At 33.9% G+C, this 72089-nt stretch overlaps 2 protein-coding genes across 7 annotated transcripts; one reads left to right on the top strand and one right to left on the bottom strand.

Moving 5' to 3' along the window:
• Positions 1–14672: 14672 nt before the first annotated feature.
• On the bottom strand, positions 14673–41234 carry LOC138324989 (uncharacterized). 4 transcript variants are annotated; one of them, XM_069270298.1, is made up of 16 exons: positions 41091–41234; positions 33094–33323; positions 32278–32413; positions 31043–31263; positions 30185–30311; positions 29530–29677; positions 28337–28491; positions 27244–27379; positions 25339–25581; positions 24466–24601; positions 23557–23602; positions 22567–22721; positions 21492–21951; positions 20575–20681; positions 18769–19074; positions 14673–17887 (listed from the first exon to the last, which is right to left on the bottom strand). In XM_069270298.1, exons 1-16 carry the CDS (start codon positions 41095–41097, stop codon positions 17066–17068), a joined length of 3435 nt encoding a protein of 1144 aa, XP_069126399.1. In that variant the 5' UTR covers positions 41098–41234; the 3' UTR covers positions 14673–17065. The 4 variants fall into 4 exon arrangements, with proteins under 4 accessions (XP_069126399.1, XP_069126397.1, XP_069126401.1 ...); XM_069270296.1 differs by lacking the exon at positions 41091–41234 and adding an exon at positions 35620–35721; XM_069270300.1 differs by lacking the exon at positions 41091–41234 and adding an exon at positions 35371–35398.
• LOC138324990 (afadin- and alpha-actinin-binding protein B-like) lies at positions 35958–70500 on the top strand. Of its 3 annotated transcripts, none has more exons than XM_069270301.1 (14): positions 35958–36043; positions 47106–47319; positions 48928–49061; positions 52570–52738; positions 62249–62387; positions 62955–63027; positions 63482–63647; positions 64599–64677; positions 65110–65217; positions 65941–66080; positions 66565–66756; positions 67462–67561; positions 68074–68197; positions 69281–70500. In XM_069270301.1, exons 2-14 carry the CDS (start codon positions 47107–47109, stop codon positions 69498–69500), a joined length of 1857 nt encoding a protein of 618 aa, XP_069126402.1. In that variant the 5' UTR covers positions 35958–36043; position 47106; the 3' UTR covers positions 69501–70500. The 3 variants fall into 3 exon arrangements, with proteins under 3 accessions (XP_069126402.1, XP_069126404.1, XP_069126403.1); XM_069270303.1 differs by lacking the exon at positions 35958–36043 and adding an exon at positions 41348–41422; XM_069270302.1 differs by lacking the exon at positions 35958–36043 and adding an exon at positions 42080–42356.
• The last annotated feature ends 1589 nt before the right edge of the window (positions 70501–72089 follow it).

The following is a 72089-nucleotide window of genomic DNA, read 5'->3' as shown; positions in this document are numbered from 1 at the left end:
ACTTGGATTCACGAATAAAAAGTCAATAAAGTTTAAAATAATTAAAAACTATGTGTCGGTGTGTATTGCACGTCATGACGATATCAAGTTGTCCTCATGTATCAACGAAAAGCTATACTCATTGGCTTACTATGGGGGATCAAAGAAGAATGGGGTACAAAAGCAACGAAATAATGACTGCAAAGCTGTATAAGGTCAAAAACGGACACCTTCAATAAATGTGTTCGCTCACAAAATGTATGTTTTTTCATTCAGTTTTAAGATGCATTTTTATTTTTCCATCCCACAGTACATGAGCATTTCAGAGTAACTGCATTGGTGGACGCAGCACTCACATACGATACCTGGTCGCCGGATTGTGGATAGGTAAGAAAAGGCTTTCCGTCTCTCCATTGATAGCTTGCCAAGCTTATCTAGATTTTGTCGTTTGATTTTGTCTAAAATTTTGGCGGTTTTGTCCCAGTCAACCGTCGGCTGTTTTGTATCTCTCTTCATGACGATGTTGGAGTATTGTGACCATGGTTTCTCTGAATAGGGACCAAATTTACGATTAGAAATCATATATATACGTGTGTTAGCAACGAAGTTTCAGACTAAATGGCCTGACTATATGGTCTGATACTTAGACCACAGGGGGCCAACTCAATGAAAATGGATGTTGTCATTCATTTTTGTATTTGGTGGATGGACTGATGAGTATATATGACAGTCATGTGATTTTTTTTCAAAAAATACGAGATTTGAAAAATTATTTAAAAATCGGGATATTTACTATAAAACAGAGAAAGGGACGACAGTCGCCATATTGGATTTTTTACCCCCACCTCGATTAAAGTTAATTTTTTCACAATAGTATACCTTTTTCCTAGAGTCATAGTCACGCATCAGTCCTCCGATAATCCATAATCACACACATACCATGCAAAAGCATATAAACGATGTCTATATAGTCAAAAGCAATATTTTAATCCAAAAACATCCATTTCCATTGAGTTGGCCCCCCTGTGACTTAGACAATGTGATTGTAGGGAAGTTTCTGACTATATAGTCTGATACTTAGACAATGTGATTGTAGGGAAGTTTCTGACTATATGGTCTGATACTTAGACAATGTCGTTGTAGAGAAATTTCTGACTATATGGTCTGATACAATATGTACTTAGCCAATAGCATTGTAGGAAAGTTTCTGACTATATGGTCTGATACTTAGACAATGTCGTTGTAGGGAAGTTTCTGACTATATAGTCTGATACTTAGACAATGTGATTGTAGGGAAGTTTCTGACTATATGGTCTGATACTTAGACAATGTCGTTGTAGAGAAATTTCTGACTATATGGTCTGATACAATATGTACTTAGCCAATAGCATTGTAGGAAAGTTTCTGACTATATGGTCTGATACTTAGACAATGTCGTTGTAGGGAAGTTTCTGACGATATGGTCTGATACTTAGACAATGTCGTTGAAGGGAAATTTCTGACTATATATTCTGATACTTAGACAATGTCGTTGTAGGAAGGTTTCTGACTATATGGTCTGATACTTAGGCAATGTCGTTGTAGGAAGGTTTCTGACTATGGTCTGATACTTAAACAATGGCATTGAGTGATATCAAAGTTTTTAATTATTTTTATAATCCATTTGATAAAATAAAGTATGTTTAATTGTATAATTCTTGTGGTTTAATACGCAACGTCAGTGTCTCTATTGTGACGTCACGATAACGTTGGGCCATTCATAGTGGAATGCAAAAAAGTATTAGCCAATCAGAAAGCCGGATTTAGTATGAAAACAAAACATTTTTTTTTTCAAAAATATAAGTTAACAATAATTTATTTACAACTAAAGTGATACAAATTTTGGATTGTATTACAAGGCAAACAGAATATCTAAAGTTGGTAAGTTGAATTAAAATTAAAGCAGAAAAGTACGTATTTTTGGCGTAGCAGAAATACCTGTCTCAACTATCCAGGGGTAGATACAACGACAGTGAAAGTAATTCCTGGAAAGTCGATGGTCTAAGCAAGCCAGTGATAGTTATCCCTGGGATATCAATGATGTTGAGACGATCAGGTCTATCTCTTTGTGTGGATTTATATTTGCCTGAACCAATACAAATCCAATGCTAAAGATGAAAAGTCCTATGTTTACCTTGTTTCTGTGTGCTTGCACGTTTGTTGTAGTTTCTATTACAGACCAAGCCGAGGTCGTCTGCCAGATGAGACCCACACACACCACTGCGGCGCGTCTCGTCGGGTGAACACCAGTGGTCAGCAGTCGTATAGGATATACACACCACGACCACTATCGCCAGCTCTACTGCAAAATGCATCACTGTAAATATAGTCAAATAAATTGGTAAATTGGCACATGTTTACATACTCGAACATCGCAACCATTTTCATGAAAAATAATTGGGTAGAATGGTGTGATTCACTTGAAATCCAAAGACTGCAAATTATTTCACAGTATCGCTCAGCTGGTTTGTAATGCCAAGATATGAACTCTGAACATTGGATCATTGTTTCTTTTCTGAAGGATTTTAAAGAACTAACTCTATTTCCGCCCCTCCTGCCCCCAGGAGATAAGGGCAAAGATTCATACATATTCTGTTCCCCTTTCCCCCAAGGATGTTTCTTGCCTAATTTCGGGCAAGGTGAGCTTAAAATAAATGGATTGATACCTTGGGTAATTTAATGTCGTAAAATTAACTGATACAAAATCTAAATACATATGCATTTAATATCCGACATCGTAAAATATTTCACTCAAAAAGGATTCACAGCTTTGGTTCTTGCAAAATTCTAAACTGAAAAAATAAGTAAATAGACTGATTATATTGGAAACTCAAATATTGCAAAACTTTCCATTGAAGAAAAAAATTGGATTGAAACATGGATTGATACATTTGAATCTCAAAGACCGAACAATGATTCACTGAAAATAGACATAAGGGTTGAATGCATTGAACACTCAATTATCACAAAATATTCAACTGAAAAAAATTATTACTTGGGTACTCTACTACTGTTATATTTGTATTGCAAGATACTCCCTCTAAAAGAATATGCTTTCCGATGTGTTGATTACCGCTTCTACGTACACGATGAAATTGTTCAGATGCCAAATTGAGGTATGGTCAATTTCCGCCTGCCACGGCCAAAGCAGCACTCAGCTCTTGCTCGAGCTAGAAATACGCTATAGGTAAAAAGCCACGTGACGTATTGTGACTCTCCCGTGTCCAAAATAAATTGCCACTAGTAGTCTATTTCATTGTTCGCATAATAAACGGCAAATGCATTCCTTTATAACGTAACGATTAAAGTGTATTAATCATAATTACTAATTCAAACTGTGTCTTTCTCTACCAGGGTCGACGTGTCACAATGTACATGTACATATACAATTTATACGATGGCTAAATGGATTGATAAATAAAGTAATGGAACAATGCTTCACTGAAAAACTCAAATTACGCATATTAGGAAAATTATTGTTTATGTAGTGGAAGCTCAAAGAATGTAAAATGGTCCACTAAAAGATAAATATATGCAGACTGATTGTATTATCAATTAACACCAAGATTTTCATAAGTAAGCTATTAAGTTCAAAGATCGAAAAATATTCCACTGAATGCATACACAAAGGCCGCCAAATGCTTCACAGAAAAAGAAACTGACAGCTCGCATATTTTAAACCGACTAATTACATATACTGGATACTCCAGAAAGGAAAATAATTTGATTTCTTCATTCTGCTATATTAATTTTGTGAAATAGACAATAAAAGATCTTACAGAAAAAAAGCTATGTAAATAAGTCTGTTCAGGGATTGTGTCAAAGATAAAGTTGTTATTAAACTCAATAGCAGAAAGTTTAAAAAAAAACAACAACAACAAAACAACAACACAACAACAAAATAATAATAAATATAAAAAAAAATTCTCCGTATAAGAAGTATTTTTTTAAAACAAAAGTACAAAATTATTTAAAATTTTGTAGAAGTAAATATACTAGATAATGACTCACCTGAGTGAACAATGTCATAACCATAAAAATAAAATCAGGACAACTAAACAGAAGAAATATCAAAATATTATATATGAAATATATAGGGAAACAATGCAAGTGGCTTCGTTAACTAATGTCCCTTGACTGAACCTCTGTGGAAGATGGAATCATTATATCCTACGACCAAACAATGATCATATATTTCCAAGGAAAAATATTCGTACTTTAAAGTCAAAGCAAACATTGACTTCTTGTTAGCAGACGTAGTACAAATACAAGCAGGGGATGTCATCCCTTATAACTTAAACTGTCACAAGGATTTATAAGTGAGATAAATCCTTGAGCTGTCAAGCCCAGTCCACCAAGTAACAACGGTAAAGTTAGTTTAAACTTTCTTTACCTGAATTTTTCATGCAACTATATAATATACAAAGAATGGAGGGAAATAGAAACAAGTGTCTAAGACACTTGTGTTAATCTATCACCTTAATATACTGGTATACTAATTCATTTTTGATAGACAGCACATAGAAAGTTAACTTATGCAATGTTTGGAAAATATTTAAATTTAATAAAATAAAAAGTACGGAGTTTTCTAGGGAAGCATAGGTAGGAAGAGTAAAATAAATAGGGATTAATGATAGAAAATGTAGAAATGGGAATTTTTAGTTAGAGGGGAAGGAAAGCTGTGAAGTTTTTGGTTAAAATATCATATATAGGTAAAGTTAAATTAAACAATAATTGAAATTCTACCGGATGGTAAAGCTGGACCCAATAGTCAATGCAATCGTTAAGTAACTTCCAACACTGCTGTTCTGTTCTGAGCAAGTGTTTACGGCAATGTGGTAAACGAAAATTTTGTATTTCGAGCACAACAATTTCTTTCTCATTTCTTATTATATTTTATGTCTCGCTATCCATTGTTATGTGCTATTCATATGTCAGCTACAGCTACAAGGCTCTCTCGTCTGTCCGGTACAGACTTGGATGGTAGAATGTGTGATCATCGGTTGTCAAAGCTTCCATTATTTTCCCTATTATGCTGTTTTGTTGTGTAGCGATATTGAAAATTCTTTGGGGAAAATTACAAAAGTGATATGTATTTATACTTTGAACACATACCCAGATACGTCCAAATCTTCCAAAATGGACAGGTAAATTGAACATAAGCATTAGTATGTGAAACAGTTCAACGATTGAAAATAAATTCGATGTAAACACCGCATAATGAAAAAAAAAAGTTCCTCAACTTAAAATTCAATATATAATAAATAACATGACAGCTGTCTGTCAGTGAAGAAATTTCAATGCCACTGTAATCTCATAGAAAATGTGATTACTAGATAATACATATTATTACATTTCTTCAGAGTGAAATATTATACAAATATTCCGTGGGTTACTGTGCACTAGTTGATGATATTTAACCCAAGGAGGTGGTAATCAACACGTGTTGATCGAATGTAATACAATACTTGTGTTGATATTACCACCAGGAACATATATACATTTATACCGGCGCGTAATGTCGACAAGGGCTAGCTTGTTGGACCAAGCAAGTGAATGAAAACCAACAACATGATATGAATTGAAAATGGCCGTTTATTATGATAAACGACGAGATATGACATAAACATAAAATGATTCTTTCAATCATTTTTATAAAGCATATAAGCAAAATAAAGATATGGTCCAAGGTGGGGATAAAAAGCGCCCCATCCATAGTTAACGAAAATTCTTACATAAAGTACATGTTATACCTATTAAGTTAAACATGAAAAGAATCTAGACATGTGTCATGGTCAAAAGCAAGATACAACTTGCAAGGATGCAACTCGCTACAAAGAAAACATATGTTCAAACTATAATATTATAATGTCATGGAGGTTTTTTTTCTTGATAAAATACATTTAATAATAGATGTTTCTGTCACCGACGTACACAACCTCGAACCGAGCAAAATAACGTTTCCATGGAAGCGTGCAATATAACTTCGAACTATGCAATAAAACAAGGTTTTATTGAACGGTTGGCATTATAGTTGAAGATATTATATTTCTCCATACATAGATTGGTGTAGGCAAGTTATGTAATAAAAGTTTTATGGTAAAAATGTACCATACTTTCGCACCAGTGAAAATATTAAAGTTTCCTTCCCACTCGATATATAACTGGTATTCATCAAGAAACAAGGGATACCGTCTATGTATACATAAACTGTTAAAGAAGTAAATGACTCATGAATACTATTTATTAAAACAAAGATATATGTACATCATAAAAATATATAAAAAAACCCAAACATTTGGCCTAATTCAAATGTATATTCACAGGAGTTTGACGTTCTGTCAATAATATATAGTAAATATATATATAAAAAAAATACCCCTATATACTATATATTTTTATATAGTATTTTTACTATATATTATTGACAGAACGTCAAACTCCTGTGGTATATTTATGTTGAAATTTGGTTGAAAAAAATCCTCTCGGGATTTAAAACATTCTCATTATCAACTGCACCATAGCATTTGACTGAAATATGGAGGAACCATCGACAATTTCCGGTAATTTACGCCCAATTTTTGTTTACAGTAAATTTCAACGACTGCTATGAAAAGTATATTACTTATTTAATAATTTGATCTACTATACATTTTCGACCGTTAATGGAATGGTCCCTATTGGCTCTAGTGGAACAATGAACATGTTAAGGTTTTAAATCATTTTACATTTATATACATAAATATATCAAAACTCAAACTACACATAACAATCGTACTTAATATATACATTACCGCTCACAAGACGTCAATTTTACAATCCGTAACATTGCCGTGAAATTTTCATTAAAATATCGCCATACTTGTATGAAAAAATAAATGATATCTAGCTGTAACTTGAATATTTCCTATGTCACCAAGTTAGTTACGGATATACATATGACCCGAAAAAATGTACTTTTATGTGTATGTAACATTTTGCATAATGTTTATTTTGCTTCACTGGCAGGAACATACACTTATTATAGCTCCGAATACATCAATGTCTATTTTCTATCGATCTGGAAGTCTAGAACCACAATATTGCAACTATAAGCAGTATTGCGTTATTTCTTTTCAATTAACATTTTTCTGTGCTCAGATATTTTCTCATTCTAACTTTATCCCTAATTCAGTTTTTTAAACAAAATGCATTCATGTTAAATGTCAAATGTTGAGCCAACCTCATCACGCAACCAACGCATATATATAATACTCATTCACATCCTTTCTCATTCCAAACGTTTATTTAAAAAAAATAAACAAAAAAAAGTTCTTAAATACTATCATATAACAGCATATGCATTGTGAATAACATTCATACTCATAAAAATAAAATTTCTAATTTCTGTCTGCTTTCCCTACCTTTCTGAAGAAGTTCACGTGTGTCCAAGGAACGTCTGTTTAATGTCCAAACGTTGTCCGATATAGTCTGAGATTAAGAACCTTACGAACCTTTAAGTCACCGCTCCTTTTATATCGTCCAAGAGTATTTATCAACGTGTGAGGAGGACGATTGAGAATCCCGGTAACTGTTCCAATCTCCGGTAGACATCCGAGCAGAGAACAAAAGGGGTAGAGCAGCTACCATTTGTCATCCCAATGTACCGGCAAATTTGCTTGTTAGGAATCCCCGCGCGCTGACAACCTGGCTATAGCATCAAGTCCCAAAGAATTATAAATCTTTAAATCAGTAAACAGTTGTCTTCAAAAATGCTGCTTTTGGGAATCTTGGCAGTCAATATCGGTAAACATGTGTCTTTTCAACAATATTACTTGTGAATCTACGCATATCCGGTTGATATTCGATGTGGATGTGTTTGCATTTGTCTTTTCAACAGTGTAACTTTTTAGGATTCTTGATATATCGCTGACAAGTGATATCGGTAAACCATTTTTTCAACAATGTTAGTTTTGCTAATAGATTTCTAAATAGATTTCATCGGGTTGCAAAAATAGCTTGATCTGAAATTCACCTGATAATGATCTGATGTTGAGATCAATTTCATATTAATAAGAACACTTGAGATAAAATTTCAGATTTCAGGTGAAAATGACAAAAAAAAAAAAAAAAAAAAAAAAACTTCATGGTCAAATTCTTTACTATATTTTGACGTTTTTGTTTTATTTTTCATGTAAATTTGATCTGGACATTTTTTTTTTACTTCAAACCAATTTATCTCATCTACAGTATATATTTGCTTGAAACAAAATCGAATTTACCATTTTGTCTGTGTAGAAGATTGCAGTGGGAATCAAAGCGATCTATAAAATAAATGGGAAAAGGAATTTTGATATTAAGAAATTAGTTTGATTGGTTTTGCGTTCTATTAACAGACAGGACCATTTACGGATGTATCAGGACAACAAGAGGTTTAAGAGGTAGATGACAGCAGGTATACCCGGAGAAAAGGCACCAACCAGGGTAAGTACCTGCCAGCTATTGTCACACATGGGATTTAAACTCGCGACTCAGATGTGGAAGGCTTGTGGTAACATTTTACGAACATCTTAACCATTCGGCCACCAAGGACCCCCAAACAAGGACACCTAAACAGGAAATTTGAAATAGATTTGGAAATGGAGGTAATAAACATTCGTAAATAAAGATTATTTCCTGTGCTGGTCACCTAATATATTGACCTTTCAATCAGCAAAAAGACGGTCATCTACTGTATTCGCTGTAAATCATGGCCCTCCCCTCTAATGGAAAACGAGTCAAGTTATATAAACGCCCACAGGGACCTGGCACGAAAATTTTAAACAACAGTATACATAAATATATTATAGTATATATATGTATACTGTTGGTTAAAATTTTCCGTGCCAGGTCCCTGTGTAAACGCCCACATCCCATGGATTACATTATGTTTTTCAAAGTCTGTGATGTCTTAAACATAGACATTGTAAAATTCTATATTACATGAAATATTGAGTCTTTTCACACGTGTGTTAAAAAGTAATTATGCGTTTCAAAGGAAAGAAAGCATATGCATGTTGACTGTGACATATAAAAGTTCTATGAGTACGGAAAGAGGTAAAAGATGGCTGTTTTGTTTTTCTTCAATTTTGTTTTGTCCGCAACTTACATTTTTGGTTTTCAAAGAAGTAGCCCTCCATCTTCTTACAATTTTAAGTATCCTTGGTACTTTTTATCGCGAACACGATTTGGGAAAGATTGCTTTATAGTTCCCCGAGAAATAGAGACAACAATCCAATCATCAAAAGTCAAGGTAGAAATATGTCTATGGCTTTTTTTTTCTGAAATAAGTCTTAGTCATAAATTTTTGCCATAAGGACACCAAGAAAATGTTTCTATTACTCAGCTGGTCATTGTGCACAGCTGGTTCAACTGTACATTTCATTTGTGTTATCTAAGTAAGAAAATTTGATCACAGAAATCTGTAACGATTTGTAGTTTCAAGAATGCATGTTAAAACACTGAGAGGAGACTTTGCCAGTTTCATTTCCGTCTTTATTTCTTTGGTTCGATTAATAAATAACATTAACAGAAAATACTTGTAATCATCACACATCCAGATCTGATGGTCTGTACAGCAGATATGTGATACACAATAAATCTAGAAGAAAAAATATTCAAATACTGTAAACAAGGTTATATTCGTGAATACAACATTTTGCGTCATCGTTATTGTCAGCATATCATGAACACATAAATTTGTGTTCAAGGACTCTTATTGACATTCATATACATGTATATACGTTTTTACTATTATCCATGACAAACACTTACATTCGCGTTTTGAGCTCTTTTTCTTATTTGTTTTGTTTTGTAAAAAAGTGGTTTATACAGTAATAAATTACAAGAGATCCCAGAGGGATCTTGGCGCCCACCAAAGAATGATCTATGTCTGACAATGGAAAGAGGGATCTTTTCTCTGCTATTCAAACTTTCAAAAAACTATATATAAAATTTGAGACAGATCGCTATAGTGCTTTCTAAGAAATGGCGATAACAAACTTTAAGTATCAAAATCAAAGATGGCCGCCTGTCGGCCATCTTGTTGACCGATCGGTCCCAAAATGCAAGATGCACAACTAGGGTCCTAGGGGAACCTGTATATGAAAATTGAGAAAGATCCCTTCAGCACTTTTTGAGAAATAGCGGTAACAAACTTTAACTATCAAAATCCAAGATGGCCGCCTGTCGGCCATCTTGTTCACCGATCGGTCCAAAAATGCAATATGCAAAACTAGGACCCTAGGGGAACCTATATATGAAATTTGAGAAATATCCCTTCAGTACTTTTTGAGAAATAGTGGTAACAAACTTTAAGTATCAAAATCCAAAATGGCCGCCTGTCGGCCATCTTGTTGACCGATCGGTCCCAAAATGCAATATGCATAACTAGGGTCGTAGGGGAACCTGTATATGAAATTTGAGAAAGATCCCTTCTGCACTTTTTGAGAAATAGCGGTAACAAACTTCAACTATCAAAATCCAAGATGGCCGTCTGTCGGCCATCTTGTAGACCGATCGGTCCCAAAATGCAATATGCATAACTAGAGCCGTAGGGGAACCTATATATGAAATTTGAGAAAGATCCCTTCAGCACTTTTTTGAGAAATAGCGGTAACAAACTTTAACTATCAAAATCCAAAATGGCCGACTGTCGGCCATCTTGTTGACCGATCGGTCCCAAAATGCAATATGCACAACTAGGGTCCTAGGGGAACCTACCTATGAAATTTGAGAAAGATCCCTTCAGCACTTTCTGAGAAATAGCGGTAACAAGAATTGTTAACGGACGGACGGACGGACGGACGGACCACGGACGACAGGCGATTTGAATAGCCCATCATCAGCATCTGATGATGGTGGGCTAAAAATACAGTAGATTACACTCACTTTTCATCAGCTCCCTTCCCTATGTAAACTAACAACGGTTAACATAATAAATAACATGTATAGTTACATTTACATTTATCATGTACATGCACACCATTTATGTTAACATATTTACTTAATCAAATATCAACGGTAAACAAAAAAGCATCACTTCCTTATTTGTGCTAAAAATCGTTTTCTCTAATATACTTAAACTGATACTAGGTCATATGTTAAAAAGCCTGCAACAAACTTTATTTATAACAAGTAAAATGTGTTTTATGGAATATTATGATACCAGGCCCCCACTTCATTAATTTCTTTTAAATTTAACCAATTTCTTACCTTAAAATTCTCTACAGGAAAGATAAAAGAATACATAGTACAACATCTGTAGCTCAGAATACCACCCTCCATAACCCAAAACAATTACCATATGGTCCATAAAAGGGTACAATATCTGTAACTCAGACTTACCACCCTCCATAACCCAAAAACAATATGGTTCATAAAATATCTTTAGCTCAGAATTGTCACCCTCCATAACCCAAAAACAGTTACCATATGGTCCATAAAAGAGTACAACATCTGTAACTCAGAATACCACCCTCCATAACCCAAAACAATTACAATATGGTCCGTAAAAGGGTACATTATCTGTAACTCAGAATATCACCCTCCATAACCCAAAAACAATTACCATATGGTCCATAAAAGGGTACAATATCTGTAACTCAGAATTAAACCCTCCATATCCCAAAACAATTACCATATGGTCCATAAAAGGGTACATTATCTGTAACTCAGAATTCCACCCTCCATATCCCAAAACAATTACCATATGGTCCATAAAAGAGTACAACATCTGTAACTCAGAATACCATCCTCCAAATCCCAAAAACAATTACCATATGGTCCATAAAAGGGTACAATATCTGTAGCACAGACTTACCACACTCCATAACCCAAAACAATTACAATATGGTCCATAAAAGGGTACAATATCTGTAGCACAGAATTCCACCCTTCATATCCCAAAACAATTACCGTATGGTCCATAAAAGGGTACAATATCTGTAGCACAGAATATCACCCTCCATAACCCAAAACAATTACAATATGGGCCCATAAAAGGGTACAATATCTGTAGCACAGAATATCACCCTCCATATCCCAAAACAATTACCGTATGGTCCATAAAAGGGTACAATATCTGTAGCACAGAATATCACCCTCCATATCCCAAAACAATTACCGTATGGTCCATAAAAGGGTACAATATCTGTAGCACAGAATATCACCCTCCATAACCCAAAAACAATTACCATATGGTTCATAAAAGGGTACAATATCTGTAGCACAGAATACCACCCTCCATATCCCAAAACAATTACCATATGGTTCATAAAAGGATACAATATCTGTAACTCAGAATACCACCCTCCATATCCCAAAACAATTACCATATGGTCCATAAAAGGATACAATATCTGTAACTCAGAATACCACCCTCCATATCCCAAAACAATTACCATATGGTTCATAAAAGGGTACAATATCTGTAGCACAGAATACCACCCTCCATATCCCAAAACAATTACCATATGATCCATAAAAGGGTACAATATCTGTAGCACAGAATATCACCCTCCATAACCCAAAAACAATTACCATATGGTTCATAAAAGGGTACAATATCTGTAGCACAGAATACCACCCTCCATATCCCAAAACAATTACCATTTGGTTCATAAAAGGATACAATATCTGTATCACTGAAAACCACCCTCCATATCCCAAAACAATTACCATATGGTCCATAAAAGGGTACAATATCTGTAGCACAGAATATCACCCTCCATAACCCAAAAACAATTACCATATGGTTCATAAAAGGGTACAATATCTGTAGCACAGAATACCACCCTCCATATCCCAAAACAATTACCATATGGTTCATAAAAGGATACAATATCTGTAGCACAGAATCCCACCCTCCATATCCCAAAACAATTACCATATGGTCCATAAAAGGGTACATTATCTGTAACTCAGAATACCACCCTCCATATCCCAAAACAATTACCATATGGTCCATAAAAGGGTACAATATCTGTAACTCAGAATTCCACCCTCCATATCCCAAAACAATTACCATATGGTCCATAAAAGAGTACAATATCTGTAACTCAGAATACCACCCTCCATATCCCAAAACAATTACCATATGGTCCATAAAAGGGTACATTATCTGTAACTCAGAATACCACCCTCCATATCCCAAAACAATTACCATATGGTCCATAAAAGGGTACAATATCTGTAACTCAGACTTACCACCCTCCATAACCCCAAAACAATTACCATATGGTCCATAAAAGGGTACATTATCTGTAACTCAGAATACCACCCTCCATAACCCAAAACAATTACCATATGGTCCATAAAAGGGTACAATATCTGTAGCACAGAATTCCACCCTCCATATCCCAAAACAATTACCATATGGTCCATAAAAGGGTACAATATCTGTAACTCAGAATACCACCCTCCATATCCCAAAACAATTACCATATGGTCCATAAAAGGGTACATTATCTGTAACTCAGAATACCACCCTCCATATCCCAAAACAATTACCATATGGTCCATAAAAGACTACAATATCTGTAACTCAGAATACCACCCTCCATATCCCAAAACAATTACCATATGGTCCATAAAAGGGTACATTATCTGTGTAGCACAGAATACCACCACCTCCATATCCCAAAAACAATTACCATATGGTCCATAAAAGGGTACAATATCTGTAACACAGAATACCACCCTCCATATCCCAAAACAATTACCATATGGTCCATAAAAGGATACAATATCTGTAACTCAGAATACCACCCTCCATATCCCAAAACAATTACCATATGGTCCATAAAAGGATACAATATCTGTAACTCAGAATACCACCCTCCATATCCCAAAACAATTACCATATGGTCCATAAAAGGGTACAATATCTGTAACTCAGAATACCACCCTCCATATCCCAAAACAATTACCATATGGTCCATAAAAGGGTACAATATCTGTAACTCAGAATACCACCCTCCATATCCCAAAACAATTACCATATGGTCCATAAAAGGGTACAATATCTGTAACTCAGAATACCACCCTCCATATCCCAAAACAATTACCATATGGTCCATAAAAGAGTACAACATCTGTAACTCAGAATACCACCCTCCATATCCCAAAACAATTACCATATGGTCCATAAAAGGGTACAATATCTGTAACTCAGACTTACCATCCTTAACAACACAGTGTGAAGAATATATCATTTTCTGATATTAACATTGATTAAGTGCTTGTATTGTTTTTGGGTTACTGAGGTCCAGATATATCTGTTGCCAGTACGTTAACAACTTAAACAATATCTGTACATGAGATGTAACAGTGAATCCTCATATCAGTTTTATAAAAACTCACAATGATAGATTATTAATATGTTTTTTTAAGAGTTTTGAATTAGAAAAATACCTCTTGCTTTGTTAGTTTGTCTATGGTGATTATATATTAAAATTCCATAAAAATTGACAAGTGAAAAACAATAACATGCATATATACTGTGTACATTAAATACACTCTGGGATATCATGTCGTTAAGGAAGAATGATTTATCCTATCGTAAAAATATCATGGAACATTCTATCAACAAATGACTTTCCTAAGTCTGTACATGGTAAGATACGACAAAATATGTATTGTTAATATTTATTAATTATTTATTACAATAATTGTAATTAGCACTATAAAAATTGAATCACATCATCAATTTCAAATCTATAGACATGTACGTTGTATAATAACGTGGTTTGATTGTCAACTCATTATCCCCAGGACTCAAATAACTAAATGCTGTATTTGACCCAATATGGGTTTAGCGCCCATGGGGGTGGGGGTGGTAAAAAATTGAGAAAATTGCAAGGTGGTTAATGGGGTCAAATTTAGACCTTTGAAAAAATTATTGCACAAAGCAAGCCACAATTTGCAAATGGTATCATATTTCCATTCTGTATTTATAAAATTTAGATTTAAGTTGAGTAGACTTGAGGCATCTTAAAGAGGGGAGGGGTGCAAAATCGTTTATTTTCGTTAAGCTTAATTTTTGTGATAAAAGTTTCGTTGGCACTTTAAAAACTGCGGAGAAGGTCTTTCAGTCGGAAAAAAAAACAAGAAAAATATGAAATAAAATTTTGGTCCAGAAAAACAGAATTTGTACATAAAATGGTTGTAAAATTTGTATTCTGATTTTAATAAACTGTATGTTTAGTGGAGATGTGAGTTATTTGAGTTTGTTCATGAAATGAAAGCCATGAAAATTAAACCCCCAAGAACTATATGATTTCACAGTATGTTTAATACCATATGCCAAACAAGAGAGTTCTGTAACAGAGTTAAGTAACAAAAAAATAAATAGTACCCTTATATCATTCTAATTTAATATTGAATTCATATAAAAGTTTGCATACTTACATGTACTTTGTAGGTATACAATATACAAAACTATTTAAGAGTGTTTTTTGATAGCATGATTAATACATATATACATTTTTTTTCTAAATTCCAAAAAAAAAAATCCAATCAACTGAAAATCCTCATAAATATCTCTAGGAGTAAATATATTATTGATTTATAGTGCTAGGCACTTTTGAACAAAGAAAAATGTCAACAATTGAATTCCAATGAATTCCAATTCTTCTTTCTCTTTTAAGAAAGTGGTTCTTTTTTAAGAAAGTGGTTGTAGTGAATAGTTGGTCAAAGGAAGACTAAAGTCTGTTAAAATGGCGATAATAAATATTCAGTATATTTACTTGTGTAACAGAAAATAAAATTTCCCATCAAATTCGCTCTGTATTCAAAGAAATTAATTTGTATTATAGGAATCCTAAAACGTCCTCCCGGCTGGTTATATCCGTGTTGACATTTCCCCGCAGCCTCGCTTTCAAAGAGTAAGACGAATTCATTTTTAGAACTGTTCTAAATCTACACAGGGCTTTTCCATAATTTCATTGGTCAAAACTGGACAACAGAAGCAGAACTTGACCGTGGTTTTGATATGCAAGGACTTTTGTAAGGCCAATAGACGCATTTAGACTGGTTTTCTTTGACTGACTATTCACTTTCAAATTACTAGAATAAAAATACACTTTAATAAATCAATTAAACTCAATATAATAAATAGTTTTGAAATAGACTAATAAATATTTTACTTCTGTTTCACAGAGCAAATAAAATACCATAATACTTATTTCAAGAATCTAAAAAGAGCAAGTATCACACTGTTACATTTAACAAAAAGAAATTTCATATTTACATATAATATATATGTAAATGATATAAATATTTTTTTTTCAATTTTGAGACTAGAACTTCAGCAGTATATCAGCCAGTGGTGCTTAGATACTAATTCCTATGAATTTTCAAATAGACCAGAGAGGAAAACAAGAAAAAAAGATGGACTAACAAACAGATATATAGCATAGACACACAGATAGATGAGGTTAATTCTAGAATACAAAGCCCTCAGTTGAGGGTGACATGCCCACTGCCCTTGGGTAAAGCTTGTACAGCTGTATATATCAAATATCCAATATACAAAGTACCTTTTCTAAACTGAATGTCAAAGGGACCAGCATATTTGGTCGTTATTGCCAGGTTCTGAATCATAAGGTTTTTAATTACTGTAATAATATGAACCATTCACCCCTGAAATGGCATAATGGATTGTTCCAGTACTTAATTAAGGAGAGTCTAAATGTGTCTCCAGGGGTGAATGTTTTATTAAAGAAGGGAAATGTCATACAATTACACTGGAAACATAGCGATTCAGATTAGACAAGAGCCAGTTTTGACAAGTTATATAGTTTATCTATAAAGGTCAGGGTCACATTTCATCAAAATTTCTTAGGAAACTCCTTAACTTGAAATTCTCCATAGGAGCATCACACATGGTTCCTTAACTTTTTCTTAAAACTTTGTAATACTTCAGTAAAATTTGAAGTTGAGGAAATTTCTTTTAGTAAAGGAATGATAATAACACAAGGGCCGAAGTACCAGGAAAATTTTACCTCTAGAAAGTTCTCATCACTCTGTACTAAAAGTCCTTACGCAGCTCTGGAAATTTAGAATCCATCAGCTGTAGAAATTTCTTCTTGCCTCGATGAAGCCTTCGGACATGTTCAGTCACATTTCTTTTAAACAAAGCACCTCCATTGTCAACATATTGCATGCAATTATTTCTGGCCTCTTTCATTTCTTGGAGCACATACTCATAGGAGCATCTACCACAAGTCCGCAAGCGTGACTGAAATCGTCTCTGGTAGCTACCAATGAGATGCTCTCCCAGAACATGTCTTGCATGGTCAAATAGTGGCTCTGATTTCTTCATTTCACTGAAGAAAGAAACCAGTAACTGAGAGTCATTTCTGATGGTAGTTGCGATGTCGTCCATAATGGTGGGGAATTGTGAACCTTTAACAATGTCGTCGCCATACCCACATTCCGCTATCTTTCCAAAGAACCAGAGGAGGTGAACCCGTAGGTCAACTGAGAATGCTGTATCTGTGTCAGCAATAGCATCATTACCATTGTTCGGCTCTCTCAGCCTCCTGAAAGCCTGTTGTATCAACAGAAACACATTTTCAGAGAACAGATCTCCAAATGGTAAAGTGGAAGAGTCCATTTCATCATGGGTGATTTTAGCCAATAGTAGCAGTGCAGTAGGGGTGTAGTTCATGTTGTTGTAGATGACTTTTTGTAGTGCATCCTGTCTTAGTGCACCAAAAGGAAGGAATCTGAGGAATTCACTACACTCCTCGTCATGTTTGAACCCAGCCTCGAAGTAACGCAGCAACATGTCAGTTGTCTCCCTTGGCAAAGCTTCGACGCCCTTCTTATACATGTAGCCCTCCATGACCTTTCAATAAAAGGAGTTAACACACAATCACAAAATTGTGTTTTATTTATATATATAATTGAATTCACAATTGTAGTACTGTATACCAATTTTTTTACTACAGAGGATTCTGCATACTTTGCAGAAGAAAATATGCAATTAACCAGAGTATGAAAATGTGCACCTTCCTTGGACCCCTACATATCCATGTGAATAGGCAAATAGACACCGTTTATTAATTTGATAAATACGTAGATAATTTACACTTGAATGAAAAACAAGCAGTAATTTTCAAAGTGTGATTGTTTATTTAATTACGGTATATTATCGACTTATTGGCCCAAATAGCTCTTCTGCTTTCTGGTAATCTTAGTGCTTAAGACATAAAAGAGTCAATTATAATTATATGACAGGTATAATATCAGTATAAGCCTCTTGATTCTTGACAGTAAGATGTTTAAAGACTTTAATCTTTTTAACTCCTGTGACCTTGAATGAAGGTCAAGGTCATTCATGTGAACAAACTGAGTAGCCCTTCATCCCAGTATGTCACAGGCCTAATATTGGATCTTTAGGCCTTTTTGGTTAATGACAAGAAATTATTTAAATAATTTAACCTATTTGACCATTGTGACCTTGAATGAAGAAGCATATTCTGTATAAACAGTATCAGATATATATGTATGATCCTGTATTCCTAGATTCTATTTTTGCGTATTACAGGGTTATCTCCCTTGCAAGGAGGTATCTATTGATGAAATGTCATTGTATTGTATGCGAAACTCACATAATTTTCTCTGAAAAGTAAGATGTCATGCTCGCAAATACATGACATCACAATCAATACCTACCTGCAAGGGTAGATTACTCGGTAACATGCAAATACAGAATACTCTTATTACCTTTATGATCTTCTTAAGGTCTTCAGTGGAGAAAAGAGTACACATTTCTTGCCAGTCGGGAAGGATCAGGCCAAGAAACTCTGTTTGGATTTGTACCCCTACATCTATAAACGAGGTACATAGCATTGATCTTAAACCAAGGACATCAAATGTGTAGCTGTTGCAGAGCTTGACTAGTTGAAGAAGAAACTTGAAGAAGGCGATTTGCTGCTCTAGAAGGGTAAATTCCTTCTGGTATTTTGATAGTACTTGATAGACTAAAAATGCAAACTCTATGTCGTCAATACTCTCTGTGTAGGTCAGGAACTGAAAAAGAGTCATAATTGGATGATTGTGATAAAATATCAGAGCTCATTATATAATCTGATCAAGGTAAAAGAGATTGAAACACATTTGAGTTTGTTTGAATTTCAAAGACACATAAGTAATAATAATATATCCAAAAAACTATGTCATATCAAATATATCAAAAATTATGACTGGTATAATAATAATCATTTCATTTGTTATCATTTGAGTTCCCTATATACATTATGTAAAGAAATTTTCACAATTTAATCAGACAATATATAAATGTTGACCAATAAGAAGCCTCCGTTATATGTTTCTATGGGAACCATTATGATTCATATAAATGTTGACCAATAAGAAGCCTCCGTTATATGTTTCTATGGGAACCATTATGATTTATAAACCATGTGACATGTGAAATAATAGTCATCTCTATGTTATCAAATTTGATCAAAATTGACCGAATGAGTTATTGACCATATTACAAAAAATGGATACCATGGTAACCAAATAGTTTGTAAAATAAACGTTTTTTTGCACAGAAACACAGTCAATAATTATTTATATACCTGATCACAACATCTGATTGATAATATAGAAAATGACATACATTGACAGTGTGTTGGAATTTGAGAGACACCTTAAAGTTGTATTTCTGGTAATTTTCATTGTAACGATATGTCGCTTTAATATTTGATATTTGAACATGGACATGTAACTTAATGATTAAGCTCCCCAAAACCATATGTCAGCCTGTAAAAGAGCCGAAATCTAGGGATCATATATTCCTGGTTTTGAATAAAACGCCTTTAATCACCGCCATGTTCAGTACCTTCGGGTTTTGTCGGAATTCCGAATTGTATCACGTGACTGACGTCCACACGTCCTGCACGTGGTGATCAAGGTAACTAGCGTAAGCGCACATGTGTTTGTTTACGTTTTCCTTCTGGCTAAAATGAGCAAATCGTGCTGGTATATGTATATGTATGTCCACAGAGCGAGTATTTGAAACATCCAATACACGCATTGACGTAATTCAATATTGTGTGTATCAAATATTGTAATGAGCGGGAATTAATTTCTTTGTAAATCCAGTTTGCTGAGGTCGACCACATATTTTGTTTATGAAAAATTGTTGACATTTTCTCTTGGTTTTACAACTCTCGGGTTACTTCGAGATTGTCGCGACGACGTTCGGAAGAGTTCAGAATGATTCGGCATCTTTCGAGCCTATTTTCCACGTGTACACGTTAAAAAGATTTTTTACATTTATAATTAAAAATACTTCCAGTGCTGTAACTTTATAAAAAGTGGTAAAATTAGAAAGTTTTAAACTCGGACATACGGCGAAAAATATGTATAACACTTAAACAGTTTTCATTACGACAAAAAGAGCGAAAGTGATCGACCATACAACTTTAAACACATTGTTGACCTTTGACTATTGACTATAAACAGAGCCCCTCCTCCTCAATTTTTTTTTTGTATTTTCTTTGAAATGACAGAGTTATCTACCTTTGAAATGAGTGCATTGTTGTTTGTTTTATTGTCCAGGAAGCCAGAGAAAATTTTTTCAATGACAAATTTCCATCTGCTCTTCAAATCTTCAGCATTACTTTTATCTGAAATAAACAATCTTTAGCATTACTTTTATCTGATATAAACAGTGTCTAGGAAACTCATGGATGCAGTTAATGAAGGACTCAAACAAAAGATTTAGGAAGTTAAAGCGGATTTTTAAAAATACATAAATACATCACATGTTTTAAAGATATTTAAAAATTTGGCCCCTACAATATGAAGGCGATATTGTGGAGACTATTTTAACAGCCATACTTACTGAAGGGTATTTAACAGCATACTTACTAGGTAGTTCAGTATGTTGTTTAACAGTCATACTTACTGAAGGGTAGTTCAGGTATGTTGTTTAACAGCCATACTTACTGAAGGGTAGTTCCGGTATGTTGTTTAACAGCCATACTTACTGAAGGGTAGTTCAGGTATGTTGTTTAACAGCCATACTTACTGAAGGGTAGTTCAGGTATGTTGTTTAACAGCCATACTTACTGAAGGGTAGTTCAGGTATGTTGTTTAACAGCCATACTTACTGAAGGGTAGTTCAGGTATGTTGTTTAACAGCCATACTTACTGAAGGGTAGTTCAGGTATGTTGTTTAACAGCCATACTTATGAAGGGTAGTTCAGGTATGTTGTTTAACAGTCATACTTACTGAAGGGTAGTTCAGGTATGTTGTTTAACCATACTTACTGAAGGGTAGTTCAGGTATGTTGTTTAACAGCCATACTTACTGAAGGGTAGTTCAGGTATGTTGTTTAACAGCCATACTTACTGAAGGGTAGTTCAGGTATGTTGTTTAACAGTCATACTTACTGAAGGGTAGTTCAGGTATGTTGTTTAACAGTCATACTTACTGAAGGGTAGTTCCGGTATGTTGAGGAGTCTCAGTGGACGAGTACTCAGACAGGCCCCTTCCAAGGCTAAAGTCTGTCCAACTTTCTCACTGATCAGGGATTCGTGCAGCAACAGGCTAAGCAACCCGACGGCATAATTATCACCATAGAAACTGGCTTGGTGTTCTTGGAGTGCTGAGGCATACTTCTGTACAGTTTGTTCCTGTAGAGTATGTATCGTACTATTGTTGTCAGCAAGTTTGGAGTACGACTCCTGTATTTGCTTGTCTAGGTATACCAGCCAACAGTAATCTTTGGCTACAATGGCATCTTCTGAGGCGATCGCTCGGAACCTGCCTAGCTCCATGGCTCGGAAGGTGGCATCCAAAATTACTGGAAATCCCTCAAGTCCAAGACTGACCAGGTTTTCTACCTTGTAAAGTGTGTAGCAGACGAAGAGAAGGCTGTAGGAAATCTGGGCCTGTAAAATGACAGAGAATAAAAACAAGAATAACACATGATTCTCTGTCTAATCTATATTGTTTTTTGTCAATATACTATTTTTACAATTCCGTCTTTGCATATTTAAAAGTTACCAGCCCTGAATTGTGACACCATGTGTTTGTGAGTGTAACATCATATTTTTCAGAGAAAACAACTTTTGCTTACAAAATGATGATGTCACAACTCGAAAGGTAAATCACTCTGGACGAGATGGGTTACTCTTTGGAAAATAAATGGATGTGTGATAATTCTGTTTACATTTGGGTGGTTTCATATTTAACAGGTTTGCCTGTGCTTTTAATTCTACTTAAGACTAAAAAATAGGACTATAACATAAGTCAGATTGGTTAGCCCTCTGAAAATCTGAATGCTTATAATATAACTCAAGGTTTGCCCTCTGAAAATCTCATTGGCTGGATCTTACTCGAGACATGCCCTCTGAAAATTTCATTGGCTGGAAGATTTCTCGAGACATGCCCTCTGAAAATCTCATTGGCTGGAATCTTTCTCGAGACATGCCCATTGAAAATCTGAATGGTAATAATCTAACTCAAGACTTGCCTTCTGAAAATCTGATTTATTAGAATCTTACCCGAGACATGCCTTCCATATCAACCTCAGTGGTGTCTAGACGAGGAACTGAGCAAGGTTTCTTCTTTGGTCGGTTTTTCTGCTTTCGTGTTCTTTTCATTGAGGTTAAACTGGAAACAGATTCGTTATCTGAATCGTCATTTTCTGAAGATGAGGCTGAAGCAAAAAATCAAAATTTCAGCATCATGTTTTTGTATACCCAAAATTGATAAAAACTTTTTGAGAAAAAAAATATTACCAATAACATTACTAGTTTTTAAGAGTAAAACTGTCAAATGTCAAGGACAAATATTAAAAAAATGTATGTGTTAAATATTGTTCAAAAGAAACGCATGCTTGTATTGAACACATACTTGAACATGATTCCATGAATTATCTCCCTTGCTATGGTACAATTACATGTATTTCTAATAAATAATCATTATACTATACAATTTTTTATAATTGATCCAATAAAATATTACCCCCTTGCGATTATTAACAGTCACTACTGAAAGAGCAGATAACTCTCCCAAGAGGGGCAGCTGCCAGGTACAGACTGTAAGTCAGTGATTTTTCCCCTGGGTTTCCTGACTTTTCTCCATCTTCTAAAGTAACCTGGCAATTCCCTTAATGAACATATGTCCTGACTGGTAAATGTCTCTGAGAGGGAATCTCAAGTTTATGTAGCACACTAGTTACCCAATCTAATTAAATACATATCCTTACTTTCAATCAGTTTAATAAGGATCTTACAACATCCCATGAGGGTTACATTCATGTGACCTTTATACCACCTGTACTTCAGATCAAATTTTCTACACCTAGCTACATCAATTGAAAAAGACATTTTATCCAAGTATACATATACATTTAGCTTTCCTGTGCTATTTATTCCCCAGAAATTCACTTCCCAGATTCTGGAAGAAGCAATTTGTTTGCCCGACTGGAAAGGTCACCAGAATGTGACCCCTAATGAGATGTTGTCAGATTCTTTATCCTGTACAGTTACCTTCACTGTCACTGTCCAGAACCTTGTTACAGCCAATGACCGAGTACTGAAACAACAAATGACTGTGAAATAGATTTGAAAAAAAACCCCAGAAAAATACTGTAACTATACTTATTTTGCAGTAATTAACTAACACAATTTTTACTCATCACAAATTTAAGTAATATGTTTGAAACAAATAGCAAATTGCTCATTATTTTCTGTACAATAAACAGTTTATGTTCCTAGCTGCAGTGTGATATTAAGGTTTATTTACCCTCAGATGTAATATTTCTATCAGGTACCCTCGGTAAATATTACACCTTCGGGTAAACAAGAGGCCCAAGGGCCTTAACGGTCATCTGACTTCCTGGGCAAAAGTCATATAGGAAATTAATTAGATATGGTGTAATGGTAGCCATCTTCTGATTTGGAATCAAGCAGAGATGAAAAAACATTTTGTCGGGACCATATCAGGATCATTTCATGCAAATTTCAGCCAAATCGCACCTGTAGAACATGACAAGAAGTTCCAAATGTGATTCAAGATTGCGGCTATGGCGATTTAGATTTAGGGTTGACCCCAAAAATAAAAACACTTGGTCAGGACCATGCATGTCAGGAACATTTTATGCTTATCTAGTTTCAGCTAAATTGCACTGGTAGAACCACCGAAGAAGTTCAAAATGTGTTTTCAAGATGGCCACCACAGTCGCCATCTTGGATTTTGGATTGAAAATACTGAAAATATAAAACCTGTATTGATTTCTTTATCAATTTCTTTTGCAAATTTATTTATGGCTTACTTAGTGCATCAGTTTTATAAAATGTTCTATAAATGCTGTTATTTAATCATTTTAAACACCCTGGAAGGTAGGTGAAATAACAAAAGTGCCACAAGAAACATGGCATAAAGTACTTATGATATACCTTTCTCGATAGGTTCAAGAGCTTTCTCAATATGACCACCCCTAAATAGTAAAGTTTTTGGTCAACTTTCTTCGTTCCGAAGTGCATCAATGTTTCAAACCTCAGCAACATTATTGGAAGTGGTTCTTCATAAGATCTGAAATATACAACAGACACCTTATACAATATCATCAAAAGTGGCTCTTTGTAAAATGTAAATTCTGAAACATAAAACAGAGGAACCTTATAAGAAATTGAAATAAATTGCAATCAAACTGAAATTCAGCATCTTTCCTTAAACAGTCTCATTATAGTGAATGTACTAATAATTACTAAACACCCCCAAGCAGTCACTATCCTCGATACTCCTTGGGTTACTGTTACTGTCGTTATATCCACCCCTGGACTCTCCTAGTCAAAATGAAGACAGTTCAAGAGAAAAAAATCTGACCAATCATAGGCCTGCAAAGATTTCCTTTGAAGACTACTGAGAGAGTGACGCCCAACTTCAAAGCCACACGGTCAAACACAGTGTACCGTTATATGGCTCTTTTAATGTGCATCTGTTTTGATGCCCCCAGTCACAGGACAATGTGCAAACATTATACTCACAAAAAGTGAACCAGTTGTCTCCCTTGAGAAGATTCTGTAAACCAACTTTCTTTCGTGTACGATTTACTTTCGCAAATTTTCCGATTCAAGTAATTTCGTGAAAGTAATTTCTTGAAAGTTTATCTCCACGAATTATCATCAAACTCATATTTATTTATAGGAATTTCCATTAGATTTTTTAACCAATGAATCATAATCTTCGCAAATTTGTTTTGAAATAAAAATTGTGAAATTCAATACTGCGAAAGAAAGTCTGTTTACTGTATGACTATAGATACGTACGTGGTTAGAGGTCTTTGGTTCCCGTTCAGCAGATCTTCTAAGGAATCCGGAGGATCAGAAATAAGACTAGAACATACTGCCTGATAGAAAGGTGCGGTCCTTGAGGCTCCCAGAATGCCCTGAGAATTTCCATCTTCACAACTCATAGAAGATTCAGTTATGTAGTTTTCCAGTGGGATGGAGTCTAGATCCGACCACTCGGAGGCGTTTATGAACCTGTCAGAATCCATGTTCTTTGTAATGCTGCAAAATAATAGAAGATGATCATATTACAGTGGGTACTGCGATTTACTTTCTTTGGGCTCAATTTTCATGGAATTCAAACTTATACAATTTCGTTGGGATTTGTAGTCATAAGGAGACATGTATGCAATATTTATATGTTCAAGTGTATAATAACTGCAATTTAACCTTTTATGTATGGCCTTGGATAAAACAGCAATTATACCAAGCATGGCTTCAATTAAAATAGATGATTATGACTGTTTCAAACAGATATTTTTTATGAGGGATAAGTCAGCATTGCATAGCATTGTAAAGTTTCAGTTTCTGAATACTACACCCACTCACCCAGAGTCAAACTACAAGACAAGGGTGTGCTAAGGTGTCCTCTAGCTAGATAAGTATTCTAACTACATAACATATATCGGCAAATTTCACTGAAAATACATTGCTAAATTGAATAATATTCAATTTTATTTTTAGAATTTCCCAGATATTTATGCAAATAACCAAAGATCATGTAAAAGTTGATGTTGAAAAACAAAGATAAAGAAGGAAGAAATGGGGACAGCAGAATTTTATATAATTAAATAACCGATATATTCGAATAACCGTTATTTGATAAAGTGGAGTCCTCTGTAGTCTGAGATTAAAACTATGGTTAAGATCCAACTGCCACCAGAAGTGATACAAAAACTTCATACTGATTTGAAATTTTACTCTTAAACTATAAACCAATATGAAATCAAAACAACCCCAAACTGGCCCAAAGACTCTTCTACTACAAATGGAAAATTGATGACGAATATTCACCTTAACAGGTGTTTATAAACTTTTTTTTGTTCAAATGGACGTGTACTATTGGATAAGGATATATAAACAGTGCGGGTATGATATACATGTCACAATATTTATATCCTACAATTATCAAATAAAAGAAATGTTTGAGATATAGACCCAATAATATCAATGAGTTTGGATGAGGTGAACCTTGATCTGTCTACGATACCCATTATATTATACTTAGCAGGGATTAATACTGGAATATTAAGGAAAATTTTAGATACAGACCAGTTGATGATGACAATAGCAGTTTTTATGAGCTCAGCCTTGATCTTTCTGCCATACCCAAAATATTAAACTTACCAGGGGTAAATAACCGGGGTAAATACCATAATTTCTTTCATACCTACACATGTAATACTGGCTGGTCCAGAGAAATACACTCATGTTGCCTGAGGCTGTATTGCATGGCTGCCCAGGCAATAAAGCCTCATGACGTCACGGCGTCAACAAAATATCTATTTCCTCGGTAAAATTTTAACATTTTTTTCCCCACAAATATGACTGGTTTTACTATAAAAGATGCAAACAACGGAATTTGTGTTGAAAATATCATGTAATTTTTCATGTAAGGAAAATTGACTTCCAGTCGTGGATTTCTTCGAATTTATTTCAAAATGGCGGGATATTATAGTTGTAAAATTGCAATAAAACGTCGAGGTATGAAAGAAAAATACTCTTTCATAAGTGGATATGAAGGATAGCTATAGGGATATTCTACCCTCGGGATCAAACCTCGGGTTTTACTACATTTTGTGATCCTCGGGTAGAATATCCCTATCCTTCATATCCACATATGAAAGAGTCTTATGATATTAAGGAAATGTTTTAGATACAAACCTGTTGATATCAATAGCAGTTTGGATGAGGTCAGCCCTGATTTGGCCCTGAAAGCTGGAGATGAAACAGGAAAAAAGTCTCTCTATGTCATGGAACAATCTGTTCACACTCACTGATTGTCTCTGGGTTGTGATTTCTGTAAAAATATAATTAAAGTTTTAGATACTTAGTACTCACGGAATCTAGATCACCATTTCAGAAAAATACTGTAAGAAGAGTGTGATAAGTAGGAATGTGGTTAATGAATTTTTCACACACAAATGTAAGTCAACTAGAAATGTCTGTAAAACGTAAATACCCTCACCTCCACAGATCACATCGGGACAAGATGTGTGAATGGAACAAAAAATAACAAGTAATATATATGGGACAAGAATATATATGGGTAACACTATAGCTATATATCCCCCATAGTATGAGGCATAACAATTGAAAATAAGTCTGTCATTTTGTTTTAACTCCAGTTTAAAAAAAAAAAAAATCATTTCATTAGGTCATAAATTAACTACCGGTAAACTTAGTTGAGTCTATTCAAACTTACCTCAGTTAAAATGTAATTTTGAACATTTTTTTATCCAGACAACACCTATTATGAGTGTCAGATATTTGGATAATGATACAATACAATCAGGGGTTTAATGTGAATGAACCTAGAGTAAAGCTGAGACTTTTGTTTTTTTTTGAAAATATTGGAGCCAAAACTCAGAGATCTGAGTCCAAAAAAATATTACATGTTGTTTGATTAGTTTAAGGTCCTATTAACAGTCAGGTTCATTTAAGGACGTGCCAGGTTTACATGGTGGAGGAAAGCTGGAGTACCCAGAGAACAACCACCAACCGGCGGTTAGTACCTAGCAACTGGCCCACATGGGATTCAAACTCGCGACACAAAGGTGTAGGGCTTGTGATAATATGTCGGGACACCTTAACCACTCAGCCACTGTGGCCCCCCTGAAATTGCATATTTAAATGATGTTTAATCCTATGATTTTATATAGACTTGAGTAAAACATGTGTCTGAGAATGTTTTATGGTGCCAGGCCCAGATTTTATTGATGATTAAGTGTATGATAGTGATACATTGATACTATACCATTAAGTGTTGTGTTGGCCATTTTGATCAGCACCTTTCCTGCCGAATCAACCTCTTCATTTGCAATCAACTCTGCCACCTTCTGGATGTAAAATCGGTAGATCTGTGATTTAGCCTTCTCGTCAAAGTTACAGGTGTCAGGGTAACGGTAGCTACTGTGTACAGAAAGAGCAAAGTTACAGGTGTCATGGTAACGGTAGCTACTGTGTACAGAAAGAACAAAGTTACAGGTGTCAGGGTAACGGTAGCTACTGTGTACAGAAAGAACAAAGTTACAGGTGTCATGGTAACAGTAGCTACTGTGTACAGAAAGTACAAATTTACAGGTGTCAGGGTAACGGTAGCTACTGTGTACAGAAAGTACAAAGTTACAGGTGTCATGGTAACAGTAGCTACTGTGTACAGAAAGAACAAAGTTACAGGTGTCAGGGTAACGGTAGCTACTGTGTACAGAAAGAACAAAGTTACAGGTGTCATGGTAACAGTAGCTACTGTGTACAGAAAGTACAAATTTACAGGTGTCAGGGTAACGGTAGCTACTGTGTACAGAAAGTACAAAGTTACAGGTGTCATGGTAACAGTAGCTACTGTGTACAGAAAGAACAAAGTTACAGGTGTCAGGGTAACGGTAGCTACTGTGTACAGAAAGTACAAAGTTACAGGTGTCATGGTAACAGTAGCTACTGTGTACAGAAAGAACAAAGTTACAGGTGTCAGGGTAACGGTAGCTACTGTGTACAGAAAGAACAAAGTTACAGGTGTCAGGGTAACGCTAGCTATTGTGTATAGAATGAACAAGTCTATAGGTAAACTGTGGTAAAATATTCATTAAAATTGGCTAGAAATATAGCATTAAATGTTCTTATTACAGTCAACTCTTAAGCTTGCTGACTTGAAGTATGAGGTAAGACTCCAAGTGATCTGAATAGTTAAGTAATTTATTTATAAGTAGTGACAAAGTTAGTTGGGATAAACAAAATACATTTATACTTCAAATTAAACAGGCTTTTTTGTGTTTAATTTAATGAGATTAGACAGTATGACAGGAACATAGAAAGATTAAGGTTTGGGACAAATCTGGGCCAATAATGACCTGATCATGACCTTTAGTAAGAAAATCTAAAAGGACCGAAGACAGATGGGTACGCCAAATGAGTTCACTTTTTTTATCAATACTATAAATCAATACATACCTGACTCTCTTTACATCATCCCTGAAGTCATGGTTCAGCTGTTCCAGGGACAGATCTATACAGGATTCCTGACCTTCACAGATCCCAAAGGTTGGATCAGGAGCTCCCTGAGTTTGGTTGAGTTCTGATCGAGTGTCCCTGATCTTATCTACACACAAAAAAATAAGTCTGGACACATAGACATTTCATTACTAATTACACAGAGGATTATGAATCAAAACACTTTGGGAGTTCATGACAGTAACTTAATTAACTGAATATATTCTGGTGACCTATATGACTATTCGGGTGACCTCCGGTGACCTACATGGCTATTCTGGTGACCTCTGGTGACCTACATGACTATTCTGATAACCTGCATGGCTATTCTGGTGACCTCAATGGCTATTTTGGTGACCTTCATGACTATTCTGGTGACCTATATGGCTATTCTGGTGACCTAATTTTTGGCTATTCTTGTCAAGTTGTGACCTACCTGACTATTTTTGTGACCTACATGGCTATTCTGGTGACCTACATGACTATTCTGGTGACCTGTATGGCTATTCTAGTGACCTACATGGCTATTCTTGTCATAAGTTGTGACCTACATGACTATTTTTGTGACCTACATGGCTATTCTGGTGACCTATATGGCTATATTCAAGTGACCTACCCATGTGTTTAAAGATGTGACATGTTACCCCTCCTGGGTCCTCACGGATTGCGTACTGTAGCAACTTCTGCATCTGGTTGCGACTGAGGGTGCCCAGTACCTCTGTGACAGGGGCATGAACAGTGATCTGAAAATAGTAACACTGTATTAAACTGTAGCATCATAAGGCACTTACTGATAAATCTCTTATAGGGGCATGTACAGAGATCGAAAAAAAAAAACCCCAAAAAACCCAATCCAAATACCAAAAAAACAAACAAACAAATAGAGGGAGTTGATTGCTACACAGTCAAACCTATCTATATAAACTAGCCAAGGGGAAAAAACAAAAAGTTATTGCCGTATTCGACCCAATAAGCGCCCATGTCCCTACAAGCGCCCCACCTCCTTTATGAGGCCTAAATTTCAATTGCCCAGGTATAAATAAAAACTACACAAAACTGTATAGGTTTGCAATAATTTCTTCTTGTTAAGCACCTTTTCATTTTTTCAATTTTTCAAATGCCCTGGGCAGTTATTGGGTCAAATAAGGTACCATGTATTAACTAATATATCAACAAGCCAAATTATATTAACATTGATTATTTGGGACCATCATAAAAGTCAGTCTCAACTCATTTACCCAGGAAGACCTATTTGAACTTTTCTGATTTCAAAAGCTTATTTAATTTTGATAAAAACTGCCAACATTTTCGGATGCCAAAAATATTCTAATTCATGGTATAAAACTAGATAGTTTCTCTTGCATAGATAATTAAAACAATACAGAAAAGAATACTTAACAGTATCTAGATGAATAATATCTTATTATTAATATCTGTATCAATATTTAAATTTACGATCAACCTTTCTCAATACCTTATTAGCGTTTCGTATCCTGTAGATAATCACAGCGACAACGTGTCGACACCAGACGACTTGAGGACATAGACTACAACTGGTCGAGGTTACTTTGTGTTTCTCAAATGACAGCATCACCTTTGCATCCTCTATCTTTGATTTAGTGGTTATGGTGGTTGAGTCGCTGGATTCCGCCGTCAAAAACACAGTTTTGGATAAGATTGCCGATACCATAAATCCTTAAGGAAAGAAGGACAACTTTATATATATATATGAATATACAGTGAAATTTTATTCAATGATCACATATTAACTAGAAAACACGAAGTATAATACATTAAAGCTGCAGTATTTACATAAACTGCTTTCCATTATAATTAATAAGCATATTTTATTCACAGTTTTCAGAATACTTAAATATTTCCAAACCAATCTGTATGCATTTTGCTCAACTGACAATGTTTTTGACAACTTACAGTTTCTTTCATTTGATTATAATAGGATAATTAATGTAAACATGACAACTATGAAGTTATTTGGAGTATAAATTAATCAACACTAGAATCAAAATTACATTTCTCTTAAACAAACTCCAGTGGAACCTGAGTATTAGAAGTAGGGAATTGGAACACTATTTAGACCTATAGTAACTGATAGACTCGTCAACTTGTGTGATTTACTGAGTTACACATAGACTCACCAACTTGTGTGATTTACTCAGTTAAGCGTAGACTCGCCAACTTGTGTGATTTACTCAGTAACTTGTGGACACACCAACTTGTGTGATTTACTCAGTTAAGCATAGACTCGCCAACTTGTGTGATTTACTCTGTAACTCATAGACTCACCAACTTGTGTGATTTACTCTGTAACTCATAGACTCACCAACTTGTGTGATTTACTCTGTAACTCATAGACTCATCAACTTGTGTGATTTCCTGAGTTACTCGTGGACACATCAAATTGTGTGATTTACTCAGTAACTCATAGACTCACCAATTTGTGTGATTTACTCAGTAACTCGTGGACACATCAAATTGTGTGTTTTACTCAGTAACTTATGGACACACCGACTTGTGTGATTTACTCAGTAACTCACAGGCTCACAACCTTGTGTAATTTACTCAGTAACTCATAGACTCACCAACTTGTGTGATTTACTGAGTAACTCATAGACTCACCAACTTGTGTGATTTACTGAGTTACTCATGATCACCAACTTGTGTGATTTACTGAGTTACTCATAGACTCACCAACTTGTGTGATATCCATGATCCTATCCTCCTCTATAAGTGACTCGCCATCTCTCCAATCATCCTCTTTGTAATGAGTTAGTTTGGCATAGATCTTTACTCGACTTTCACTCTGGGGAAATGCCCAAAAGGCAACCTTAACAGAAACAAAACTTTATTTAAAATACAAAACACTAGCTATAAATTTTATATGCTTAGATATTTTTTTTCAATTAATGTTGTCAGTAATTAAACCATTTATAATTCTATAATAAACAATTAACTCATTCACCCCTGAAGACACATTTAGACTCTTCTAAATCATAGACTAGACCAGTTCATAACAAAATTTCAGGGTGAATAAGTTCTGGCTTGTTATAAATTTGTCATATCAGATATTTATCAAGAGAAAAGACATCTATCATAACATTATATTGTGATATCACAACTAAGTATACTCAATATGCATATATGGCTTTCATGATAAATACCATATTTGATCCAATAAGAGCCCAGAAAACAAATTCAGATTTTATTTTAGAACTATTATTATTATATGGCATATATATTTTCAGTCCACATGTAATAAATATATTTACAATGGATATCATTTCAAGGTAATGAAGTGAACTTTAAGCATCCAAAAGGGAGATTCAGAGGCCTAGCTAGGGGGCTTATAGAATCAACTATATGTGTGATGCTGATTGAAATCTAATTAACTCCTTGATTCATTAATAATAGGTCATTCTATCTATATATCATATACCGGTAATTAGTGATCTTGTTTAATTAATCATATATGACCCAGCCACTTAAAATCATCTTTATATCACATACTTTTTTAATCATGGCTTCATCTAAAGGAGGGTTGTGATTTTCTAAAAATTGGCAAGGAAAATGTTCTCCAGTGACTTGAGCGGCAAGAGACGACAGAGATTGCACAGAACGTGGAGTTGGTGATGCAGAGGTAGACCGGTTGGCCGCTGGCTGTGATGACCTGTCAGAGCAGTCTTCATAGTCACTGTCATACAAGCTGTCCAGGAAGTCTTCTGATTCAGATTCATGCTCTGCAATATTTAAATAGAAAATGTCAATATATATTTCAACATAAAAAAAACGTTCACAAGATTATAAATACAATATACCATAAGTAGATCATAGATGTAACTTGTCGGAATCCCTGATGCTATTGTCACAGGGACTAGCATATTTGATCCCTTATATGCTATTGTCACAGGGACCAGCATATTTAATCTGTACAGTCAAGTTTTTAGATTATACAGGTTTTAATTACTATAAATAAAGATCTAGAAGGTAAATATCATAAACATATGTCAGAATACAAAGGGATTCGGATTAGACAATGGCCACTTTTGACAAATTATACTGTATACATATATTTTATATATAGAAGAAGCCTTCAACACAATACATGCTCACAATCACAAGGATGTATTATACCTCCTTGGGAAATAATTATCGGTTACATGGAATTACATGTACTAGTATAATATCACTGATAAGCCTAAAGCTCATAAAATAAGAAAAAAATCGTAATTTAACAGGCAAAACTCGTAATTTAACTGAAAATTCGTAAAAAAATATGACATTCAAGTTATTTTATGAACAGGACCAAGTTATTTTACGAATTGGAAAAATAAATTATGAGTATTAATTTGCCAGTTAAATTACGACTTTTTCTTATTTTAGGAGTTTTAGACTTACCAGTGTATAAACATTAACCTTTCTCATATTATTTTCACACATTTTACATGTCTAGATATAAATATATATGTGATCCAGATCAATACTAGCTGCAACATACCTTTGGCTAAAGAGAACTTAAACTCTATCTGATGAACTTCAGACTATAAAGCTAGTAAAGCCTGAGGTTCTAAGTTTGATCCCTGGCGAAGGCAGTGATAAAATGAAATTAAAATCTTGCGATCTGTATGTAATTTTTGTTACATCAAAAACACACATGTTTCTGGTTCTACATACAACTGAAATAGTCAGTAGACTAAAATCCTATACATTTATTGATCTCCATTTATGATGATAAGAATTTTTTTTTTTATTTGAAGTGAAAAAAATGTACAATATTCATTTATCATTTCCTATAAATGACTCTGTTTTAGGTCATGATTCAACATTTAATTACATGTATATGTACAGCACCTATGAATAAATCCTTGCTTTTGACATATGCATGTGTATATAAAACATTTAATTCATATATATGGCAATAAAAGCCAATTGCATATAATAGAAAGATGTAATTTCAACAATATATGTTGAAAAATTATTGTCAAATTTTTGAGGTGATCTTACCATTTATCAATTAAGACACAAAAAGAACAAATAAAGTTACACAGATGATTACAAATGTTCACACACAATAAACATTATATATACAATTAATTCTAAGATGGCTGCCTGGCGGCCATATTATTTTTCTGATCAGTCTCAAAATCCCCTACTTAGGGACCAATTTGCAAGGAACCATGCATATACATATAAAAATTTAAATTTGAGAAATATCAATGGCCGGAGTACTTCTTGAGATATAGTGGTAACAAATTAAATAAACATCAACTTCCAAAATCCAAGATGGCTGCCTGCATGGCGGCCATATTGTTTTTCCAATCAGTCTCAAAATCAGCATGACACTATATATATATATATATAGCTTAGATAGTGACAAAGAAACATGCATGTAAAATTTGAGAAATATCTGTGGGGAGTACTTCCCAAGAAAATTGCGGTTACAAACATTGTTTACAGACAGATGAAAGGCTATTTGAATAGCCCACCATCTGATGATGGGTTATTAAACATCACAAACCTTAAGTGTCACATAGAATTAAAATACCAATATACTTGTATGAAATTAAAAAACCCACAAAATTATAAAACTTACCATCCATTTCAAACCAAGTTACTAAATCCTCCAGGAAGTATGTATATTGATCATCTACTTAGTTTTACAAGTGTACAGCTCGGCCTCTATTAGCAAAGTTTGTAGGTTAAATACTAAGAATTTAAGATTATTATTTCAGCTAACCATGAAAACAATCTTTTTATCATTTATATGAATATCTTAAATATACCAACAAGTTTTGTTTATTAGTCCAGATGGCGTGCATCTACCCATTGTCGTAAACTTGCTGAACAGTACGTGTACCTATTTAAAAACCTTACGTAGGGTAGTTATATGTTCCTGGAAATTGACACAACAGAAAATAAAAAGGAAGTTTTATCTGCTTATGAACAGGCATAAATATTTTCTGGGTAGCTCTATCAAGACCATAAAATTAAATTTGAAAAATATGAGATGAATAAGCTATGTATGGATAAACATACCACTGTCTGACACCACATTGTGGATCTGAATATGGCTGTGACACACTCTCCGATGTCGTCTGTTTCTCTCCGTAAAACGTGACAGGCCAGCCATTTTTCTTGTTTACATCGATAGAGTGACGTCATATGGCGCCAAGTATAAATTATACAAAATTCTGTAATTTTCGTATGATAATTTAAATATTTATAAAAAAGAATGTTTATCAAATAGAAGCATTTTCTTAAAAGTCTTTATATAATAGATTGCTGTGATGATAATATAAAACAGTTCATGAGCAGCCTTCAATCATTTTCTCAGTAGTTGACTATAAAATACGAAACTAAATTTCTGTCGGTAGAGACGCATTGCTGACTTTCCCTCCTGGAATGATTTGGAGGATGAAAAAAATCACTGGAAGGAAAATATAGACCTACTGAGGAAAAGGTAAAATCTTTTTGTAAAATGCAGGCTTAACTAAGACTTACATTTATCTCTTGACATTTAATTAATACATTAATCAAACCAAGGTCTAAATCCACATATTCCAACATACCTGTAAAACGGTGACATTTCAACAGGTTGCTAGGCCTATCGAGGTCGTCTTATGACACAATTCCATCGATGCCGATAATTATATTGTGCCTTGCATCTTTAATAAGATAAATAGATAGTGTGTGTATTCTCTTAAATACTTGCCATTATCACGTTACGACCTATTTTGATATTGACCGTTGGTATTAGATTTACATAAAAGAGATGAAAATAAAGCAAATATAAATTAACAAATGTCTAGATATCTGATCCTGTCAGCTCACATCATTGGCATGTAAATGAGATTTATTTTTTCGTAGAGTCATAAAAGGTTTTAGCTTAATCACCATTAGTAATCACTTAGCATATCTTCTGAAAAATATTAATTTTCATAATGCGGGTCCCCCTTCACACCCTTTGCACCCCTACATATCAGTATCACATCGTTTCGGTAACTTAGCTGACGGTTGTTTTGGGATACATAGAAAACTCGTTTCGGTACTTTTATGTAGTTTCGGTAGGGTTAGGGACACGCGACATTAGATTCAAAACATCATTGACAATCATCATCTACGCCCCATGATTCACAAGATGTATTGTAAAATTTTCTAGATTATTTTTTAACCGGAATGGTGTGTTGATGTTTTAAGATTTTGATACTGTTTAATGCAGTATTACAGCAGTTTATAGTACATACAATTGTATTTTAATTATATACTAAATAACGTTATTTTAAAGCTCTATTATTTGTACTGATTGTGGAAAGGGCTGAAACGATTCATCGCGATACACATTGAATTGCAATATTTGTATGTCTATACAATTTTACGATACAGTCTTCAGGTTTCGGTTCGATACAGTTCGATGCAGTCTTTAGACTATGTATTCGCTTGTAGCAATAAATCTTAGCCATATCAAGAAAATCAGACACTGGGATCGACACCCAAAAGATGTGTAAACACTCTCTGATCATCTCCCCTCCTGTTTTGATTAACATTCTGAGCCTATTAAGTCTTGTAATGAGCTTGTGTCACTATTCACATACATGTGTCTGTTGCAGAAATCGGCCAGCCAGTCGAGGCCGATTTGGTAACAAGCTACCAACTTTTAAAGCCTTTACAATAAATGTTATGACTACAGCTAGTAAGAACCAGTAATTCAACCACATCAAAAGCAAACACTTTTCACAATTGTTAATGATTTACTCACGTTGTCAGTGTTAAATAGGCCTACACTGTCTGAAGGTAATCATAAAGTTTGCAATCGTAATGGCCGCCATTTTGGCATTGGTAATTATAATAAAGGAGTCGGATATATGTATAACAAATCCGGATTTAATTAAATTCAATTTTATTAATCATATAAACTAATGATAGCAAATGTCAATAAATTGTACAAGCATAAAAAAAATTGTACTGTCAGAAATTTTATGAACAGAGATTTTTTTTATCTAAACATATAATCAAATGTAATAATTTAATTAGAAGGTCAAAAAATATTTTATTGATACTTTAGGCCAATAGCTAGTTGTTATAAGAACAAGTCCATAATAGAATGGTAATTATGTACAATTTTGAACCATGTTCAATCAATTTAATTACGTACAATAATAGGTATACAAAAATATGAATCAATTTTTTGAACCAATTTTTTGTTTGTTTAATACAGTTACATTGGCTACAGATATTTATACTCAAGTCATTAATTGTTTTTCATCTCTCTTTTATTAATTAATTATTTATGTTATATTTTTTTTAACCTTTTTTGTAATTTGAGTTATTGATGTTTGTTTACATCAAACATGAAAAATGCTCCTTTTTATTTTTTCTCTTTTAGGTATAATTTATTAATGCATTGGTTGTACATTTTAAAATCCAGATGTAAAAAACAACTGTTAAAACACAAGATTGCACAAAACAGAAGAATCGTATCGAAAATAATCGAGAGGCATGTATCGTGATACATATCATATCGGAGTACTGGTGTATCGTTGCAGCCCTAATTGTGGAAATACGATGCAAATTTGCGTGATTAAAAACTCTGTTTATAAAGTAATTAACGAGTGTTCTTTAGATTTTATAGAAATGAATTTGGTTGCCGATTGATATCGATTACACAGTACTAGTACATATTGAATTTACATCAATGCCATTCGATGATGCAAAGAAAGTCGCAAATATGCCATGAAAACACAACTAAATAAAGACAAGTTCAGTAAAACCACTAAAAAATTTGTACCGAAATGTTTTTTATATCTATGTTATATGTACCGAAAAATCCCGCTTATGTACCGAAACGACCGCAAGACTTTTCGGTACTCCCAAAACTACTTGTTACCGAAACGTGTAGAATTCTACAGATCAACCCTGACACAATCATCGGTATTTACGGAGTCAGGTCAAGACGGGTCTTATATCATATTTTTCCTGCCAGCATCCTAATTATCACATTTTAGTTTACTATCACTGTTGGATTGTACAGGAAATCTAACAATACATGTATAGTGATTACTCTTTACTTTGTGAATAAGAATATATAATATATAATACACAGTCATTGCATGGGTTCAAATGGGATGAAAGTACGCAGGAAGTATGTCCTGCAGGTAGGTCGTTAGAATTGTACCTGCTGCCCCTATTGCATGATCGTAAAAGGTGACTTAATATAGGATCTTATCTCAGAGCTCCAGATAAAATTTCAGGTCTAAGGGTTTTTACCCCCTATTTTTAAACTCAATGCTGATTTTACTCCTTGATTTTTTTCCCAATGCTGATTTGAAAATTCCAAAGGGTAATTTACTCTTGTGAATACTTTAAATGCTGATTTTGACCTGTTTTGATGGTTGAGCACTGACATCATCGATGATTTCCAATAAAATTGAATTGACAAAAGAGTTTATATCTTCATTTTTCTTTCCTTGTGAAGAATTTTAGAATAGATAGGACGTTCTCGCTCTTTTTAATCGGTTTTTGATGCCTACATGTTGACGCGGCTACTTGTCAAACATTGAGTCTCTCACGTGTTTAAATTCATACAGAAATCAATCTAAAACACCGAGAGTAATCGAATGATTATAGATCAGCATCAGTCAAACGTTAAAAGGGTATGCGTCATTGATAAAGCCCGAGAATTCCGAATGGTAGACATATTTCAACTTTCGGTTTCAGTTCAGCGGTTCTCGAAAATATTTACTCATCGTTTCAGATATCAATGCGTATCTACTTTTTCTCATGCGTATTCTGTACGCATTTAATTTATCTGGAGCTCTGTTATCTATTCTTTCTTCCTAATTTACTTTATCCTTCCTAATGCCTCCCTTGACACCACATCTCTTTTGGCCTTTAGTTGAGCACTGGCCTCTGTGAGGTATATATGGCTCTAGATCTGGGTTCTGTCCCCTGGCTGAGATACGCCAAAGTCTAAAAAAGTTCTAGTTTCTGCTGCTGCTTAGGCTAGCGATCAGCATACCAAAAGTGGGACCAATGGTTCACCCATTGTCAGTATGTGACCGGGTTGGGTGTGTTGCTTGGTGCCTTAGGCGGCATATGCTTCAGTGATATAACACTATAAAAAGGGCAACGGTTAACCACTTACTATACATGTCAAATATCAGTCTGATCTGAAAATAATGATAATTACTATGGCCAACAGACGGACATTTTTCATTTTTTTTTTAGGTCTTTCAGGACACTACTTTGTAGGGTATGTTCGAATTTGGTCCATATTTAAAACTATTCTCATTTTAGCTCATTCATTTGTGAGAAAATTAAACGTCAACTTAAATAGACTTGCACTCTGTATTTTTATTGAATGGCCAAACAGTATTGAATTTAAGTGTCTTAGCTTGCTGCTATGGCTTTTCTATGCCCTGGATCAAGGCTGGAGATGCTAATTATATAAGATCTTGTAACAAAAGGTTGTGTAACTGTTGTGTTCAATTTGCAGATTATGCCCCTATTTTCCTGCATTTATTGTGTAGTATTATTACAAGGGTATATTGTTTATTATAAAGGAATTGTGTATCTGCAAATGTAGATACCTCTAGTTTGTAATATGTAAAGATAGAATACATGTAGATTGGATCTTATATAAGATTTCGATGCTATTATTCTACATACTAGATGGTATTCAATTGCAACAATCAATGCAACTGGCCAGGTTGCCCAATAATCTTTTAACATCACATTGAAACAGCTAGCTACAGTGTGTAGTGAAATGGCTCCTTTCGATCCATTTACAATACTGCAACTAAATACATATATACATGTAATTATGATCATTTACTAGGGCTGGGTATTGGAATGTCTAAGACGATATGATACGTATTGACAATACACTGAAACAGATACATGATACGTATTGACGATACAGTGGACTTCTTTTCCAAATTTAGTTGACCCTTGTATTTCAAATATTGTGACAATAAAAGACAATTTTGATAAAATATTCTATAACCAGGAAAAAAATCTACCAAACATTTGACTGGGTTTATCATCTGTGTTAATTAATATCTGTCAATTCGTATTCTTATTTATGAAAAGGCATTTCTAATCCATCTAGGTGACACAGATGCTTTAAACACTTCCTTTTGATTGAAATGCTGTTACTTGAATGATGTTTTAGAATAAATTTTGTTTGGAATTTCCTATGTCTATAACGAAAACAGTAGGATGAGTTGTTAAAACGATACATGATATACAGCATGTTTGTGTATCGATATTCGATACACTGCCGAAAACCGATACGTATCGGTATATCAATATAGTGATCCAGCCCTATTATTTACAGTTTAAGGGTTACACAAAATGTAAGGTCCAGTGTATGTTATAAATCATTTTAACTTATAAAAAAAGTTGGATGTAAAGAATGTATATTTAACCGGAAATTTAAGAAATGCTTGCATTCAGACACTGAAGTAAATGAAAATGATAACCGGTTTGGATATAACTGTTGTACCTACCTGCCATCACCAATGGTATTTAATACACTAATGTTATTTTATTAATGTACCAAAGACAGAAGCCTGTAGCCAGATCTGCTTAATCACCACCTGGCTGAACACTTCACGATTACACCCGTGTGCACCTTTGTGGCTAGTCAATCCTCAAGTTGTTTTATTGTTGTATTATTCAATATATAGTTTCTTTGGAAATTCCCAGAAAAGTATCAGTCTGAAAATAGATCTCCTGCAATGGAAAATATTTCAATTTTCCGACAGAAGAGATGGGTTATAATTTTAGGGGCTATGGATCCAGGGTGTATCAATCAGTGATGGGACCATATTATTTATAGGTAATTATCAGCATTGAGGCTGGGTACAGTCATGTAACAGTCCCATCATTTTGTGTCATGAAGTCAGCAGTAAATATGTGTATAGTAATTACCTGTACTGTACATATATGGTAGAGTGCATACATCTGTATATTTGATGAGTTACAAAGGTTATTATTGTTTATGTGTACTTATATCATAATGTAACTATGCAGAGATAAATAAAGCAAGCACTGCAGTCCCACATAACAACACATGATACATGTATAACGACCAAAATGAAAAAAAAAAGTACTAAATTATGAAATAATGATTTGATAATAACAATGAATTTTTGTTAAGTGGTAGAACTCTACAGTTGAAGATCTAGAGCCATATTAAAACTTCCTGGTAATAGTGAATAGTGAATTAATGTAAAAGACACAGTAGACAGGTCACCTGATATTTTTGTAACAATATTCACGTGTAATATATATATACTAGTATATAAGCGGTTCAAAGTTAACCATTTAATGCGAATGCCGGTTTATAATGGCAGAGATTATGTATGTCCAGACTTAAAATCCAGATCATAATATACAGTACTGTTTACCTATGGCGTTTCAATGTTACGTTTAGTACACTTTTATTTTCCTTGGAATAATTTTGGACAAAACATTTAAAATTTCTTGAGATTTTATCGACTAGGTCTTGCCTAAGGGCCAGTGGGTGACCTCAAAAGTGATTTGGACGAGCTCAAATATTGACAGAGTGGCCAATTTTTAGAGATTATTGGACTTTAAACCAACAGAATAGGTACACATAAGGGGTAGAGCCTGTATGTAAATGGGTATATGTAGGCTGGCTTGTCCTGACATGGACTCGGATGTATATAAAAACACATAGACTGTATCGTGAAAACTCTCACTCTCATACGTTTTAGTGGATTTACCGGAATTGGATTCTAAAACTTAAGGTAAATGGTTACTAAATTTATGAATAATGCAATAATCATATTATAATCATAAGTAATTTGTAGATACTTTGTTATATACATTATTTCTCTGATAATTCATATAGTCTAATATTGCACTATTTATATAGACCTTATATTTACTAGTCTAGCTAGCTGTCTGACAGACAGCTGTATATTTAAAATAAGATTTGTCCGTTGTCTTTTAGTTTGGTGGGGGATCTATAGCTAATCAATGGCTGTTGAAAATGTTTCATCAAATTACTGTAAATCACATAATTTTCGAGAGATACTCATTTCTTGTGTGGCTTTGTGAGAGAGCTCCAACGCTTCAATATTTCTCGAATAATTGAAACATTTTTATGAATGCACAGAATTATTGTCAGTAGAGTATATGTATATCTAAGAGCCCTTATAGTTGTGAATTGATATATTTGGGAAATATGTTATAATTAACAGAGACAGAGATGCAAAATTTTGTATATGCAAAAATGAAGTAGTTAACATCAATACTAGCCCTTATTAATTGATCCGCCAGACCTCCTGGTTACAAATTCAAACCCATGTTGAACTCCTAAAAATGTAAAATCTTATGATTGATACTCCAGCTTTCCTCGATCTAGCTAGTTAACTTCAAAATCTGACCAATGTTAATTGCCAATTTGACACATTATGTATATTTATAAAGAAATCACTCTGGGTGTCCTTGCAGGCTCTTTATATATTCATCGATAGAGTAATTTCCCCTTAAAATATCTGACTGTTCATGGGAAAGTAAAACCTAGTCTACTGTATGTAAATCTCCAAATTCAATCACTTTGAGATAGCACTTTAAACTCATATAATACAGGACAGATAGATAGCTATAATCGGACAGTATTGGTTTGAATTTCTATGCGGTTGGCTGTAATTTATTGTGTCCATATAGAGATCAAGAGTGTGTGTTATCTGTGTGATGAGTGGATCGTCCCCACTTTAGGGGTATATTAGGTGATTATGTGAGGACCTCATCGACAACTGATAACCTCATCCTATCACTTACTATATATATATATAGGTGTAACACGTACACTGATAAACCAACACTGGAGTTTCAATATGTTTCTCTATATAAAAAAAGTTGAAGGTTAAGAGATACCAAATCAATGTTGGTAAAGTTTGATTTACCGTTGATTATAACCCCACTTTTCTGTGATTGCGACATCTTACAATCACTGGACTGTAAATCATACTTTTAACCCACATCATTTTGGTATGTGTTTATGTTGAAATTGACATATATTATATTATTGACAGAGAAGATTTCCAATTGACACTAATAGGTATATACGATTGTGTAGATCTATCAAATTACATTTTATCACATAATATAGTCAGCTGATATCCAGGGATTTCGCCTGTGTAATATTTTTGAATATGTCACTGGTGGAATATGACCTCGAAGGATTTTCATTGGCTGGAAATTCATTGTGATGTCAAGACAGAAACAATAAAATGACATTAGAAAAAATGATGTGAAGTCAGGATTTCGACGACAGTGGGATAGCGCCGGGTTTTCGCAATATATTTTGCTGTAGCATTCTTCAAAATGTACGTTGTTGCCACGACTTGCAAAAATTAAAACTTCTAAGACTCGTTTCATAAAATCTCATATATGCAATGAACACTCATTTAAGATCCTATATACATTATAGTACATGTAAATAAAAATACTATTCATTACATCACTTAATTTGATACTTTGATTTAATGAGTATTTAACTTATTAAACCAGACATAGTCATTCCAATTCCAATGAAAATTTGGTGGTACCACTCGTTAAAAAGGGTTGATGTTATTCAAAATGTGACCAGATTATAGATTATAGTGTATACATATCAAACAAAAATTAAAGGTTAATTTCATATTATGTCAGTAGAAAAGTTTGTGTTTACAAAATAATGACATCAATATGAACCAAAATTAAACCCATATTTTTGTATACATAAAACGTTTATAAACTAGCTGGTATTTTTCATTGGATTCATTCACATCTATCTTACATATAATATTTAAAATCCAGATCAACAAACAAGAAAAGAGATTTTTTTCTGGAGAGAATTTATGAATGAGTTCATGTATTTGTGTAGTTGAGTGGGAGAGAAATTGCATGTCAACAGATATAAATACTCTTAACTTTTTATTGCCGTACGTCTATATAAACAGCGTTTAAACTACCTTAAGTGTATGTATCACGAATGCTGTATTCTGTAAGAAAATTATAACTTGTATTAACATTTTTTTTCAATATATCATAGTGACTTTACTTAAATTTTCATTAAACCATGCTAATCCAAGTTGGGATATGTATACTGTTTTTATTTACGTTATTACGTACCTGCAGGTATATTTTGTACGCATTTCAAAAAATATCTGCAAAAAAAAAAAAAAAATCATTATATGCAATATAAAATTTCTTCTTTCATCCGACACTATGAGACCTTACTAATTATTTCCAATGCACAGTTTTTGAAATAAGAACATTGATGGTCACTTAGTATCATTTGATAACCTTTGTATGTTACCCCTTTTCTGTGAAGTCATTAGGGTGTCAAATTTATCAAGACAGACTTCTCATTTAATTATAACACTAATGTTCGTTGTTGATAATTTAGTGACATCAGTAGTTACAGGGTTTCTGTACTGAATTTATGTCACTGAGGCTGTATTATGTACCTACAATTTCTCATCACCCTTCGGTCATTTTGTTAATAAATGTATTGAAATGATTGTTAGGTTATCAGATACATAGTATATACACTATTATACATATTGTATACATACAGTCAAACCTGTCTATAAAGAACACCCAAGGGAAAAATGGTCTTTATGGCCAGGTGGTCTTTATACACAGGTTGAATCATGTTAGAATTGGTCAATTTGGGCTCTGGAAATGTGGTTGTAATCAGCAGGTGGAACTTTATATGAGACGGTGGCTAAGACATGTTTATTATATGTTTTTAGTACATCACATGATAATTACTAGGTATGGATTGGATAACAGCCATGGTCTATTTTGCGACAGTTCCCTGTCCTTCTTGACTACGGGAGACTATACCTGACTACGGGAACTATACCAAAGTATAGTCCCCCGGGAATGAGCATGCGACGAAATATATGACGTCATGATGAATGTCATGTGACGTACTAAATCTATTATGGCCCTTTCCCTCGGGAACAGTTCTCCTATAGTGTTGTCTGGCGAGGTATAGTCCCCTCGTCTTCGACTCAGGGACTATACTTCACCAGACAACACTATAGGAGAACGGTTCCCTCTGGAAAGGGCCATAATAGAATAATATAGCACTTATATAGCATCCACAATCCAGGGTTTAAACTTTCGACCATATACTATATTCCATATTATATATATATACGGTATGTAGTTGTCTGCCAAGTGTATCCTCTTAATCATAACTTGAGCCCCTCTATAAGCCTTGTCTTTGGTTTGTATTCTGTATATCCTGCTACAGATACCTATATAGACAGTTTCCTGTTAACAATGATCCAGCCATTTGTCTATTGATTTGTGTCCCCATGAGGTTTTTCCGTCTTTAATGGTCAGACTTGAGGGTTTGATCATCAGTACAGTGTCCTGGTGTTGTTATGGTGTTTATAAACATCCTAGATACATCGACAGTAACATCAACATCCTATTTACAGTCAAGGTCATTTAAGGATTTGCCAGGTTTAGGAGGTGGAGGAAAGCCAGAGTACCTAAAGAAAAACCACTGACCTGCGGTCAGTACTGGTACTTTTCAACTACCCCCACATCTGGAGGTCTTGTAGTAATTATGTAAGGAAACCTATAGCTAACAACTCTGCTATGTAATGCACCGGGTACTGCACCGGGTACCAAAGCCTGAAGTTCAGAAATTTATGTGTGATGTTATCATTGTTATGTATATTATATTTAGTCACCCATGTGAAATTTATTGCCTCATGATTTTTCATGGAGTAAAATTGGAAATCATCACACTTGTATTGTAAAATTCCAAGTTGAAAAAAAATCTATCTATATTAATTACTGTAGCACTATTAATTGCATATTTACTTTCAGTTTCAATCTCCCATACGAATACATACTCCTAGCTTTTGTACTTAAAATCCACACTGTAGTTTAAGTTCATACAGAAAGTTAATATGGCTTTTAAACAAAACAGAAGTGATTTTCTGTGAGATTCATAGTGTGAATGGTTGACATGATTTCTATTGTACCAGCCATATCAACACTCACAATATTTTCATACTTGATCAATTTAGTACAAGTACATCAAGTGCTTTGTTTGACGGCATGTTTTATTCCAAAATAAAAATATTGATACTTGAGTTTACAACAAGTACTGCCTGTAGGTAAGAAAGAGTCTCATGTTTACAAAACCAAGAATAGCTCCTAGGTATGAAATTACATACACACTTGTCAGGAAATTTCATGTAGTATATATTTATTAGCGAAAATTGGCTGACTATATGTTAAACTGACAGTCGAAGATTCCGCTATATATGTTGATAGGTATAAATGCTGAGAATCTTATCACGTATCTTGATCACAGATTTACATTATTAATGTCTGGTTGGTGGTAGTGTATTATAGACACTGTTTTATATTTAATACACACAGGTATTTCACGGTACAGATAATATAAAGAAATCCTCTTTGTCGCAGATACACACTGATCCTCTTGGTATTGATTGTCACTGTTCTATTTACAGAATGGCGGACTGGAGCGTCCTGAGGAATGCTGGGAGGGATTACCTGACCCTGTATGGGAGTCGCGATGTCACTGCCTCACTCAGTGCGATGACAGCAACAACAAACTGTACGATGCAGTCGTCATCGTCGACTTTTTCGTACCTGGATAAGAGTGACGAGAACACCTTTTGTTGTTCGGATAATGTGGATGATAGTGTTACCTTCCTAAACCAGGTGAGATTTTTACCTGTATTTACCTGGCCAGGTGTAACAACATTGTATTTACCTGTAGAAGTAAAGACCTATTTCATGTTATTTCTTTTCAAAGATGTTATGTTTACATACATTAACTGTCCATTGATAGAAGCAAAACTGGGTTAGATATTGTTTATTGTTACTTAAGTATAGTAACACATTTATACATGCAGTCAAAGAGTCGTTAATGTACTATATATAATCAATTGATTTAGCAACACCAGGTCTTAGACTACTCTTCAACAGACCGTTCCTGAAGAATGACACATTTGTGTTTATATATTGTAATCTTCAGAGAATATTTCAATGTTTAGTGAAATACGAGATCTATCAAAACACCTTTGATCAGGTGTGCACAGCAGAAAGGTAATTAGGACAGGTAACTAAATCTATATGCTGCTATACAGGTGTAAATGTAATCAGTCGCATAATTAATAGGGTATCTGTAGTAATAGCTATTGATTTCTGTGTCGACCATTGTGGGTGTGTGTTTGTGTGTATGATAGGATACAATGGCCGTATCAGCAGGTTTATATTTATAAACTCAGGTGTAAGTCCCAGTATTACAGTCGTGAATTAATATCTCCGATCAATGTTTTAAGTGCTTGAAAGCGATAGTTTGTTTATTGTGTGTATATTCAGTATAGACTACTGTATATATATGTCCCAATGTATCTTTATATACCTGTGAACAGGTATAGAAGATTTAGAATGAATTGTAGTGTAATGAAGTTATCAGATAACTGGATTGTCAACAGCATTATACATCTCCATGCATGATGTTCCTCATGTCACAATATATTATAGTCTCCGGCTTGCTTTGAGTGTTTGTTCCTTCAGCCTATACACATTACAAATTGTATATTGTTGTTAAAGAATGCAAGGTTGGGGGTATAGATGTATTCAGACGTCCAGTAATTAACACAACTGTAATTAGCAGGAATGTGTATAATTACACATATGTATACATTCAGAATTTAAAAGATTTTTCTCTAATTCTAATCCATTCACCCCTGACGACTCGCTCTACCTTATCTAGTATAAAAGCTGGAGCAGTGCATTAATTATGCAACTATTTGAAAAATAAGTTACCGGTACGAGTTTATTGCAAAAATTAAATAAGAAATACAATTTGATACTTTCAAGCCTACACAGAAATTTATCTAGAATTATGATGTTTAAAGTATGAGCTTTTTAATGCAAATATTGTATAGATATAGTATAAAGATTGTCCTGTTTTATCAAAATAAAGAAAGTATTTGTCTTTACTTCAGGTTCATGAATAATAAAGAACTGATGAAGTACTTTCAGGATAAGTTTTTAGCTTTTACAACAACAAGAAAGTGATGTTTTTTGGATGTATTTATACCGGTATATCCCTGAAGTTTCATAATGGACTGGTCTAGTCTTTGATTTAGAAGAGCCTAAATGTGTCTTCAGGGGAGTGAGTTAGCATGGCTTAATTATAATCTGGGTAGAATCCAGTTCATCCTACACAGGATAAAAATCTCTGTTAAGACTAATTCGTAATTAGTGACTGACCACCTGTGTCCTATATATTTAACAACGCTTATTTTGTCACTGTAGGAACTGACCGCTCTAGGTTTCCAGACCATCGATCATGGCGATGGAACTACGGAAGTGTCCCTGGTCAATAGGCTGTATGAGATATTCAGATTGTACCAGAAGGCTCGCCGTATCAGAGAAGAGCTCGAAAACAGGTAATTTTGGTAGAAAGCTATGATGAAAATGAATAATAAGTATGCATGTTTTCGGATATCTTTAAAGGAGCTCTTTCACGAAACTAGTTGGAATTTTTGCATTTCTAAACATATTTCAAGGATTGACTTGATTTTTCCTACATATAACATTTAGTTTTAATAAAATTTGTTCTTAGGCAAATTTCCATTGATTGTGAAAGAGGTCCATTGGATAATTCACTTGGACAGGATCACTTTAATTTGTTGTAGCTTGTTGCTACTTCACTGAACAGTGAGAACAGTGTCAGGGATCATGTAAAAATTCTTTTAATTCATGTTTTTGCTTATCCAATCAAAGACATAACTAGTTAGGTCATCTGTGATTGGCAAGATGACTTTAAGCTTAAAACTGCTTCAGGATCTTGAGGCTGGAGTACATGTAGTTATATTAGAATAGAATGTTTCGCCTGAATGGATCTTAAGGACCACACTAGTACAGACAGGCCTGTTTCTCACTTGTCTGAACATCTTGATCATATCAACATGGTTTGTGAAAAAAGAAATGTGGTAAATTCATTAGAAGAAAAATCTTCTCTTATATTTGGGTGAATGTGCTTGGTGTTGCATTGAAGTTTATCATTAAAAGTATTCAAAAATGGTGCATGATGACTATTTATAATTTCATAGCTGTATTTTTAATTGCCTAACTGTAATCAATGGGTGTTTTTTGAAAAAGAATACCTCTTATTCCTTAGCTCATAAACAATAATAATCAGCATGTCTCTTTATATTAGGATAACTTTTAATAGTAAAAGAAAATCCTATTGATTTTTTTTAGCTTTCTAACGACTGACAGAGTCTCAAGTCTCACTTTCCCCGTATTAGAGATACCAGCTCACTTTGTAGCGAGCACTCTTTTGTATCATTCATTGATTATTGGCTGTTCTGATTAATAAACCTTCCCTACAATTGACAGCAAACCAATCAAAATTAGCACTAATTGGAGTCTCTTCCCTGATACTACAGCCTACATGTACCTGGGCTGAGCTCTAGATCTGTCCTATCCTGCTTAGACTGTAACCACCACAAGGCCATTAAAGTACTGGTCTGCAATTACAAGTTTCTAATGTTACTATGCTAAATCAAAACATTTTACCTGCACTCTAAAATATCCAAGTTAGTAGTACTCTTTAAGAAGTGTAGGTTTTATCATTGAAACAGAGTAACATATCTCTGTCTGCCCGTTACACACAATTAGGATTTATAGCAAACATTATGAATGTTCACATGTACAGCATGTGTAATAATAGTCTTAAAACACCTTTCTGTTGTGGTACATTGGTCTTAACTATAGCTACTACTCCATACTGTTGTTCTTCAATGGTCTTGGCACCATTCTATTGTGTTTTAATGGTGCTAACACCATTTTGTTGTGTCTAAATGGTCTTTACATCATTCTCTTTTGTGGCTCAATTGTCTTAACACCATTCTGTTGATCTTGTACCTCAGAAAGGTGTCTTAGAACCATTCTGTTGTGTCTCAATTGTCTTAACACCATTCTGTTGTGTCTCAATTGTCTTAACACTATTCTGTTGTGTCTCAATTGTCTTTTGTCTTAACACTATTCTGTTGTGTCAATTGTCTTAACACCATTCTGTTGTGTCTCAATTGTCTTAACACCATTCTGTTGTGTCTCAATTGTCTTAACACCATTCTGTTGTGTCTCAATTGTCTTAACACCATTCTGTTGTGTCTCAATTGTCTTAACACTATTCTGTTGTGTCTCAATTGTCTTAACACCATTCTGTTGTGTCTCAATTGTCTTAACACCATTCTGGTGTGTCTTATTGGTCTTGACACCATTCTGTTGAATTTGTGACTCAATTGTCTTAACACCATTCTGGTGTGTCTTATTGGTCTTGACACCATCTCTAATAAATACTTAGTTCCTTGTATGTGTACATGTGTCTTTACTTTTTCAGGAATCAGAATGTTTATGTTTGGTCTCCATGGTTATGGTACCAGCATGTCACTACACTCACAATATTTGTGTAATACAATATACTGTTAATGCAGACCAGGACTACATGAGTGTATACGCAAATAGCAGTGATATCATGGATGTGGGTGTTAATTACCTAATTAGCCATTAAGGTATTGTTCTAGTTACCATAGTTACTGGGTAAGGCTGATAAATGTATTGCTTCATCTCACATTGCTAGGTTTTATCTCAAATTAACACATCCAGATGTTCTTTTGACATCCCTCAGGATTCCATGCTAGGGATATTCTTTCTGGTACATGGTAGAATTAGTTATCAAATTGCAATACATCCAACTGTTAGAAGTCCGATTGAGTTGCAAATTTTACCTCATTGAAACATTGTTGCAAGTTTACCTCATTGAAACCATAAGTCTTGTTGACACAAATTTACCCATGCTCTTTGGTTGTTTATCTGCATTTTGGCAAAATGGGGGCAATTACAGCTGTTTGATTTTATTTTATATCGATCTTTATCGAGCTTGAAGCTCGAGTTTTAAAAAGAGAAAAAAAAAATCTAGAAACAATATCCTACCGAAAGGTAGTTGCTTGGACTTGACTTGAATTACTACCAGGAAAGTTTAATGTGTTATACTCATGCTATTTTATAGAACTTGTATCATATATTGTACAATACTCGTAGTAGATTGATTGAACATTTAAACTCCAGCTAATAACCATATACAGTAAACAATATCAAAGTCGATTTCACAAGTTTTTGTTGATACATCGTGATAATAAAACTATTAGATGTTTATGGCTGTCTATCTAAAACTTGATCTACTACTTGTAAGTAAGCGACATGATGCATGTTACTTCATGTTAGTAGCAATAAAATTCAAGTGATGGCAATAACGCCAAACCAATTAAAGTTTGTAGTTTTTAATTCAATTTAATGTTTGTTTTCTTGGCACATACATATAAAATGAAAATGCACGATGCATTAGACATTAGTTTAATGATACAATATCATTTAAAAGCAGTATTGAATATATTCTATTATGCATCTATATTTTAAACTTGTGTCTGTAGGTTTTAAATTCTAATGTAAATGTAACTACATGTACAGTAAAAAAAATCATTCTGTTTCATTCAGTATCATGATCAGTTTATGAAAATAAAATATTTTAAAATTCTATTTATCTTTAAAGAAGAATGTGTACTGTCTGAGCAATGCAGAGTGTCAATTAAATGTAGAGAATGTTTACATCAGAGATTTTAACAATTTTCAAATATTAAATATTGGATTGGGAATAAAACCAAATAATAGAATAAATCCTCACATATGAAGTCAGAATCAAATATATAGAAATGGCTGAAGTAACAAAGTGGTTAAAGAATGTCCCAACATTTTGGTATGGTTATAAAGGGTGCAATAGCTTGAGCGGGTGGGGTTTATTGATGTAGCTAGTTAGATGGCAATATTGCCTTGAGAATTTCCAATGTTACTCTATAGATAACCTGTTCAATATTTGTTATCTTGTTTCAGACTTCGTCGAATGTCCAGTGAGACTGAACACTATCAGAGCTCAAACCACAGACTAAAGAATGAGAAGATCCAACTGGAACGAGACGTAGCGAAGGAACAGGAGAAATGTAGACAAGTGGCCATCAAACAGAAGGCCCTAGCTGAGAAGTTCAAATCGGAGAAAGACGAGGTTGGTTACAGATAATACATAGCTTTTAAATGTGTCTGGCAAATGTGTTCTCCTTAAGTACTGGGGTTCATTAATAATGTAGTGGCTTTATAGTCATGATTGTTGGTAACAAAATTTTCTGACTCCGATTTGTACACATTAAGTCAAGATGGAATGACTTTAGCTCTGTCAGGACAATATTTATCTCTCTTTTTTATCTTGATTTTTATCTCTTTTTTGTCTTGTCCATGCTTCTGCCAATGTTTCCATAGTTACTAGACCAAGTGAGTTATCTTCTGAAATGTGTAATGGGGTATGGCAGCCCTGCTGTAGAACGACCTATATACCAGTCTGGAGGGATTTACTGCGGGATGGGTTTGTCATGTCATCCTTTCCAAGTCTACCAGGCAGTCATCTGTTTAGTCTATAGTTAGGCGAAAATCATTGATGTGTTCATAAAGAACAAAGAACTTTCTCAGGCAGATCTATTTCTTTTCCATTTTCAACAAATCTAATTACAGTGGAGCCGCAAGGAAAATATAAATTGCTTTCTGAAAACTTGTCTACAACCTCAAACTTTGGTATATAGTATATGTTGAGAACTATATGTCTTGTACCTTAAGGTCACCTCAGAGTTTGCCTGGTATATAATGTGTGTTGTGTTTATTTGTGTATAGTGATTATGTACTTGTGGAAAGTCAATATTTTGTGTACGATCAAGGATATAAATTAATCTTCAACCTTAATCCTGACTTAAGTATTTAAAAGTTAACATGTTACCTCATCTATATATACAAGAAGCTTTTAAAAAGTAGATTTGTTAGTTAGTAAGTCAAAAGAACAGTGCCTGAAGGCTAGAGGTTACATTATTCATGCACATGTAGATATTGAAAGTAGGATTTTCTCATTAAACAGTACTAAGATTGTAACCATTTTTGAACACTTTCACCCCTGAATTTTCATAATAGACTGGTTTAGTCTTTGATTTAGAAGAGCCTAAATTTGTTTTCAGGGGTGAATTAGTTAAAAAAGAAATTATAGTTCCTTGAAGTGAAGATATAGTAATATAGGATCAGTCCTTGTGCAGTATGTACATACAGTACAAGTATTATAAGCTGTGTTACACAGTTCACAAAGTCCCTTTCCATGTAATTGTATCCAGTATAAAAGATGTTTTATAAGTTGCTCCTGGGGTCAACGTCGGGTCATAGAATTACAAGTTTATGTTAAAGTACCGTAATATGTGCAATTGTTTTTGTATACAAAGATCTTATATAGCTAGCCTAGCCTGACAATGAAAAAACAAATTGAATTAAATATATTTGATCCTGTCCTAAAAAAAAACATGTGATTTCTTTGTAAATTGTCAATCATTCATATTTTCATGTTAACTCTAATAAAATGGCTCTCCAATGGAGCTGCTTCCAACCCAAATCCCTTTATTTAGAAATGTTTTTGACTTTAGTGGGTTGGATAAGTGATATTCAATCTGATGTTTGATTTCCGTTAGAGTTGAAATAGAACCAGATTCAGATTCTTCATTTACACTAAAAACTCGTGGCAAGCAATTCCCTTGGCGCCAATGTTTCGATGTCTTTTAAGTCGGATGTTGTAAGACTGATAGATTTGCCTTGGAAATGTTCCCATAAATTCTTGATGAAAAGCACATTTCTGCAATCTTGCTATTTTGGAACTTTATCAGATTTGTTCTTTGGAATTGGTATTCTGGAATTATAAATAGTTTTCTGGATGTTTGGTAATTTGATTTCACTTGTTTAAGAAGAATTGTCTGGTATCAAGACATCTGAAATACTGACAAGAATAGCTTAAAGTGAATAGTCGGGCAAAGGAAACCAGTCTAAATGCGTTCTTTGGCATTCCAAAAGTCATTGTATACCATAACGATGGTCAAGTTCTGCTTACGGTGTCCAGTTTTGACCATTGAAATTTTGGGGAAGCCCCGTGTAAATTTAGCACAGTTCTAAATATAAATTCGCCAAACTCTTTGAAAACGAGGCTGCGTGGAAATGTCAACATGGACATGTGTTTCTCAGTCGTGTCGGTTTCGTTTCGTGTGATAAACCACTAATGCGGTATGCAAATCGTTGTTTTGAGATGATACATTTGATGCAAATGAAGTATTCTTACATTAATGACAATGCTTTGTAATCATTTTTCGATAAAAGCATCTTGTACATGGAAATCGACACAAATATTCGGCCGATGCAGAGATGGGGCCCCGGCAAGGGGCAATTATCGCAGCATCGCATTCGTCGTATTTTACATCAACCGCATCATGAAGGTTAAATACAAATAATCGTAACATAATTTCCCATTTAAAACCACACGAAAACGTTCCATAGAACGTCCATGCATGTAGCTGTCAAAGATGTGAAAATAAATTAGCTCATATATAGATATTTTACAAGAAAATATATGTTCAATTATTCGTGTAGTTTTTTGCAGAGATTTAATTAAATTATCTATGTCTCTGGTTGTTTTTTTTTTTTTGTAAACAATATTTGAGTTCTGGAGAGAGATGACATGAATGTCCAGCTGGAAGGAAAGAAACTTTTATGATGTATATGTATCGTACAATGTATATATGTAAACATACATTCCATGTAGCTGCTATAGAATTACAACTAGGAAATTCTCTCAAACATTGATAATATTTAATTCTTCACATTCATGTAGGCCTATGCTGTGAGAATTAACACATCATATATATTTCCAGAAAACATATAGGCCTACATGTATGTTACTTTCCTTTTCTGTTGTTTCCTGTTCTTTTTTTGTGCTCTGGAGAAAAAGATGATTGAGTTGAAGAAAAGTAATTAATTAAGAGAAATGTGTACCACAGTACTTTGTCTGTAGCCGAGGGGTTCTATACTGTTTTAATAGTCCAGTAATTAATAATTAAATTGAAAATTTCAAAATTAAGATGAAATTGTAAATTCCATTTTTGAATGAAGTGGTTCCCCTCCTTTGAGAGTACACAGTGTGTATACCCTTTTTGGTTTTTAGGAATAATACCTGAATAGGAACCTGAAATAACATGACAATCAATCAGGTATGTGTGTGTTGGGGGGGGGGCTAAAAGACAGAAGAATCATGAGGATGGGAAGTTGTAACTTGAGTGGGGGGTTGAAATATAGAAGAAATAGCTACAGATAACTGGAAGTGGAAGGGTGCTTTATCATTGATCTGGTCATTGCATATTTGGGGTTTACATGGCTTTTTTTTTGGTTATTTAGTCTCATTGATTTTGGAGCAACTTTGAATCCATATGGTACTGTATATCTTTCTTTTTTCCATGTGTAGCTATTTCTTCTGTATTTCACCCTCCGCATAAGTCACAACTTCCCAATAGGTACCACTTTTTTGTTTAGAACTCAAATCAAAGACAGATGTACATAGTACTACATACTACATTTAGTCTATGTGTTTGTAATCACTGTTACTACAGTATTAATACATAAATGGTCTATGTACAAGTTACACATAGACAATAAATGTGAAATTTGGTTCAGACAAAAAGATTTTTAACATTTCAGATAACTTGCTAGTTTTATGGTTTTATTTATATGTTGAGTCTACTCTCTTGTAAAGTAGAATTTAGACATCCTAAGACAATGGTATCTATATTGCTATATGTAAAAAAAATCCTTATATTTTAAAAGTAATTGAAAAGCTATCTCACAAGCCCTGACAAACAAATGGGCCGGCATATGGATGCAAGAATTATAATCACTGGATCTAGAGGACTAATATAAACAAATATTTCTACAAAGTTTAACAATGAAAAAGTATTGCATCATAATTTTATTTAATGATTACAGTTGAAAGCAACATTTAATAAATTAATACTGTTTAAATGTTCTGTTCATGATCTTCTAGGTCCATATTGGAAAAGTTTACTTTCAAGAGCACTCATATCAACATTCTTCAGTCTTCATATGATGCTAATTGTATGTATATGTATACATACACTTGTATACAGGTCCAAGGGATGAACTTTAGATGTATTCATGTCACTATGCATGCATGGTGCCTGAAAAAAAGAACCAACAATTTTTTATATCTGTTGAATATGACAAAAATTGAAATGATCAATTTCAAATATATATAAATGAATAAATGTAGGTTCATTCTACAGGGTTTTTTTATTTTAGAGAAAACATTTTATAAGTTGTGAATGTGTCACTGATGCATTTGATAGAATCAAATATTGTTTCAAAAAAGATACAAAATTCATTATCTATAGTTCCAAAAAAAAATCAGAATAATTATAAATGATACATGGCTGCAGTACATTTCAACTCTGTAAAGTTTGTCATATACACATGAACCAGGTACAGTTAATTGTAATAAATATACAAACACTATTTATTATTATGACCAGAAATAATACTGTATGTGTCCTCCAAATATATCTAAAGAACAAGCTAAAACCTACATGTACATATGTATATGTGTATATCAGAACATATACAATACAATTTTACCAATTAACCTACAATGTAAATCCTATATACAATGTATGTGTATAACACTACCAGAACATGTACAGAACAAAAATTTACAAATTAAAAATCTATAAATATATACATCAGAACTGTATGAATTGACCGGTAGCATAATATTATAGATTAATTGAAACAAATCTTAGCTTGATAATAATATACAGGGTATTCATTACCCCTAAAGAGGCCCCACGAAAGAACCGCTATTTACCCCAGGGTTACGTTTTACGCGATTGGGGAACAGGTATGAAACATGTGACCATATGTGACCACTCATTTATGAAAAAATACTTCTAGGGACTATTTACATAATGATCAAAATACGAAGACTCACTCACTATCAGCTGAGCAGGGAGTACCGGGTAGTAGGCCTAGGTACGTACAGTAGCGGTCCGGAGCCGCGTGCTCGTTTGAACTGTTCTCTTCACTATAACAAGTTGTATTAACACTCTCCATGCGTCGTAATGTTTACCGAGTCATTTGTTGGGATTGTCGCTGCTCCATTGCCTTTCCTTTCGCATTTTAGGTGAGTCAGTTGGTTGTTTTGGCGGAAACCTTTTGGTTAAAAACTACGGTAGCCATGTTTTGTTTACTACGAAGAGTGGTGGATGTTGCGCATGCGTTAAGGTTGAACTGCACTCATAGCCGGTCGGGAGGACTTTTAGGATTCCCATAGATATTATTATTTTCTTCGCATGTACAGCGATTTTGACGGAAAGTTTTATTTTTCTAATTCATAAGAAATTATACCGGATATATTAATACCATTTTTACCGATTTTACAGTCACTTGCCCGACTATTCGCTTTAAAGGGTGATGTTTTTTTTTTGTCTCAGTGATGGCCGTTCTCGTTTTATACCATATAACTTTCACCAGTGCAAATACTAAATTTGCACAATTTATAATATTTTTCTCTTTATTGAATTAGTCCATATATTTTATTGGAAATTAATATAAAATCATATATCTAGACCATTTCTGTCATATGTAAGTCATTTTTATTTTTACCTGTAATCAATTATCTATTGTCAAGTATATCCTAGCTAAAGGTGCCAGAGTTAATCCCATACTTCCTGGGACAAACAGGAAAGGATTAAGCCTTCAATTATCTCAAACCTTTCACTTATATTTATAGACATGTTAATTGTTTCTCACCTATTTTTGCCTTGAGAAATACATGTCACTCTATTTTGAGAACTTTGAGTAAAACGGCAATTGCCACCTGTCACTATAATTTAGAGTAGATTTAATATTGCTTATAAAAGGAGATACATCAGTCAGTTAGTAAAGAGTGAATTGGAGAGTTCAGTTAGGAGTATAGAGTCAGAGATTCATATATTTGGATTTTTCCTCTACTTACTGGATTTTATATGAAGTTTATTACGAATACATAGCATTAATTGACTAATTCATCATGGTGACTTGACTTTCCCCTACGACTTCAACTGTATATATATATTTGTGACTATTGTGTATTATCATTGGATCATGTGTAATAATTCCTCTCATCTGTAAATAAACATTCGTATCATACTATGTGTTAATCGTGCCCCGCTAATTCCCCCATATCATGTCGAACTACTACAACATCAATTCTAACGTGACCTGCCCAATCCGACCAGGGCTCCGGTCACATAACAACGATCCATTACTGGTAACACCACCTTTTTATGCCTCTAGCAAGAATAAATATCTAGGAGAGGGTAAGGGTTGGGGTGACTGGGGGTGGGGTGGGGGTGGGGGTGAGGGGGGGGGGCATACAAGTAAACAAACCAACTGATTTTCGTGTCGACTTAGTTTTGCATTTTTCTGCCAAACAAGTTATTCTCAACAATTTAGTTTAATGATTTCCTGTTGCCTGCAAAATACACCAAAATAAGTTTGCTGACAGTATAGTGTACTGGTTTGTTTGTTTGTTTGATTAAAGTCCTATTAACAGCCAGGGTAATGTAAGGACGGCTTTCCATGTAAGCTGTGTGTTGCGTGTATGTTGTGCGAGGTGCGTGTTTTGGGAGACTGCGGTATATTCATGTTGTGTATATATATACCCATGTGCATTGTGTTGAATATGTACAATGTAAGAATATTAATGAGATAGAGAGCCACCATTTTCATGTGAAACAAGTTAATAACCCATCTTTATATAGCATGTCAACTGCCCACTGCCCTCATCACATTTATAGAAAAACACACACACAACTCTTTAATAAATTTCAATTTGAACTTAAATGTGTGGTGATCTTGAATGCCGGAGAATCCTTGTGAATCTGAGAAAGAAAAAAATAATAATTAAGCCACCAGCTTTAAGCCTACATAATCCTGATCATGACTGTTCCTTCTAAATATCAGTCTTTCTAACATTATTTGAAATTTACTCAAGTTGTATGCCTGCATGTTGGGATTTGACTTTGACAGGAATAGGAACTGATGTATCCACAGAAAATTAACATGTTTGGGAAGATAACCCCATATGCATTGTCGTGTCTGGACAGGAAATTGAATTGCTGCTTTATATCCTAAAGCAGAATATTAACAAATTATCAATTATCAATGTTCCAACCAAACATTTCATGTTACTATACTTGCATAACTGGGCCCAGTTTCTTTAATATTTCTTAACTTTAAAGATGCTCCACCGCTGACAAATGGTATGTTTTTCCTGTCAAAAACAAGAGCAGACGATCAAGTATTTTTCTTCAGTTACAAAAGTTACTTACTTTACACCATTACCACCATTGAAAAGTTTGAGCTTCTAATTTTACTTCAAGATAAAAATATTAAAAATAATCAATTGCATCCTGAAAAAATTCAATGGCACTATGTTCTATATGGAATGAAATTCTGACTGTGCATATGCCAAAAGCAAAACTAATGATTTAATATTATTTTTTGTGTTAACATATATATACACGATTAAACACCAAATATTGTTCAATTGATGAGTTATCATTTATGCTCTGTCGGCGGAGGAGCATCTTTAAAGAATTCCTTAACTTGAAATTCTCCATTGGGAAGCATTACAGAAGTTAGGGGAAAATATTATGTTAAGGAGCCTTCCTTAAAATCTGTAATGCTTTCCTATGGAGAATTTAAAGTTAAGGGATTCCTTAAAGTTAAGGAATGTTCATGAAACTGGGCCCAGGATATTATAAAGCAATTAGCTTAGCTTTTACTCAAGACTAACAGTATTACCCATGTTTTCATTATTGAAAAAAAAAAACCTTTAAAAATGATTTTAATTTTAGAATAACCTTTCACTTTAACATTTTTAAATGTCTCTTATGATAAATCTCCATTTCAAGATTTATGATACCAGTGCGTAGTTATAAAGGATTCAAAATTACACGCAGACCTGGAGAGATTGGAATGAACTCTCACTGTACAACAAAATGAAATTTCGATTTTCTAACCACAAGGTTGACTGTATTAAATCAATCTGATTAAAATCAGCTGCTCATGACTTTAACAGATAATTACACTGAAATTGGATTGTAATGAGAAAATAGGAAAAATCTGAAATTGCCTATTTTACGATTTAGAATTACCTTTCCTTATTTGGTCTGTGCTGAATAGCTAGTGTAGGTCTGAGGGACTGCGGTGATACTGCAGATTATTTTGTTAAATATTAAATTCAGTGTTATTTTAGGTAGGAAATCTTTGTATATGATTAAGTTTTTGATATGAAAATATATTTTTAGAAGTAAAATGTATTCAATAAAGTACTGAAGTATATTACTGTGTTTATTGAAATATTTTCAAGTGATGCAAAAAAAAAATACATTTATATATATAATACAGATGTTCTGATCATAAAGGGATTATGTTACCTTGTTGAGAGGGCACATTACCTCAAAATATTGTCTTGTAATGAAATAATAACTAAGCTAACGTTGAGAACAACATTCTATCTCTTGACAATACTATGTGGCAATATAGTCTCTTTTCATTTAACTCATAATAGATAGATAGTGTATTTATATTCATATTTATTGCAAGCCATCCATCTCTGGGCCGTGATTTTGAATCCTATGTGTGGTCGCTAGATGTATTTGCCAGACACTAACCTCTGGTCGTTGGTTTTTCTCCGGGTAGTCATATTTCCCCCAACATCATAACCTGGCATATCCTTTAATTGACTCTGGCTGTTAACAGGACATTCAACTAATTATAATGAAATCAAACTAAACCAAATACAGAGTAGAATTATTATCGTGAGAGAGCTAGGTTTTGGAGGATAAAAGTGATGATAAAGGAATGTTTTGGTTTAATCTCCTGTAAGACTATAAATGGTAGAATGTCTCCCAGTACAAACACTTCTTAGTGTCAGACTAGAAACTTTAACACCTTCCTCTTGGTAATGGGAAATGTGATGGATTAACGAGTCTAGTAAAACTGGTAGCCATCAGGCTGACTGTCGCCCATCCTTGTAGTTAATGTATCAGTGGTGGGATTAACTGAGGATGCTCCAGAAGATCAAAGATCATTTATCATAAACATGTGGATAATTTGAACAAAACTCCTTAAATATTGGTGGACCAATAGTGATTAGACTCCAAAAAATAAATAAAAGTTGAAACTTTTTTAAGGGGTAATAGTCAGTCACTTTTGAGGATAAATTAAGGCACAAATATGAGTGACATATAGATGTAATTTGTTGTAAAACAAAATGGTACCAACATATTACACTATAACTTATTGAGACCAGCATATTTGGACGGTATAGACAGGTTTCTGGATTACCATACAGGTTTTTGTCACCATAGAAGAAAACCCCATAACATTTATTGAGTATAGACAAGTTACCGGATTAGACATGGTCCATTTTTTACAGGTTACATTGTACATGTATATATATATATATATATATATAGCTTGTAGTCATATTTTTTTTTGTACAGTAGCTTTCCTAAATAAGTAATTGATTTCTTATTAAATATATTGGTGTTAAAATAAATGTTGACATTCACGATAACATGATTTAACAGGTGTGTTTTTCTCATTACAGGTAAAACGACTACAATGTGTGATCAAGGACCGGGACGCCCAGTACAAACACGAGCTGAAGAAAAAGGAACGAGAGATCAATAAAATGAAAGAAAAACTACACCACCTGATATCTGACAAAAATCCTAGCAGGAGAATGGGTATGGAATTAAATTTTTTTTACTATGGTCAAGCACTCTAAACCAACTTATTTTCATCGCGACTTAATTTCCCACATCCATGCAGCATGGTGAAAACTTTTTCAGGCGATTAAATTTTGCGAATCATATGGTTTTACTGTATATGAGCTGCACGCGAAAGTAAGTTGGTTTACATTCATTGTGAGTGTAAGGCATTAGAAAATGATTGAAGAAAAGTATATCCTCAAAATTGGTTGCAGAAAAAGAGGTGAAAATGTCAACAAACGACTTTGTGCGGGAATTAGAAAATGTACCATGTATATATGAATTTAAAAGATACTTATTGAGATAATACCTGGTTATTATTGTAATAAATATCCTATATATATGTATGTCATACATCAACATGATTTTAAATTGCCTTCCGTATGTATGCATGTGTTCTCTTTGTATGCTTATCTCTTGTGGTTGAAAATTAAGTACCGCAGTACTTTGTATAATAATGTTATAACATGTTGCAATTGAATTAGTTGAGATGTAGATATGATAGTAAAACAAACTGAAATGGTTCTTTAATTATTCTAACAGGTCTTGACATTGCCAACTCTCTACAGCGAGCAGACGGCAAGAGGAGTCAGTGGAAAACAGGTTCACATGACAAGTAAGTTGTCTGTTAGATGTTATTACATATTGGGTGGATAACAAAATAAATAATATGAAATACTTAATTAGTCTTACGGTACAAGCCAGTTATTTTTATGCTGTTGACATTTTTGCAGTTTTGCGGTACATTGCTATGATTCCAAAAATTTGATCTAAGAAAAATTGAGAAAGAGATGAAGTATATATATATCCATATGGTCAAATGGCGAGTTTTCAAACTGCTAAAATTTAATTTCATTGTTTTAAATCCAAATTGCAAAAAATTTCACCAGTGAAAATAACCGTCTGTACAGTATTTTCAAGGTACAAGACATAAAAATGAGGGTTATTGAAAAAAAAATTAATTAATTTTACCTCTAGGTTCAATTCTTAATCATGTTTTCACAAGCATTAACCAAGCTAAGTGTAAAGAGGCTACATCGATTAAGGTTGATATAATTTGTATATTACAGACAGGAGGAGATGTACCAGCTAGTAATACATAACTATGAGGACAAACAAAGGGAATTGATGATAGAGAACACAGATCTCAGAGACTGCCTCGTCTACATGCAACGCGAGTTAGGAACGATGATCAACCATTCATCTGATGCTCAAACTAGTCACATGGATCCTCAGGTAAATATAGACTCTCATGATGGAACGATGATCAACCACTTGTCTGATGCTCAAACTAGTCACGTGGATCCTCAGGTAAATATTGACTCTCATGATGGGACGATGATCAACCACTCGTCTGATACTCAATCTAGTCACATGGATCCTCAGGTAAATATAGACTCTCATGATGGGACGATGATCAACCACTCGTCTGATACTCAATCTAGTCACATGGACCCTCAGGTAAATATAGACTCTCATGATGGGATGATGATCAACCACTCGTCTGATACTCAATCTAGTCACATGGACCCTCAGGTAAATATAGACTCTGATGATGGGACGATCATCAACCACTTGTCTGATGCTCAATCTAGTCATATGGACCTCAGGTAAACAAAATATACTCTCAAATATTAGTAAAAATAGTCTTGTATAGGTCAACATGAGGTACAAGTAGAATTTTTTTTCTCCCATTAAAAATCAGATTAGGAATTGTTTTTACAGTGTTAACAATTAATGGCGTCCTCAACAATAATCTCCGCATATATTGATGACGTCACTGTTTAGCAAGTGTGAACTGTCTTTTCCCTACCTGGCCCGGTAAAAGACAGAGTTATTTTTTCCCTAGCTACCGCGGGATAACCCTGTCAGGTATGGGAGAAAATGTAGACACTGATGCTCACAACAGATATTTACCTGGTACTGTAAAACAACTTTCTTTCGCATATTTAAAATTGAATAGAAATACCTTGGAATTTAATTGAACAAGAATTGTTGAAGATATCAATCCGCGAAGATAAAGTAAAACTTTCCCTTGATTGTGAAATTCATGGTCACGAAAAAAAGTTGGTTTACGGTAATTAGAATTAAAATATCCACACTTGCATGATAGTACCATATAGCCATCTTCAATATCAGATTACCATCGTAACATACTGTGATTGAATAATATATTCTACATTACAGGACGACGGAGAGTTGTCCGTAAACAGTGAAGAGGAAGACGATGGTGTATTCTCTATAACTATGAAGGACCTTTCAGATGGTAAGTTTTACTTTATTTTCACTCATCTTTTTAAGGGCAATATGGTGGCTTAGTAGTCTCGACATATTACCACAAACCCTCCACCTCGTCTGGGTCGCAAGTTCTAATCCCATGTGAGGCAGTTGCCAGGTACTGACCACTGGTTGGTGGTTTTTCTCTGGATACTCCGGCTTTCCTCCACCAACAAACTGGCACATCCTTACATCCTTACTTTACGCTGGCTGTTAGAATGTTAAACTAATAAAACCCAAACCCACTCATCTTTTGATAATCTAATAAAAAGAAGCAATAAAAAGACAGGTAAGATGATAAAAGATTTTTTTAGATCATTTGACAATGTATACTATAGAATTTTTTATGTACACATTGTATAGAGTCAGTAAAATTTATAATAGATTTGAAGTGATTTCAATATTTGATGTTTTCCTCAAGGTTATTTCCAAATGCCTTACGACTTGATGAAGGATAATCTACGACATTCGTTTAAGGAGATGTTCAAACTACTCAAGAAATCCATTGATAAAAGCAGTTTACCTCCACGTAAGTATAGAGCAAAGACAGTCAGTGATGTGAGCATTGTCTTAATATATCTGTAAATGAAGGATGACTATTATCACATGTGGTGGGATTGGGAAGGGTCAATCCATTTTGACTAAGTAGCTCAATAATAGTACCGTAAATCGGGAATTTTTGCTGCTTTTGTATGAAAATAGGGTCGTTAAATTTTAGTAGAGGTATGGATCCTTATATACAAACAAATAGATATGCAGTCAAATTTTGGTAGCCTGAATTTTTCGGCATTTTTGTGCCAATGCCAACAAATCTTAAAATGACCATATCCACAATATCCCAATTTATGGTAGAGCATCCAGCTATGGTTGGTAGGGTCGTGGTTTCGAGTGCCAGTAAGGCCAATATTTTTTCTACTCTCTTTTTACATATTCAACTATACAGTATAGAGATGCATTGTTTAATCTGATTACAATCAAGTGAGGCACCTACAAAATAAATAAAGTCATAAAAAATAAAGATATGTTTTAAAAGCATTTATAAAAGGATACAATGTATATCTAAGTTATAACCAGGTATTATCAGCAATAAATACCTATATACAACATTATTGACTTTATTTCATTTTATTGTTACATATCAGAACTTATTTTATTAATCAGTCTTTATCAAAAGATCCAAAGACCTTTACAGTAGATAAGCATGGCAGCTAATTAAATTAATATTACACTATATGAATGTGTTGTCCAACAGGTCAGACAGAGAAGACCAAATCTAGTCCTCCTCGACACATTCCGTCGGCACAGAGAGTACCGAATGCAGAGGTCGAGAAACTACAGAAACAAGTCCAACATTATCGGGAAATCATACAGCAGCAGAAGGAATTCATACAGGTTAGTGTTAGCTATAGGTAAACAGAAAGTAAGATGACATACAGGTTAGTGTTAGCTATAGGTAAACAGAAAGTAAGATGAGCTTATAGAACTAAAAATAAAAACCAGAGTCACCATGTACACTTTATATGTCTTGTGTATAAGTAAACAAACATATTTATCTCTAATCTGGTAAGAAAAAAGCAACAGACTTTTACATATCATTTGTATGGTAAATTGGCAATTGATAATTAGTACATAATATTTTGTTTTTCACCGAAATTAATAAACTCATTTGGCCTATTGTTTCTTACATTCTGAAATACATGAAGATTGTATATAATTATAAACAAATTATAAATTATTTTCATTATCTGTTTACCTTGTGTGCAAAAAAAAAAAAAAAAAAATGCTACTACGCGACTGCAAAACAAACTTTTATGGAAAATGTTTAAATTTTGAATTAGAATAATAAGTAATACCATGCTATATGTAATTTCTACAGCATTCTGTACTTACCCAAACCAAGGCAGCAACAGAGACTTCTTACATCGACGAGTCGGCCATCTTACAGGAGCGTCTCCTCCAGGAACAGGAGAGCTTGTCTGAGCAGCGACGTCTGTTTTATCAGGAGAAAGCTAACTTTGAGGAGGAAAGGAAACAGTACACAGAGGCAGCAATACGACTCGGCAGGGAGGTCAGTCACAAAAAAAAACAGGATTCTTTATATGGCAGAGATATCTGTATAGTCCAACCAGATTCCATATACCGCAGAGATATCTGTAGTCAAACCTGATTCTATTTTTGGCAGAGATATATGTATAGTCCAACCAGATTCTATATACGGCAGAGATATCTGTAGACACAACAGAATCTATATACCATAGAGATATCTGTAGTTAAAACAGATTCTGTATAATGCAGAGATATCTGTATAGTCCAACCAGATTCTATATACAGCAGAGATATCTGTAGTCAAAACAGAATCTATATACAGCAGAGATATCTGTAGTCAAAACAGATTCTATATAATGCAGAGATATCTGTATAGTCCAACCAGATTCTATATAGGGCAGAGATATCTATTGTCAAAACAGAATCTATATACGGCAGAGATATCTATAGTCAAACCAGATTCTATAAATGGCAGAGATATATGTATAGTCAAACGGATTCCTTATGTGGCAGAGATATCTGTAGTCAAAACAGATTATATACAAAAGATAAAAACAGTTTTGTAAATGACATATCTTTTAATACCTTTAATGAAAAGCATAATCCTTTCAAAGCAGAGATCTTAATTTAATATTTTATATTTGAAATTCTTAATGCATTGTAAATTGAATTGAAATCAAATAATTTCATAGATTAATATAATTTAATCATACATATTTACTTATAGAGAAAATTTCTGGATGATGAGAGAACATCCATTATCAACCAATTTCTACAGATCTCACCATTTGTAAAAGGCACTCCCTCCAAACGAAAGTCCCATAAAGGTAAGTTACCCCATCATTAAAAAGAAGAGACAATTCCTTCAAAGATTTGTGCATTCACTTCAAGTGACATTTTGTAAGGTAATTATCTGTATATTAATTTTCTGCCTGATCTCACTTTATCAATTTTACATCTCTGTATATCAATTTTCTGCTCCCTCTTTATTAATTTTATGTCTTTATATCAATTTTCTGATCTTTTTATCAATTTTATGTTTCCATGTATCAATTTTCTGCTCTCTCTTTGTCAATTTGATGTCTCTGTATATCAATTTGATGTCTCTGTATATCAATTTTCTGCTCCCTCTTTATCAGTTTTATGTCTCTGTATATCAATTTTCTGATCTTTTTATCAATTTTATGTTTCCATGTATCAATTTTCTGCTCTCTCTTTGTCAATTTTATGTCTCTGTATATCAATTTCCATCTTTCTCTTTATCAATTTTATGTTTCCATCTATCACTTTATCAATTTGATGTCTCTGTACATCAATATTCTGCTCTCTCTGTAAACAGGTGAAGGGACCAGACTCCTACCGTCCACTCCAATGTTCTCACCAGCACCTTCTAGTAAACCCAAAACTCCGTCCACCACAGAATTGTACCGTGTCCTCGGTATCACACCAAAAGATCTTCCAAAGTATGTACAGATTAATAATTAAGGCAGTTAAACAACCCAAAGACTTTTCTTAAAATCTAGTTCTTAAATATTAATCCCTAACTAGTTGATGTTGGAAGTATAACTTGTATATATCACCACAAAAATTAAAATTGCAGTGTAAATTTTTTATTATTTTAGTGTAAATTGAAAGCTTAAATTGCGTACATGTATAAGTTTATGAAATTGCAGAACCACATCATCTGTTATAAAAAGAAATATAAATGTATTTGGTAAGTACAGTCTAATCTGTTGTATGAAATAATATTCTGTACTATATAATTGAGAACTGAATAATTCTATTTGAAGCAGCACTGAAATAAAATGACCACTAGATACGAACACAGTCAAACCTGTCTATAAAGACCACCTAAGGGACAGAGGAAAATTGATTTTTATAACCATGTGGTCTTTATACACAGGTTGAATTGTGTTGAAATTGGTCATTCGGTACTATAGAAAGATGGTCTTTATACACAGGTTTAAGATAGATGGTCCTATTTAGCTGGTAGTCTTTACACAGAGGTAAAGGTGAATCAGGGCTCTCTCTCACTTTTGTGTGAATGGGGCTGGGGCCTTCAGATTTGTGAAAATCATTGCTGTATTGACCAAAATTGTTAAAATTAGAACTTGTCAAATAAAACAAAAACAACTGAAAACTCATTTATTTCAAGCAATTCATTTCAGTTTTATTTCAAGCAATTCATTTCAGTTTTATTTCAAGCAATTCATTTCAGTTTTATTTCAAGCAATTCATTTCAGTTTTACTTTTGGACTTGTATTTTTTAGAAGTTTGACGATCTCGTAAAATATTTTACTTTTCTTTCTTTTGGCCTTTCCTTTTGATTTTTTTGGCACAAAGGCAATTGTGAAAATCAGCTTGAGGAATTGTGAAAAAATATGGGTATTTTAGATTGGGAATGGGGCCATAAATTGGCCCCAAAAACAGCCCAGCAAGAGCCCTGTAAATGGTCCTAGTAAGCAGATGGTCTTTATATATAGAGTTATATGTAGACTGAGCCAGGTTTTACTATACCATTTACACTGTGGTGTTTTATGTTTTAGGAGAAAGGATGACAAGTACTCCCCTGAGGAAGAGCCACAGATAAAGAAAGCACTGAGTTCCGAATCTTTGTTATCTGGGTCATCATGTAGGTCCTGTGACAATCTTCATTCCTCATCTGGGAAACACAGCTCACCAGAAAAGTCTACTGATCCTAAACGAGTGCTCTTCAGAAGGAGGCGGTCAAGTACAGGCAGCAATGAGGATCTGGAGGGGTTATAACACGGTTGTACGCTAGAGGTTATGACAGTAATGAAGATATGAAGGCTTATTGTTACGGTGTATCAATGAGTATTTGGAAGGCTTATATAACTAGGGTGTACAAATGAGTATTTGGAAGGCTTATATAACTAGAGTGTACAAATGAGTATTTGGAAGGCTTATTTATCCCATAACTATGCATGTTTCACAATGGAAAAACCATGTGATAAATTCCATAGCAGCTGGTTATCGTTTATGTTTACACACTCCAGTGTGTGAACACCTACGGCGCCTCTGATTGGTCAACTCCAAGATCTCTTGATTTCGATTGGCTCTCAACTTCGGGCTACTTTTCACAGTGCATTTTCTTTTAAATATCATTGTATTTACTGTTTAACAGGTAGTTGCTTATTCAAAGTATTAAACAATAGAATATTGCCTCTCTATTTATTCACTATATTTTATTGCGGGAAGTTATCACTACACATTGCTTGGTGGTAAATTTCCCTGAATGAAGACGAGAAAATGGTCACCACGGTATAAGTCATGGGATAAATAAGTTCCCCAACGTGTGACTGTTGTTTATCATGTTTATCTAAACTCTCGTTAGTTAATTTTCAAATTTTTAAGACACTCGCTAAAGCTTGTGTCTTTTCAGAATTTGAAAATTAACTAACTCGAGTTTGATAAACATGATATACAACAGTCACTTGTTGAGGAACCTCTATATAACTAGGGTGTGCAAATGAGTATTTGGAAGGCTTATACAAACAACATAGAGAGTCTGGAAAGTTTATATAGCTAGGGTGTAATAAATGGCAATATAGAGTTTAATGTCACTCATAATAGCTTGACAGAGTAAACATTGAGTGCCTTTGTCTCATTGTTAAAATGATGATCTCAAATGTTTCATAGTATTTCCACTTAGTAAACATAGAAAAAGGGTGACCTCTTCCATAGACGATGCATAAGATATGTTTCAAGGAGAGTTATAATTAGGAAACTGCATTGAATATAAAAGTTACAAATTAAGAATCAAAAATAAAGAAATTAATTGTCTTGTCTATGATTGGAGGAGTTCTTAACAAGAAAAAGATGCTACTTGCTTTAAATTGATTCTTTTTTTATATTAACTTATTAAGACTTGATGGCAATTGAAAATTCAGTTGATGACTAACTGTCTCAAATATAAATAGAATAATGTACAAACTGATGTATATATTCTTCAGTTTTTTTAATTGATTGATGGGCATGCTCACTAGTGCTGAAAATGTTTGGAAGATGTAGTCTTCTGAATTATTTTAGTCCTTATTTCATTGTGCTTTAGGTTAATTGAATGGTAAAGAAAAAATGGAAGGAAAGAAATTCTACTTAAAGTCATAATGCATAAATGAAAAAATGATGCTGAATGGATTGTGTGAATGAGAGAAATTTAGAGTAAGTTGTTTTGAATTTTGAATTTGATTGTTGCCAATTTCTATTGTGTTCAGTTAGCTAAAAAAACGGGTATATAATACCTTGTTAAGATGTGTGGTCAACACGGTCAGTCAGACTGACCGCTGTAACATGACCTCTACTTGAGATTTTTTATCACTATATGTAATATTTTGTTAGCCTATAACATTCCATGTCTCACTAAAGTCATAAATTTAAGTCGGTACATATCTATAATAAAAGTTTACCTCATGTCTCAACATTCAAATTTTGCATATCAAGTTTTTATTATCATTCCACAGATGACTTTTGTTTACATATTTACATTGTATGCATTATAAATTTTATATGTATATATGTTAAAACATGGACTAGTTTTGCTACTACTTAACAATACATTATTATTTTCCTTACATTGACAATTTATTTTGCATTAAGCTCAGTTCCTAGGTAGAGGTTGATTAATTTGTTGTAAATGAGTTCTTGTCTTCATTGTAATTGTGTAAATATTGTTCATGTTGTACTTAGACAGGCTTGATTTAGAACTTACTGATATACCGGGTAGATTTCCTGGTAAAGGAAATTATTTTGCATTTACATTGATATGATTACATATTTGCTTTTGAATTCTTTAAAGTAGCTGGTTATGGATTACAAACAAAACTTAAAAAAAAACCACCAAGCATTCACTGCATGCATGCAAGATAAACCTACTGGGGAAGTCATCTTTTAATGACCTTAGTAATTTATAAAGATGTAAACAAGATTCAAAATTTTATATTTAATTCACTTAAAGTTGAAAAAGTATGTCTCAAAGATTGTTTTGAGATAGTTTTGCGGAAATCTACAATGAAAAAAAAATTCTCCATCATTTATTTTTTTCTTTGCTCTACTCATAATTACTGTATGCTTCCTCCAATATGTTCTTTTCTAGATCATATTACGATCTCTGTGCCTTATCGTTGTTGTATTATTTAGTATATGCTCGGTGTATTAGTCTGTTAAATTGTGAGTTGGACCCACTTGGGGTGGAGAGTGCTTTCCCTTTAAAGTCGCCATTAAGGGCATGCAAGGTTTTTGTGCTATTAAACAGTGCTTTGATAGATTTGTTGAATGCATACCAAATTTATTGGTTTTTGAAGATGTTTGGTTGGTGGGTATTTCATATACAAACCG

Source organism: Argopecten irradians, chromosome 6, assembly GCF_041381155.1.
Source record: "Argopecten irradians isolate NY chromosome 6, Ai_NY, whole genome shotgun sequence".
NCBI classification, from domain to species: domain Eukaryota; kingdom Metazoa; phylum Mollusca; class Bivalvia; order Pectinida; family Pectinidae; genus Argopecten; species Argopecten irradians.
This window is presented reverse-complemented; position numbering and strand designations above follow the sequence as displayed.

Bases quoted from the DNA above. Each gene is read 5' to 3' on its own strand.
- LOC138324990 (XM_069270301.1), top strand. From the start codon at position 47,107: ATGGCGGACTGGAGCGTCCTGAGGAATGCTGGGAGGGATTACCTGACC. The intron at 66,757-67,461 runs GTCAGTCACAAA...ATTTACTTATAG, and splicing joins CAATACGACTCGGCAGGGAG to AGAAAATTTCTGGATGATGA. The intron at 68,198-69,280 runs GTATGTACAGAT...TTTATGTTTTAG, and splicing joins ACACCAAAAGATCTTCCAAA to GAGAAAGGATGACAAGTACT.
- LOC138324989 (XM_069270296.1), bottom strand. From the start codon at position 35,713: ATGGCTGGCCTGTCACGTTTTACGGAGAGAAACAGACGACATCGGAGA. The intron at 32,414-33,093 runs GTATGTGATATA...GTTTCTGTTAAG, and splicing joins ATGAAGCCATGATTAAAAAA to GTTGCCTTTTGGGCATTTCC. The intron at 28,492-29,529 runs GTATGTATTGAT...TTCTGTACACAG, and splicing joins GATGATGTAAAGAGAGTCAG to TAGCTACCGTTACCCTGACA.